At 34.1% G+C, this 60,948-nt stretch overlaps 2 protein-coding genes across 2 annotated transcripts; one reads left to right on the forward strand and one right to left on the reverse strand.

The window, feature by feature from the left end:
• The first annotated feature begins 7,933 nt into the window (after positions 1 to 7,933).
• On the forward strand, positions 7,934 to 40,355 carry LOC132549642 (PDF receptor-like). Its single transcript, XM_060213590.1, has 12 exons — positions 7,934 to 8,009; positions 22,077 to 22,187; positions 25,383 to 25,546; positions 26,832 to 26,935; positions 27,287 to 27,455; positions 33,138 to 33,294; positions 34,044 to 34,104; positions 34,972 to 35,041; positions 35,441 to 35,532; positions 37,051 to 37,231; positions 39,183 to 39,320; positions 40,266 to 40,355. The coding sequence occupies exons 1-12, from the start codon at positions 7,934 to 7,936 to the stop codon at positions 40,353 to 40,355; spliced, it is 1,413 nt and encodes a 470-aa protein (XP_060069573.1).
• Positions 40,356 to 43,147: 2,792 nt separating this feature from the next.
• LOC132549656 (uncharacterized) lies at positions 43,148 to 59,298 on the reverse strand. Its single transcript, XM_060213610.1, has 4 exons — positions 59,236 to 59,298; positions 57,796 to 57,873; positions 44,148 to 44,406; positions 43,148 to 43,784 (listed from the first exon to the last, which is right to left on the reverse strand). Coding segments are annotated over exons 2-4 (324 nt in total). The 5' UTR covers positions 57,860 to 57,873; positions 59,236 to 59,298; the 3' UTR covers positions 43,148 to 43,783.
• Between the last annotated feature and the right edge of the window lie 1,650 nt (positions 59,299 to 60,948).

Genomic DNA, 60,948 nt, shown 5'->3' on the forward strand with positions numbered 1-60,948 from the left:
GCATTCTGCGTTAATGATTGTATCTATCATCAAGAGTTAGTCCAAACATATCATACTTTCTGTTAATACAGAATTAGTGTAAAACGAGGTATTAATTTCTGGCCGCCTGGGTATAAGTTCTGTCTCGTTAGTAAACATACGACAAGCAACATTTAGCTAGCAGTACGTCACCCTCGGGTAGTCATTTCACACTCTGTACTAACTTGTTCACGTGTTTACTTTATGGTCGATTAGACAGGTAAAGAATTTGTTTTGCTCTCTTTCATTTCATCTTGTCATTGTTTTGAACGGTCCGGATTCGTGATTATTGTCCGGACAGGATACTGGCCCCTGAACTGGAGATGTGTATTCACGTGAGACCATCCTGTAGGAGAAGCTTTCCTTTTAATTAACTCTAGTTTTTACTGGAGGTCAAATCAAATTGTTAGTCGTTGTCAGTTGACAATTTTTGGGCAAGGGTGCGGTTGTCATTATATCGATGTTACCCCATATTTCATTGACACTGATATGTGACTGCGCTGCATAAAAGCAACAAGAAAATACCAACACGTGAACATAATCGCAATCCAATGAAACAATATACGTAGAGATTCCTGAAAAAGAAAACTAAGACGAGATGTTCTGGGAGAGTAAGCGTCTTCTGCTTCATCGACGATATTCACCATGTAGTGAGCAATGTCACGTTCTGAAATGAGAACAAGGTTATAACAATGGAACCAACATGCAAGCGAATGAACACGATTGCTTGATCTTTCTCTATGTCTCTACGTGATGGCGGTATTTTACGTTGGAAATGATAACTTTACTAATCTTGCAAACACTGCAATGCAATTAGATAGTATAGGTGAAAATATATGGTGGGCAGTATCGTTTATAACAGTTGCAGTGTTTCACACTAATGTGAACACACATTTTGCATCATGAGAGAACAGCGTCGAAACATATGTCTTCAGTTCTTCATCTTCCCTCATTGAATGACCGTATGATGTAGTTTGATTTAGGTTCCTAATGGGTTCCATTCATCTTATCAATGAAGTCGATTCTCCGTTGTTTGTTTGTACTTGGTTTACGTCCCTTTTAAGAATCAGGGTCGTTAAAGGACATGCCAGTCACGTTTGGGTGGTGGAGGAAAACCGGAGTTCCTGGAGAAAACCAACTTTCTGCCAGTACCCGGCGACTGCCTTGGAAATCCTCATTCAGAGGTGAATGATTAGCGATAAAGTCGGTCAACGCCCTAACAACGGATACCGTTGCCTCTCGTGAATGCATCCCTTTACATGTCCATATACTATAAAAGCGTCCTTGAGTGACGAAGATACATGTAACGCGATAACTACATGGCAGCTATTTGTCTGGTTTATAATCTTCTGACTAAATCTAACAAGAGACCATGTATCGGGAGCTTCGGCTTCAGATGTACGCATACTCAATACATTATATTTCGCTTAATGGACATGCTTCAACCTTTAGCATACACAGTGCTGTTTTTAAGTAGTCGGTGTTACTGACTGACAATTATTATTCACGTGATTGTTACTGCCACATATCCAGTATAGTGGGATTCATACAGCACCTGTACTTAGTATTTAGACGTTTCAAAAACTATTCGAGACACCGATTTTAAAAATTGAAGGTAAAGCAAGAAAGGTAAATGTTGGTTCGGGAAGCACAGAAAGACAAACACACATTGCATAAGTCGTATTTCAGTTTCCACAGATTTTGCAAAATGACACACGAGAAAATGGCATCTTTCAAGAAAAAATCAGAATAAGATACAAAGAAACAAAGTAAAGCATTGACTGGACTGCCTCATACGCTTTTTATATGTGTATTTTTAACATTTAAGAGACTAAGAGTCAAGCGAGGAAGACCCAATTGATCAAAGGAAATGAATTATTGCAGAAGTTTTTACGAATGTGAAATAAGGTAAAACTGGTCCAAAGCGATAGAGAACGACGCAATTCTTGAAAGTTGGTTTCTATAACAATAGAGCGAATGACGACATGATGATCAGAAACGGTAGCTATTACAACATCACGTAAACATGTTCATGATTTTAAGTTTTGTCATATTTCTCAGTATCAGCGATATATGATGTCAAAAAATCAATAAAACTGTGACTTACATGTGATGATATTTACATATCGGAGACATATAAAGCGAAATGCATTTAATTTGAGATGGTGTTATTTAGTGGCCATGAGATGGGGGATTGGACACTGGTAAGAAAGTTTGGTAAATAGTCTACATGATGAAAATCAATACGATATAGCGGATATATTGTTTATGGACCGAAAGGAAAATCATTGGCCGAAATCATTTCAAACTAGACCACTTGAGGGTCTTTATGAGTTAATTGTATCGCAGTTGTGTAATTTTTCTGTAACTGCAGTATGCGTCTAGCTTTTAGTCTAACCCTCCAAATTCCAAGTCCGTCTCTGATTTTCAGCTAATTGTATGGACATTCATTTCAAAACCATTTCAATTATATTCTATCCTTTAATTTCCTCGTTTCAATACTTTTGGAAAATGTCAAAACTGATACCAACATAATCTATTATTTGCTAGGAAATCGATATTTCTACAAATCAGCGTGACGTTATGTTTCCCTTTCGAGAAAATTAAGAGTCATATCGATTCTTCTACCTTTCGCTCAGCGTTTCGGAAACTTCATTTGAATTGTGATCATTTTTTACTTTCATACTGACATCTCCAACGACGACACAAGGACGCTGTAGCCATGGTAACAAATGGTGCCTCTTTTCATGTAAGCCACCAAATAAAGCATCAATATGCTTTGACGAAGCATATACTACATATCTCTCCTGTAAAAACAACTTGTGTGTCAAAAGCAGTTAACTACCCTGTTTAGACATCCTTTCCTCGGAGAGTAAGTAACAGCAGGTGGCGCTTCTATTAGCCAATTACAATATTTACTACATATCCTTACATACAGATGTGCTGTATCTTGCTCAGTTTTTGACATGTGGGATTTCTGATGGTACCAAATTGCGAGACGAACAAAAGACGGCCTTGAAGCCACCACTTAGTAATTTTAAACTTCGTTATACAAATTTTTAATTTATAATACCTAATGTCTCGGTTTTCTATACACATTCAATGTCACATGAGTACGTATGGATTAAGGGGCACTAGGCACTGAAAATTAAGGCACAAGAAAGAGATAGACGACAGAAAAAGCAAAGATCGTTATCTCATGAGTTACAACGCGGAACAATATCTATGTTGTTGTCTTCAATGTTCCCTGGTAGAACACACGGTTGAAAACCCTCAATTCAGCAGGAAGCCTACTTTTATTGGCTTCTTAGTAATATGTAGCTTACTTCATGTCCCCGAACAAAATTCCACGCCCTGAACTGCAAGAGATGTCCCTCATTAAGTCGCCGATTTCAAGTGCACATTCATTGCAAGCAAACATCTTTTAAAAGACCTATAGAGTATATATCTGGCTACTGAAAGTGATGATGATGATGATGATGATGATGATGATGATGATGATGATGATGATGATGACAAGACCACGGAGTCGAATGACATGTTCCAGCATGAAGCCGGCATAAAATGTATTGTTATCGAGATATTTTCCATGACACGCGTGGTATCGTTCAACACTGTAGGCGTTAAGCCTATGGAAATGGAATGTGTGTTAGACGTAAAGGTTGCCTTAACTTCTGTCTGGGAAAAGCTGGCGTGGAGTGTGGTATAATTCACTGATTATCACTAACTCCTTCTGTCCTGTCTTTTCGAAGGCAAACAATTGATCTCAACTCAATCCTAAATGACGGAATTCTAGAGCACTGACTTATTACAGCGTAGCTAAAGAATAGAGAGGGATAGTGCCAGACTCGTATAATACCACAATAATAGAGGTTTCCTAAATGTCTTTTGTATTCAGTTGCTTCAGATGCTTTCTACAATCAACATCATGATGTAATGAATGTATTCATTTTCTGTTAAAAAGTTTGTATTTCTGTGTATAGTATTTCAGGTACACAGAAGCTTCCTGAACATTTATTATGTTTTATTTTCGCTGTCACTTTATGTGTTGCAACATCCCACTTCAACAGAAACATACCACTACTACTACTACAACTACCACTAATACTACTACTACTACTACTACTACTACTACAACTACCACTAATACTACTACTACTACTACTACTACTACTACTACTACTACTACAACTACCACTAATACTACAACCACTACAACAACAACAACAACTACTACAACTACAACTACCACCACTACTACTACTACTACCACTACTACTACTACTACTACTACTACTACTACTACAACTACAACTACCACCACTCCTACTACTACTACTACTACCATTACTACTACTACTATCCTACTACTATATATTTACTAATACAACTACTACTACAGCAAAATAAAAAAAAACAATAAAAAGCAAAAAATTGCAGGGATGGCGCTTCAAAACGAAATCCCAGACAGGAGGATATTCGACGGCAGATTTAATAGTTAGGAAAGGATTCCATTGTTAAATCTCGAAAGAGGTTATTGTATAAATCATTTGTATTAAATGAATAAATCTACATACCCGTGGCACCTGTAAAACTGTTGTGTCAGTAAGACTCGCTCACGCATCATTGTAGACAGATACACCAGTGACACTGTTGTGTCAGTAAGACTCGCTCACGCATCATTGTAGAGATACACCATTAAAATTGTTATGTCAGTAAGACTCGCTCACGCATCATTTTAGACAGATACACCAGTGAAACTGTTGTGTCAGTAAGACTCGCTCACGCATCATTGTAGAGATACACCATTAAAATTGTTATGTCAGTAAGACTCGCTCACGCATCATTGTAGACAGATACACTAGTAAAACTGATGTGTCATAAGACTCGCTCACGCATCATTGTAGACAGATACACCAGTGAAACTGTTGTGTCAGTAAGACTCGCTCACGCATCATTGTAGAGAGATACACCAGTAGAACTGTTGTGTCAGTAAGATTCGCTCACGCATCATTGTAGAGAGATACACCAGTGAAACTGTTGTGTCAGTAAGACTCGCTCACGCATCATTGTAGACAGATACACCAGTGAAACTGTTGTGTCAGTAAGACTCGCTCACGCATCATTGTAGACAGATACACCAGTGAAACTGATGTGTCAGAAGACTCGCTCACGCATCATTGTAGACAGATACACCAGTGAAACTGTTGTGAAAGGATTCACTCGAAAGAGGTTATTGTATAAATCATTTGTAGAAAGATACACCAGTGAAACTGTTGTGTCAGTAAGACTCGCTCACGCATCATTGTAGAGATACACCAGTGAAACTGTTGTGTCATAAGACCCGCTCACGCATCATTGTAGACAGATACACCAGTAAAACTGTTGTGTCAGTAAGACTCGCTCACGCATCATTTTAGACAGATACACCAGTGAAACTGATGTGTCATAAGACTCGCTCACGCATCATTTTAGACAGATACACCAGTGAAACTGTTGTGTCAGTAAGACTCGCTCACGCATCATTGTAGAGAGATACACCAGTGAAACTGTTGTGTCAGTAAGACTCGCTCACGCATCATGGTAGACAGATACACCAGTGAAACTGTTGTGTCAGTAAGACTCGCTCACGCATCATTTTAGACAGATACACCAGTGAAACTGATGTGTCATAAGACTCGCTCACGCATCATTTTAGACAGATACACCAGTGAAACTGTTGTGTCAGTAAGACTCGCTCACGCATCATTGTAGAGAGATACACCAGTGAAAGTGTTGTGTCAGTAAGACTCGCTCACGCATCATTGTAGAGAGATACACCAGGGAAACGGTTGTGTCAGTAAGACTCGCTCACGCATCATTTTAGACAGATACACCAGTGAAACTGTTGTGTCAGTAAGACTCGCTCACGTATCATTGTAGAGAGATACACCAGTGAAACGGTTGTGTCAGTAAGACTCGCTCACGCATCATTGTAGAGATACACCAGTAAAACTGTTGTGTCAGTAAGACTCGCTCACGCATCATTGTAGAGATACACCAGTAAAACTGTTGTGTCAGTAAGACTCGCTCACGCATCATTGTAGAGAGATACACCAGTGAAACTGTTGTGTCAGTAAGACTCGCTCACGCATCATTGTAGAGAGATACACCAGTGAAACTGTTGTGTCAGTAAGACTCGCTCACGCATCATTGTAGAGAGATACACCAGTGAAACGGTTGTGTCAGTAAGACTCGCTCACGCATCATTTTAGACAGATACACCAGTGAAACTGTTGTGTCAGTAAGACTCGCTCACGCATCATTTTAGACAGATACACCAGTGAAACTGTTGTGTCAGTAAGACTCGCTCACGCTTCATTGTAGAGAGATACACCAGTGAAACTGTTGTGTCAGTAAGACTCGCTCACGCATCACTGTAGAGAGATACACCAGTAAAACTGTTGTGTCAGTAAGACTCGCTCACGTATCATTGGAGAGAGATACACCAGTGAAACTGTTGTGTCAGTAAGACTCGCTCACGCTTCATTAGAGAGAGATAGCTTAATACAATGACTTATTTGATACTAAGACGATAACAGTTTTGTTAACAAAGTATGCCACGTGAAGTGAGGGTAGGGATGGGGCTGGGCGGTGATGATGGGAGACGCTTTACAATAATATATGCTTTCGTTGTTATTATCAAAGTGAAGGTTTGTAGTCAGCGTAATTCAATGATTTACCAAGTTTCACTGTGCCAGTGTCTTTTCTCTCATTTACACTGAAGAGCGGTAACGTGTCAAGAGGCTGTTCCGAACAAACAAAATCACAAGGCAAGATAATCGATCAATTTGTCTGTGAATCACCATGTATTGACGATTATTGAACTTTTGAATCGATATCAATCTGTATCTGATGTATGGAGATCCGAAATCAGATACTCAAAGAGAAAAAAAAACATCTACTTGATGTTAATCTTTTGAAACCGATACCGAAAATGTTTTAACGACTATCAGGAAATGAGAACGTTATTCCAATTGCGAAAATGTATGGACAAACATGTTGTCAATTAAGAGATGATGCGTAGTTCTGAAATCGTACTGTCTGTTAACGCTAGTTATTGCTTTTTATTTTCTCGTGCCTCCGCTTGTGATCAAACCTGACGTATCTTGCTTACTGGTCTTTATCAGACATGATCGGAGTATGACATCTAGTACAATGACGTACAATGATTATAAAGTTTATACCCAAATCATTTGATATGGATCGCATATGATTCTCCATCAAAACGAGATTTAGGAAACGATCATTTTTAACATTCTTATGTTTTTCAATTCATTTACCAAGCTTCCGGTTCCATTAAACGCGTTTGAAACGGAAACGAATTTAAGATTCTGTTTATCACATGACCTTAATACAAGCATTCGTCAATATGAAATTTAAATGAAGTGATAAAAAAATACAAATTGGAGATATTTTCATTCTCTATTCCTTTCGTCAGTGACGTCGCAATACATAAACATATATGACGCCATGAAGCTATGACATCACGAAAAAAAACCCTGTAGAAACGTTCAAGCAGTCAAATCTCCGCTCGGTCGTATCACATGTATACAAAAACAAAATAATATGTCACATCATGTGTGATAAATACGTTTAAATGTATTTAATTCACTTTATACCATTCTACCCTTGTTACGCTAGTGTTTAATTACGAAATATATATGTAAGGTTTATGTTAACGTGTTCAAGGGTTTCCCTACTGTGTGCAAATATCCGCAAACAGGGTTTATGTACTAACAAATGATCCAGTGATAATATCTACTTTTCAGGAACCTAATAATTCTAAAATATAATTTCGTGTATTTGTATAGAGTATAATATTTGTGATTGTTTGTATTGACAGGCGTACAATGGATCCTTCACCGACCCTAGCATGGTAAGAACCTGGAAAGTGGGTAGTGACGAAGATTGTATTAGGAGTCAGGCAGATCAGACCATTCAGATCGAAGGTAGGCTAAATGTTGGATCTTTTTAACATTAGGCAGATCTACAATGTTGTGTACCTAGAATTTTATGTACCTACAATGTTGTGTACCTAGAATTTTATGTACCTACAATGTTGTGTACCTAGAGTTTTATGTACCTACAATGTTGTGTACCTAGAGTTTTATGTACCTACAATGTTGTGTACCTAGAGATTTATGTACCTTCAATGTTGTGTACCTAGAGTTTTATGTACCTACAATGTTGTGTACCTAGAATTTTATGTACCTACAATGTTGTGTACCTAGAATTTTATGTACCTACAATGTTGTGTACCTAGATTTTTATGTACCTACAATGTTGTGTACCTAGAGTTTTATGTACCTACAATGTTGTGTACCTAGAATTTTATGTACCTACAATGTTGTGTACCTAGAATTTTATGTACCTACAATGTTGTGTACCTAGAATTTTATGTACCTACAATGTTGTGTACCTAGAGTTTTATGTACCTACAATGTTGTGTACCTAGAGTTTTATGTACCTACAATGTTGTGTACCTAGAATTTTATGTACCTACAATGTTGTGTACCTAGAGTTTTATGTACCTACAATGTTGTGTACCTAGAGTTTTATGTACCTACAATGTTGTGTACCTAGAATTTTATGTACCTACAATGTTGTGTACCTAGAGTTTTATGGACCTACAATGTTGTGTACCTAGAGATTTATGTACCTTCAATGTTGTGTACCTAGAGTTTTATGTACCTACAATGTTGTGTACCTAGAATTTTATGTACCTACAATGTTGTGTACCTAGAATTTTATGTACCTACAATGTTGTGTACCTAGATATTTATGTACCTTCAATGTTGTGTACCTAGAGTTTTATGTACCTACAATGTTGTGTACCTAGAATTTTATGTACCTACAATGTTGTGTACCTAGAATTTTATGTACCTACAATGTTGTGTACCTAGAGTTTTATGTACCTACAATGTTGTGTACCTAGAGATTTATGTACCTTCAATGTTGTGTACCTAGAGTTTTATGTACCTACAATGTTGTGTACCTAGAATTTTATGTACCTACAATCTTGTGTACCTAAAATTTTATGTACCTACAATCTTGTGTACCTAGAATTTTATGTACCTACAATGTTGTGTACCTAGAATTTTATGTACCTACAATCTTGTGTACCTAGAATTTTATGTACCTACAATGTTGTGTACCTAGAATTTTATGTACCTACAATGTTGTGTACCTAGAGTTTTATGTACCTACAATGTTGTGTACCTAGAGATTTATGTACCTACAATGTTGTGTACCTAGAGTTTTATGTACCTACAATGTTGTGTACCTAGAATTTTATGTACCTACAATGTTGTGTACCTAGAATTTTATGTACCTACAATGTTGTGTACCTAGATATTTATGTACCTTCAATGTTGTGTACCTAGAGTTTTATGTACCTACAATGTTGTGTACCTAGAATTTTATGTACCTACAATGTTGTGTACCTAGAGTTTTATGTACCTACAATGTTGTGTACCTAGAGTTTTATGTACCTACAATGTTGTGTACCTAGAATTTTATGTACCTACAATGTTGTGTACCTAGAATTTTATGTACCTACAATGTTGTGTACCTAGAGTTTTATGTACCTACAATCTTGTGTACCTAGAATTTTATGTACCTACAATGTTGTGTACCTAGAATTTTATGTACCTACAATGTTGTGTACCTAGAGTTTTATGTACCTACAATGTTGTGTACCTAGAATTTTATGTACCTACAATGTTGTGTACCTAGAGTTTTATGTACCTACAATGTTGTGTACCTAGAGTTTTATGTACCTACAATGTTGTGTACCTAGAATTTTATGTACCTACAATGTTGTGTACCTAGAATTTTATGTACCTACAATGTTGTGTACCTAGAGTTTTATGTACCTACAATGTTGTGTACCTAGAATTTTATGTACCTACAATGTTGTGTACCTAGAATTTTATGTACCTACAATGTTGTGTACCTAGAGTTTTATGTACCTACAATGTTGTGTACCTAGAATTTTATGTACCTACAATGTTGTGTACCTAGAATTTTATGTACCTACAATGTTGTGTACCTAGAATTTTATGTACCTACAATGTTGTGTACCTAGAGTTTTATGTACCTACAATGTTGTGTACCTAGAATTTTATGTACCTACAATGTTGTGTACCTAGAATTTTATGTACCTACAATGTTGTGTACCTAGAATTTTATGTACCTACAATGTTGTGTACCTAGAATTTTATGTACCTACAATGTTGTGTACCTAGAATTTTATGTACCTACAATGTTGTGTACCTAGAATTTTATGTACCTACAATGTTGTGTACCTAGAATTTTATGTACCTACAATGTTGTGTACCTAGAATTTTATGTACCTACAATGTTGTGTACCTAGAATTTTATGTACCTACAATGTTGTGTACATCTTCTGAAACGCTAAGTTACAGTTATTAATATTTGTATTCATACGCACTGGCAATGTTAATCTGGTCAAATTCATCGGTAAATGAAACAAATCACATTTAGTAGTTTCATTGAGTCGGATTTGGGTAGAAATTGAAATATATCAAAAAGAAACATTTTGAAATTAATTTCTGAGTGATAAAACAGGTATCCTGATCAATAACAAAGTTAAAAAGTTTACATAAATATTTGAAACTATCATTTTCGTTAACCAGTTTCTTATGTTATCAACTCGCTATATAAGGAAAAGAAGGCATTTTTGACGTCACGTTTGAATGACCAACGAGTTAGAGTAAAAGTTGTCCATTACGAATTTCGAAAATAGAAAAAAAGTGAATCAGAGAGATAGACAGAGTTCAAAACTAAAACCATTTCTTAGGAAAAAATATATAGCAAAATGTTTCCCCTTTTGTTGAATACACAACATATACTGGAATTCCGTAATATGATAACCAGGTCAATATTTTGACAAATTATAGCAAAACAAGAAAAAAACATCGCTAATATGAATTTATAGAACATTATCGATTCTAACATCCGCGGAACAAGCAAGTTTATATACAGAGGGTGTCAATAGATGATGAGGTTACTGATAGTCACACTCAGCAAACACAAGAAGTGAAACTCCAGAGAATAGGGATTTATGTACCACAAGTATAACAAACCCGCCGAGAGGTTGCTGTCCTCTCGCGTTGACGCATTGGCTATTTGTGTACCTCACATGAAAAGGATATATTCATAGTTGAGCAAAAGTTCTTTTAACACAGCTAGTAAAAGATTGACCAACTGTTAAACAAAGTCGAATCGACTACAGAGATATTGCTACCGCTTATTTCTATGTTGTCACTATTTTCGACCTTAGTGCGCATAGGATTATAGTGCAGCCGAAAAAGTTGGTCGATGCCGTACCATCTCGTATAATATGTACGTCAGTGCTAGTCCGCTCCACACCGGTCATTTGTCTGATGAGCTGACAGTGTAGTCATCGAAACGTCACACTCTTGTCTTCTACTGGTTGTGTTATAAGATGAAGGTGACGTCACACTCTTATCTTCTACTAGTTGTGTTATAAGATGAAGGTGACCGTGTAGTCATCGAAACGTCAAACTTTTATCTTCTACTAGTTGTGTTATAAGATGAAGGTGACGTCACACTCTTATCTTCTACTAGTTGTGTTATAAGAACATTTGTTCGCTGAGTTTACCAGAGCAGAAGAAAATTTCCGAGATGTGTCTTCTTTGTGATGAACATTTTACTGTCAGACATATTTGCTATTTTTAAACGTGCCAGTTATATCATAATATTGACAGAGTTTCGGTGTAGTTCATACTTTGAAGATTTACATGCAATAGGCTATATACCTGGTTCGTTTGGTATGATTTTTATTATTGTTATTAATTGATTTTTTTTTGAGAAAGTTTCCTTTTAAATTTCGAGTTCGGTTTTGATGTTTGCTTTTGTCGGCGTCTTTCATGGCATTAAGCTCTAAACGCCTCGCGATTATCGCAAAGATAATACCAACACAACAGAGCACATGTACTCCTTTTAAAACACTCGTTCTACCTGTCAAATACAACAAAATAAAAATCATATGTTCCCGGAAGTCAGAGATGATAAAACCATATAATGCTATTACGATATAAAACTAAAACTTTGATAAAAGTCTTTTTCCCGACATAAACACATTAATTTTACTTTCGGATTCTGATCTTTTAACCACGAAATCAGACAGAAAAATAATAGTTAATGTTTTTTTGAAATATATATTTGTGCAAAGGATTCTGGGAAAAGATTCAATACTTACAAAAAGGTTGCGCTCCTCCGTTTCATCTAAACGTCAAATTGTGTTTTGGGATTCAGTGTAACAGTTTGGGTATGACTACATACCAATAAACAAGTTTTATACCAACACGTCAATTTCAAAGAGTAGATTCGGAATACATCGTTGTATAGTGTTAATCGGATATAAAAATCGATATTAATGATGTTGTGTATAAGTATTATTCGTAGAGAAGGTATTCTTTGTCACATTAAACATGTACGCCGCTGCATTATTTGGAACACTAGTTTAAAATATCTATATTTAGCCTTGATTTGTGGAGAATATGTAATCGAACGTACGCCATGATATAGGCAATGTAACAGATGTGATATCATTTGTGAAGATCAAAATAATCACAGTAAATCGTACAAAGATCATATCTTAAGAGTTTTGACAGCGCACACAAACAAGTACTGTCTTTGTTTGTGACGTCATACATAAAGTCGTCTGGAATATCAGGTGTAATGTATCTATCGGTTAAAGTTGGTGGTTACCTAGAAGGACGAAACAGCTGTCCGATGTAGCATCATTGATGGGTCCTAGAAGGACGAAACAACTGTATGATGTTGTATCACTGACGGGTCCTAGAAGGATAAAACATCTGCATGATGTAGCATCACTGATGTGTCCTAAAAGGACGAAACAGCTGTATGATGTAGCATCACTGACGAGTCATAGAAGGACGAAACAGCTGTTTGAAGTAGCATCACTGACGGGTCCTAGAAGGACGAAACAGCTGTATGATGTAGCATCACTGACGGGTCCTAGAAGAACGAAACAGATGTATGATGTAGCATCACTGACGGGTCCTAGAAGGACGAAACAGCTGTATGATGTAGCATCACTGACGGGTCCTAGAAGAACGAAACAGCTGTATGATGCAATTGTTTTTTTTTTTTTCATTCGACTATGTCTAATTCTAAATTTGATTTGAAAGGTACGATCCTATTTATTTTTTGGGTTTCTTTCTTTTGTTTGTGTGGGCTTTTTTTTTTTTCTTTTTGTTTCTTTGTTTTTTGTTTTGTTTTGATTTTGCAATCATTTGTTGTCGATTGGCATCATTGGCTTTGCATTCGTGCATTTTCTTATGTACGTGTATTTAAAATATTAAAGATACATGGTTCCCGGTCTTCATAATCAATTCAAAAAGTACGCAAATCTCTCGACCCACAATTCAATCAGTCAGAAAGTACATGTGCTGCTCGACCTAATTATGCGAATGTTATCCTACGAGCCATACAAGGCGAAGGAAGTAAACGTGATAGAGAACTGCTGTATTGATTAATCGTCTTCTAACTTAAGCACTACCTTTAAAGTACACCTGTTATTACCGATGTAATGCTGAGTTTGAGCTAATCTGTAATGAACAACTTTTGTGTTTTCTCCGACACGTTGTACCTGTTGGTACATATCAATGCATACACATCGAATCACATGTCTTGAATCGCAGGTGAAACATCCATACAAAATAATTTTGTCTCGCATCCCTTGTTAAACCGCCATACAGAATATTTTGTCTTGTATCGCTTGTGATATAGTCATATGAGATATATTTGTCTTGCATCACGCGTCTCCTTTCTCTAACCCATTACGAACGCTATCTAACTGTGATAAATGTACACATTTGTTATATTTCTTTCAATCTTCTATATTTTCATTTTTGAAAATAAAAAAAAAAAAAAAAAAATGAAAATGGATTTTTATGCACATGAAGTGTACATGTTGTTGGTTAATACTGTTAATAGGCGCGAGTGCTTGGCTTTAAAACCAATACTAAATATTAGAATGAACTCGTAAAATTAAGTACAGTTTCGAGAAAAGAACAAGGCCCATGTACTTGTTACACACGAAGCGAATGGTGCATTTCATTTAATACAGCGTAATAAGAATGAATTAAACTGTATAGCAACTGTTTTCATTTTCTAGGCTTCTTCAGTGATGCTAGTGGCCTAAATGTTTCTAGGTTGGTATAAAAATCACAACAAACTGCAACCAAACACAAACAAGTTACAATGATCCAAACATTGACCTAATCTCGTGATGTTCTACAGATTTTCCACAGTTGAATATTTCAAATAGCGCCAAGCACGTATGTGACTTCTAAAACAATACTACAAGAAATAAAGTATGGCTTGTCGATGTTCTGGACGATGTACGTCACCACCACCGAATCAGTTAGATTTCCTCAATATAATAAGTCGTGCAGTTGATACGAAAGAGAGACAAGGTTAAGACTTGTTGTATCCCACTGCAGGCAATAACATACAAGGCGATTACTGCCAAGGGCTCTACAGAATCGGAGTGGAGTTTAATGTTTTCTTAGGTGATATTTCAGAGGCAAACAATAGGTGTTATAGTCCCTATCAAAACACTAAAAATCTTTTAAAACCCTGCATGTGTTAACTGGAAATATTTTCAATCGATTTCTCAAGCAATATATCTCTTTAAGAGTAATTCTGTCTCCTAATGTTACACATGTTTTCTTAACTTTACAATTTTTAATCTTTTTACTCTGAAGTAAAACTCTACACAGTAATAAGACTAATCTTGTACTTTAAGAATCAGCAGTTTGCAATATCTAGTGGTGATATTATTATATAAACTGCCAAAGTCATGATAGATAATCTCTGACTCTCCTGGATTTGTGAAATTTATATCTTCGCAACAGCCTATACTAAATGACAAATATCCATATATAATTGGGATACTTGGATGTCACATGACACTTGACCTACTTATTGTATGACGTAGATGTCCAGAGATGATTGGACTACTTGGAGGTCACATGACACCTACCCTACTTACTGTATGACGTAGATGTCCATAGAAGATTGGACTACTTAGAGGTCACATGACACATACCCTACTTACAACGTGTTAGACATTCTGTTGTGCCACGTAATATCAATTTTGTCACTGTTAGAGGAGAAAAAAGTCCAAAGCGAAGTTGATTCAAGTGAGATATTGTAAAGAAAAAAATACGGCAGTGAAAATATTCCAAATAAAGTAATTTCTACAATTTCTGCAAAGAATAAAACAGACACCATTTACATGTCTTGTAACTCATGTAATTTGATTGACAGAAATGTAATAAGGAAAATGCATAATTATTATTTTTGCATGAAATGGTAAATATCTCATTGTGTTACTACAATGAGTGTTTAGACATTTGACGTTAAAGAAAAACAGTTTTTGTCCCAATGTTTCAGTACATTTTTTATATTAACAACTCCAAACTATCGATTTGACAACTTTCTACTTTTCATTGTTTGTAGACTCTGTTCTGCGCAACAACGCGAACCAAATGTCATCCGATATTCACGGATAAGGATTATGTAAATGGTCTCTATGTCGCCTTACTATGGCCCATGTGTTAACAACGAACAAATTAATCACTAAGAGTGTAGTGATCTCTGGGCATAGCTCACAATATGCCACTGAAGCAAGAAATCGAACGGAAATTGCGTCAGGAAACCAAAAAGATATCACCGGGATAAAAGTTCAAGTTCACGTGTTAAATGATTTAATATAATTAGGTTACGTATAGCGGTTTATTTTCGCGGGGATGGTATTTTGCTATTTCGCGGATGATTGATGTGATCGCGAAAATTTGATCCGTGATATTACGCGCTTCAATGAACAGACATATTGTACGGTTATATCTATGTACAAACGGTTTGCCCTCATTTGCCCATCTATCTAACCTTTGAAACAGACATTATGATATGAACATGGACTATTCGCGAAAATTTGAAAATTAGATCCTCTCGATTTATATGGATCGCACAAAAATTTCTCGCTAAAATAATCGGTTATACGGTAATTTTTAAACGAGTAGAGATTACTTAACAATTCCACAATGAATTATCTTTTTTTGTGGGTGTTGACCCCTGACCTGCACTGTTGAACCAATAATCTCTGGTCAGGTATCACCATTTATTACTTTCCAAAGTTATCGAGATCTGTTACTAAGTTAAGTGAATTCTATGCCTGCACTTTACACTCTTCCATGGAAAATTAAAAGTATTCGTGACAATATTAGTTCATGCGAATCTAGCACCTTCTCTAAACATCATCACACTACCAAGTCAATTTTCTCTGACTATATTGTTTTAGTAATTAGTCCGAAGGGCTAAAATTCAAACAGAATGGGAAACAAATTCTATACAGTCGTAACAGAACGACCTCTTCTTATCGTGTTGGCTTTTAATCAAATTGGCGCTTGCTCGTAAAGGTTAACTTTGAGTGAGTGAAGTGCAACGAGGCGGCTGTGTGTCACGCCATTGCGTCAATGTAAGGTTGTGACATTTTGGAGTTGTTATAAAATGGTACCTGAGTGGTCACTCAAAGTGTGGACAATATCATCATATGTGTTAAAAGAACATTTAACAGCAGATGATAAAGGCATTGACTGTAATGTAGTATTTTATACTTCATTTGTTGTAATTTTTTCTGTCTAGGGTGGGGTGGGTTTTTTTTGAGGGGGGAGTCGGGGGGGGGGGGAGCTTTTTTATTTGTATTATTTTAAACTAGGCTTCGACAATCAAAGCCGAACAGGGACGAGCAAAGAAGACATGTTAAATTTCAGTAAATCTGAATCCCTCGTTAACAATTATGAGCTATAACGACACGAAATTAAACTTGTTTTGGTGTTTTTGCCTGCTTAATTGTTCAACCCTGTGGGTTTCTTCAAGGCAGGTCGTTTTAAGATTTGACACATTTACAAAACAGTGAAAATTTTGGGCTTAAAACTCAGTTGGCCCAGTTTTTGGTAATTTTGTGCCTATTAGAGGTAATTAGACTCAGCCATGAAAATAGTTCTATTATTATTATTATTATTTTACTCTAATGCTGTCCCTACTTTTTCTATCACAGAGTTGATCGTCCGCTCAAATGAGATAGACCATGGTGTCTTAGCCATGAATTACCGAAATCATGAAGAGAATACTTCGTGTTCTCTGTTTGTAGCTCAGCATCGCATATGAACTCAACCAGGCATACCCCGTCATCGTTCTGTGCCTACTTCAGGTGATGACATTTCACCATGGTAGCACTATAAATGTATCCATTAAACTCCAAGCAAACAAAAATATGCGAAAGTCATTGTAAGATGAGTGGGCCGTTTTAGCAAAGCTGCACCACCACATGTTCGGATCACGGGCTAAAGAGTGGAGACAAACGACGTCTTTAGATGCATATGGTACAATTTTAATACATTTGACACGTGAATTATTAGTGTTTTGAAATTATCAGTTGATGAAGCAAAACAAATACTTAACTTTTAAAATGCATCAAAGCAATCCATTCCGACGTCAGTTTCTTTCATATTACTAGTGTTTGTACTTCAAATTGATCGATAACGTAAAAATGTTAAACATTTTATATCACACAAGTCATAGCAGTTCATTTGCTATATCACCCAGCTGCTTTTGATAAGTGTTATGCTCCCCGAAGGGAGAGCATATAGGCGCCGCTTTGTCAGTCTCTCCGTCCGTTAGTCTGTCCGCCATAATTTTGCACAAAAAAATAACACAAAAACTATAAGAGGTACTAACATAAAACTTAATAGGTAGATAGTTCTTGATGAGGAGAAATGCGGTGAACAAGAGTCAGAAGGCTCTTTTGGATCATATAGAAGTTATTGTCGTTCATTAATTTTCATACTTAAATTTTGTCCGAAGCATAACGTTAAAACTATTAAAGGTATCAGCAGGACACATGACACTTCATGGATAGATTAATTAGAAGAATTGCAGTGCACTAGAAACATCACTCTTTTTTTTAATAATTTAGGAGTTGTTGTCCTTTGTCCTTTGTTATTTTATCATGCTTAAATTTTGTCCAATTCGTGAAGCATAACCTAGTCTCTGACGACCCTAGGATTACGAATATGACAGTTTTAATCACTTTTTTGTTTGTACGTTTCATGCAATGCCAGATTTTTTTTCTATTTTGAAACCTCGACCTGCGAATTTTTGAATCCAACAACAGATTTACTTTTTACTTGCGGAAATAATGTCTATTTCTTTTTATCTATAGTTTAAGCTGTTAGAGCTTCAAAGAAAAGTCCTTACCGCGTACGGCTGATACTTATTGACGTTTGCCTTTTACAATCTGAATCAGTCAGTCGAAATCAACTCTGTGTCATGAACCCTTTGTCGACGAGTGTAAGCGGATGATGGGAGATTTTCCATTTTAGAATAAAGACGGCTTGGTTTATATGATTTGCCGACAATTATAAAAACAACAGTGCAAATAAGTATATTGGTTTCCGTGAATGGACAGCAATTTTGGCTTCGTTTTATATAGCGACTCTTAGCAGTTTCAGCAAAGAAGACTTGCGTTATGGAAGGATGTAGCAATAGGACTGACAAGTGTTACATATCCACAAACGTATAACAAGGTTGGTTCATTACTATTGGATGTGTGATTAGCCTTCAATATAGTTTTTGTCTGGTCCAGCACTCTAGCACTGTTCTAGACGACACAATGACAATGTAACCACGATGGTGCAATGATGCTAGATATTTGAATTCAATGTGAAAAAAACTCTCATATGCTTTAGATGGTATAATCGAAAATTTCAATATCACGAAACAAAATAAAAAGATTGAGTCGACTTAAGTCATGATTCAATCAATTTAAATAAATTTCTGCCGTATACTTTCTTGAAAACGATTGAAAACGAAAACTGTTCATGGAACAGGACTATATCGACATATCAACAAAATTTCAGTCCAGAGTAAACGTAGAAGGAACAGAAAAAAACAAACAAAAAAACAAGAAAACAAAAAAACCAACCAAACAAACAAACAAAAAAGTAAAGAAAAATCTCTGTATGATATCCTTGAGGAGTAGATATTGAAGACAAGAGTCTAAAGTGCGTTTTCTGTTTCATCGACGCTACCCGCATTTAGCAAGGCCAAGAACGGCATGCCATGTTCTCAAATGAGAGAACAGGATTCTCAAAGGATTTTTATGAAGAAGTTCTTTATGTGCGTCCTGGAGCTTTCAATTAATACCGTAGTTTGCAGGTTTGAAGTTATATAACCACTAAAGATGACAATGACTGATTTATCGATGAAAGCAGAATTTTTAGTGTAGAATTTAATTTATCGTAACAGCCAATGTTCTATGATGAAACGGTGATATGTTATAGTGCCATCACATTGAAATTTTATAGCCTAGACATGGTAATACAACGCTCTGCACAGTCACATAGTTTCATTTTGCACCCATTCATTGCTGATAGATAAGCAGGGAGAAAGATAAGCAGAAGATTCAGAAGAAGCAAGTGGCTTTTTTTATATTTATCTTTCTGATCTCTTAAACATCAACAACTTCAAAAATATCAACATGTGAACAGAATCATAAATCGATCCTAACTTTGATTGAAGATATTAATGAATACAAGGAAAATACGACTAGGTGTTCCGGTAAAGTTAGCATATTGACATAAAAAAACATCTTTTGCACATCTAGCAAGATTAGCTATATCAATTTTGGCAGTTTTTTTGTTCATTATTAAGGCCTGCTTTTGCCATATTTCACTTTATGTTTAAATGTTTTACGACCGTCTCATTATCCGCAAAACACCGCCTTTTATACGACTAAATCTGTCACAAGTGAAAAAATTCTCAAATAACGGCCTCGAACTACCATTTTTATTTGTATACATTGACATCACAACAGAGCCGCTATTTGATTCTGTTTTGAACTCAAATTGCGCTTCACTGAATATGGCTGATATGACGGAATTGAAAGTTAATATCACAGGCTAGCATCCGTCAACATCCTCTGATTGTTTATGTTTCTGACGCTGTGTTAATAGAATATTTACGCCATGACCAGTACACGAAAACGTATTTATCAAGTCTGTTTATGGCTTGGTAGCATTCATTGGATATAAACCAAGAACGACATTGTCTACTGTGGTACCAGATATTAGAGTAAGCGGATAAGTTTACGAGGAATACCATTGCTCGAGTTGTCCTTATTGAATAGCCCTCGCATTCCATAAACATCGTCTCTGTCAGCAAATTAATAAAGAATTTTGTCTTGTTACGACGTTGGTCAATGGGCATTGCTCCTATATCAATTTTCAATTTCAGTTCAGATAAATAATCCTCCATCCTATTGATGCCGGAAAAAATAATCAAATCGATAATGTATGTCTTATAGTGTCTTGTTATATGAATTATCTTATTATGTTGAGAAACTGATAGAAACATGGTTAAGTCCACTCACAAAAAGAAAACGATGAAAACAAAGTCGTGTTTGAAATGCATTGAAATGCAACTGTCCTGTAAAACACACAATTGAACATGTAGCTAGATGTTTTTTTGTTTGTGTCCCCAAGACAATACGATTTTTTCGGTTACGCTTAACCACATGCTATAAGGTAGTAAAGAAGTTTTAAAATGTACCATATCCGTTTATTTCATTGAAATAACAATGATGCTATATTCATATTTACACCAGCTCCATCATTGTAATGAGATGCATTCAAAGATAATTGTTTGCAGATTCAACGTCCTGACAAATGCGTAAGTCATATGAGGATGAAAAAAGTCGAAAGTTGAAAACACATTAGAATAATTCCATACTTTCCGCGCTATCACACGACAATTTACACGAACATATCATAGGCCCCAACAACACGTGAGCAACGCCCACACTTACCTCGTATAAATCGAGAGACCGCCCTTTGATGACCTTGGTCATTCATAGGACGTAAAAATATAAACCAAACTGCACTTTGAAAGCCGAAGTTTTCATGTCGATATTTCATTAACCGTTTCCTACGTTCTTTCCATCGTCTATAGAAGCTGATATTCCTCTTCTTCAGTGTTTGTAACAGCTGATCAGTAGGTGTGTCTACCTGTGTTACTTCGGTAGCATATTTCAGTGTGATAGCACTGTTACAATGAGGCTTACAAGCATATAGCAGTCTACCACAAATACTTGCACACAGGGAGATCCTTGTTTAATGACCACAGCTATCATTATGGCGTTAAACATTATAAAACAAAACAAACCACAGTTACACAGCTATAGCCTTGCTTAGACGGCTTTCAATGCACAAGAAGAAAGAACAGATGTTGAGTCTGGTTAATAAGACTTATAGGAATTAAAAATAAAGATGTTTCGATGGCAAACCAGACTGTACATATGATGTACTTTTTGTCGGTTAGTAAAATTATCAAAATATTTATTTCATGACAATTTTCAAGTCATGACATGATCAAATCTCTGAAATGTACTTTGAATATCATGTCATGATTTAAATACAGGAAACTACGATAATGTCACAAAATCGTGATTCACATTCGAAATGGATCAAATGTGGGCTCACCGTGGACGATATAAAATACAAGTAGATTCATGTAAATGTACAAAATTGTTTCTTTGGGTTAAGCATCAATGGCGACACCCACCTTGGCCCTTCCAAATAAATAAAGTCACTTTCTCAATTAAGAACGAAGTTGAAAACAACAAGAACAATATCTAAACTTATATAGCAGAGGAAATTAAATATATTTCCAATTAAGGCCATGGGGGTGACCATATGATTTCCCCATAACCTTCACTAATTTTTACATATCGAAGCTTTGTGTTGATCTATCAGCTGTCTATATCTGCATTTTGAGCCGCCACAATAATTGAAATTAAATTGCAGGAATGGATTGCTTTTGAAACCACTTATACAACCAATTGAGAGTGAGTTACTCTTTCTTGTTTCTTATTACAGGTGGCGTCTACTGCAATGCAACATGGGACACTATTCTGTGCTGGCCGGCCGCTCGGGTGGGAACTGTCACCTTCCTGCCCTGCCCACAACTGCCAGGTCTCGACGTCACAAGTATGTGCTCGTGATTACTTTTATTGATTCTTTAAAAGAACGTGCACACGATGGAAAGCCGTTTTATCTTTTTTTATTTGTTGCTTTCCATCTTACAGACATTCTGTTTCCGTTGAACAAATTTTTTCAACATTTAAAAACTGTAGATAAAATACGTAAACTAACAATAACTGTCCGGATGCTTACATTAAAACATATTTGTTCTGTAGTTTTCAAATTATGTTCATATACACTTGTCACTTGTCTGTCTTTTCGTAAGTGTTAATCTGTTGAATTTGACTTTTGGTTCGCGAAGTGTAAAATATCACTGCAAATTTTGGTAAAACTACCTCTAACACGTTTTCAACAATGATATCAAGAGAAAAAAAGATAAAACTTTTTTGTTTTGCTAAATCAGTTCAAAATTAATTACTTTTGTTTTGGTACATCACTTCATTCAACAAGCGAAATAAAAGAAGAGCGTCTGTAGTGTGTCTGGAAATTATTTTCATGTCAGCCAATACATGTTAGAGTCGCCAGGAAGTTTATAATGATATATACATTTTATACCCATATGTACAATCGCTGAAACAATTACAGAAACATATAGATAATAAGAATCTTCAACGTGAGTAATTCTTAAACATTTATGGTCAATATGATATTTGGAAACATTTATTAGATGATTTTATTGTCAAAGTTATTGCGCATTGCAAAACAAAACATTTTTTCTCTAAGCGCTCTGTCTCTTGGTAGTTGATATTGCATGCCTTATTCAATTGTGACCATCCTGGCATTGTCTAGAAGTTGATATGACGCAATTTATCATAACGATAGGGCAAATGTCAGCTGTTTGAGTGCTATTGTCTACAATACGTTTTACGGACACAAGGCATTATTGATTTCATTGGCAAAGATACCTCTACAAACCTGATCATAAAGGAAATGTATAGCGTTAATTGTATAGCAAGACTGTTGGATGTATCCGGTTTATAAAAAACACTTTTTGAAAATGAAATGTAAATTATTTAGGAATTAGAGTTTACATCAGAATATGATCGTAAAAGAAGACCGTTAATGATTTCAAAAATAACAGAGAGAGCACACAAATAAACAATGCATTTAGTATGATTTTATGGTATGGAGAGTATGGCGGATGTATAGCGATGTTCCAATACGAGTTGCTTAAATATGCATAATATTATTGGGAAATGATTAGCTTCAAAATTATTTGGATTGGAAATATTACATAATACATCAGATATACCATATACAATACCATTATACAACATATGAACATAACAACATATTTGATTTCTCCTATTTAAATATTAGCCATACGTTTTACTGGTAAAGCAAATGCTGATGTATTCAATATTTATAGTGCTGGTGTATTGCATAGAGCATTTAATGTACGTTTCTGTTATACTTCGAAAAACTTAAACAAGATATACTGTTTTAACTCAACAAGTGAGATTAACAAACCACATTATATATATTATATTTATATATATTTATATACATATATATATAATGTAAATACATATTAGTTTTCAGTTTGAGTTTGTATCGCTTACAAGTCACCTGCTGATAGAGCTTTCATTGATGTGTCAGTATCAGGAACTGGAATTGCGTTGTACTGACTAAATGTACACTATGATACATTAATAGATCGAAAATGATTTCAAAAGCAACATTTTAACGCAATTTAATCAGTCTTTCTCAGCAATTGAAGTTCAAATGTTGTCGGTATGCGCGATGATAAGTACTAGACAGGTTTAGATATGGTTGTATTCTCTGTGTTGTCTACTCAGTTTATCGCTCCTCTGTCTGGTCTGTCCCAGTTAACGAATGTGTTGTCACAAGTGATCAACTTACCGTTCATCTTTTGAATCATAATTGTGCAGTAAAAATATCGAACGATACGTAACTAAAGTCTTATCTAACAGACAGTATGTAAAAAGACCAAATCAATTCCCTTTTTTCCTGTATTGAGTGAATTTGGTTCAGGCATTGTGTCTTTTGGTAAGATATTTTTAATCAGGACAAATGTTCCTCGCTGTTATTAAATCTTCCTGCAGCCCACTCCTTGCGTAGGGATGGATAATGTGTATTTTACTCGGAGGTATAAGTTATCCTTTATCTGGCACATTTTATCTCAATTACTCATTTTCTATGACATGAACAATTTTATAACTATTTAGGTGTGTATGTTTGGTTGATTTTATTCGGTATCAAATTCATAGATGTTTCTGAAAATTACCAACACAACGTATCTATATATTCGTTTTAATGCCCCCAATTAAGCAACAGGCGAAACTACATGAAATAAAGATGCATTTTATCTTTTCTGTTTCAGTATGAGTTTTTTAAACCAATCAAATACTGGGAACGGGATATAAAAACAAAGTCATTAAGTAAAATATGTTTGTTTAATTATCGAGTCGTGCATCTTGTTTCCAAACTGAATCGTTCTCTCCAAAAACAGGGAAATGTTTGTTTATTGTATGGAACCATAATATTGCTTTGTTCATTTCACTGTAACTGAAGTCCAGCAGTTTTGCATGTAATGTATTTCAGTCTATTAATAGTGTACCAGTTTTCATTGAAGCAATAGTACGTTGTTATAAAGATACTTTTATTTCATGTATGTATGCAGCAAACGTCCTGGTATTCTCTTCGTCAGGAAAGTCGTGTCAGCAAGAATTCTTACATTTAGTGATCATATCATCCACTGATTTTTTTGTTTCATTATCATAATGCCATAGGTATTTTTCGAAGCGTCAGAATTTATTTTGAAAAATGTTAACGAACTTTGATATCACGAAGTCTTAACGTAATCAGTTTTTTTTTTTGTCATCATGAATTTGAATACTGATTATCAACCACCGAAAAACGTTAAATTGATTACAGTTACAAGTGTATGTAATTTAGATTATAGTGGAAGACACGCATTCCCTGCTTGACACTAAACACTTGATCAGATACACAATGAAACCAGGCTCCTTCTGGTGTCGGTTTAATGATCCATGAGTAATGTCAAGCCAATGTGACGGCTACATGTAATATTCCGTGAAATCGCACCATAGAATTACACTCAAGGTGAGCCCAACGAGGTTTACTGACCTAATTATCTGAATTAAGCCCATGGACAGAGTAATGCATGAAATTGATATAATTTAATTCTAAGAATCACCTTTTATTTATTTGCTCTAGAACATGGTTTTCGGAGATGTGGGTCAGATGGTCGTTGGGAAGGAAAGTTTCCCGGAGATTACTCTAATCCAAAAGGATACACAAATTACACAAACTGTTACACCCCGGAGGCTTATGATATCTGGAAAAAGTTCTACGCGAACAAGTCATCAGCTCAGAGACAGGTGGGTCAGGAGCAACGTAAACGCAATACTAGTCCGAATGTTTGACCAAAGGACTTAAAAATGTCAAACCTTCGTATTTTTAGAAACTAATTTTTATACATAAACTGAAGTTGAAGAAAACGATGTAGTAACTCACCACTACTTGAGATAGAAAGTGATAATGTTCGAACAAAGACTCACATAAAATGTCTCACAATATCTTGTCCGATCACATTATAGCACTAAAAAGCGCCAACGAGCGATTTATTGCTTGGTGGGTGCTGTTTATATGACCTGAATGTTTGGAGGATGTAAAAAACACAAAGCAAGATAAAAGAGTAAGGAAATGCATTCATGGCAAATTGTATTGTGCAGGGTCTGAACGATAACATGAACGGAAAGGTTATATGTTGTTAACACACTCGTGTGTTTTAGCATTTCGATATGTCTTTAGACGCTTTCTCGTCCTATTGTTTGTTTCTTTCTTACCAGAACTAACTGTTTTGAAAGAACAGTTATTGGGAAATACACTTTTGGATATTCTTTTCAAACTGAGTATCTTTTGTACCACATCTCATTGTAACAAAGGTGACCCTAATAAAAAGCATAAAGAAAATACTAACATGTCAGCATAATGCTAATCCAACTCAAAATCCGTAAAACTAGGGCAAAATATCAACAACAAAAATTTACACGCAGATTTCTGAAAAAGTACTAGGGAAATAAGACCAGACGTTGGGGAAGAGAAAGCGTCTTCTGCTTCATCGATGGCATCTGCCATGTAATAACTCTCGAAATTATTTTCTTCAAAAGTAAGCAAATTTTAAGTTATTTCTATATGAAATTTCGGGCTTATTATCAGGAAATGTTTATTTTGAGGTCGACTTATTTTCGAGTTTTTATGATATCTTTATTGCATTTTTTTAAAAGCACAGATTTGACCTTGTGGATTTTGTTTCCACCGATAATTGGAAACTCCAATTTTTATAAAGTGTTATCACACTGTAATGTCTCCACAATCATGAGAAGTATTTCCGTTACTGTTGATGTTGTGTTATGTTTATATACTTCAACTCCATTCAATCTAGTGTCATTAATACTCAATTATTTACATGTAATTTACTATGTTTTATTCTTACTTCTTTGAATTTTAAATTTTCATTTCAGGGAGAATTCAATTTAATTATCTTGTGAGTAGTTTTGTTATCAGTATTTTTGCCAGGACTATTTTTTCAGAAACAATATATTTATAAATCATAACAGAGTGAGTATTTGGACTAGCATTACCTTTATCTTTATTTTTCAGATGATCAAGGACATTGTAGTGGGCACAAGAACCATGGAAATCGTTGGGTTATGGGTGTCCCTGGTATCTTCATTAATATCGCTGTTCATCTTTAGTTATTTTAGGTACGTTGTGGGACATGTTGCTTATACGCCAATGTAATAAAATAAAGGCAATAATTAATACCTAACCGTTTAATTTACTCTCCTTATTATCAAAGGCTAAATATACTTATATATTTATGAAAAGTTATGACTGAAGTTATGATTCCGACATAACTGTCAATGCATCGGTTTCTTTTAATTCCTCGTGTAAAATATCACAAAACTATTTAAATTAGAAGGATGCCTGCTGTGTTATTCTTGAAAATAAACGACATATACAGATTGTCCATCCATCTCGCATAAATCGCTCCTAAACCAAATCAACTAACACAAATTATATTATGCATCTCCGTTTATGACGATTCCTTGCAGAAGTCTTAGATGTCATCGAACAAGAATTCATCGGAACCTGTTCGTTTCCATCAGCGTACAGACGATCGTGCGATTGATCTTATATGTGGATCAGTTCGTGGCTCAAGCTGGAGGACAGCCCACTGTCGGTACAACTGACATGAGTGAGGGCGCAACCATATTTGAAACTGTGAGCAACTAAATACCCGTGACTTTCCGTTTTGATATAATAAAGGGTAGATTAAGACAATGAAAAAATATCTAAAAACAAATATTGTTTTTTAACACAGTATGAAATTCATGCGGGAAAGCAATTCAAGTCTCATTATTAACTCTAAAACATTTTTATCGATTTATCAGGAATGTTTCCACTAGACTCGTTACACTCAAAGCTTGTCTCATATCCTTGGACTTTTTGTCTGGCAGTTTCTTTCAATTAATTTATTTAAAATGTAAAACCAGTGTTTTAGAAAGAGTGAACGTGTTCTGTTCCCTTTAGCAACATTGTGCTTGTGAAGGAAGTACGAGTGACCGATAGGTAAGATAAGATATAACAATAGAATTAAGGCACCGGAAATAATTACATATTGATATGTACAAGTATCCGGATAATAAACTTACTCTGTATTCTTAATCTGAGAACGGTATTCAAGGACAAGGACTACTGTTACACAACAATTTATTTGTTTTATAAGTGATTCATTATATGTTCATTAACATTTTATGTCTGGTTTTTAAACATAGCCATTTAAGCTTTACACGAACACTGAAGCACTTGTATATTCCTTTATGTCTTATCACATAAGTAAAATTGATAGAGAAAAGCGAAGGCAAAGAGTCAACACTATTCCATAAAATGATTAGGGTTGAAAGCGCAGTATACATACCAGGTTGTCTAGTTGAAATGGTAATTTATCAAGGAATATTCAAGAATTTTTCTCTATCCGAGATGACACTTAGTGTTTACTAGATTCGATTTATAAATAAAGTATGTTTATTGTAAGAACATATCAGTTATAGTTTCTTTCGGTACTGTAAAATACCCAATCAAACTTGCCCTATACTGTGTCATTGAGAGACTCTTAGATCATTGATATCCTTCGAGACACACGGACCGTCTAGAGCATTAGTAACGACATGGGTTGTACGCACTATTGCTCCATTTCCTGGTACTTGGGAAATATCATTTCCTTATATGACATTTCTGTCACCGTGCAGACGATTTTTTTCTGGTTCCAAAGCAGCTCTCGTGAATCATTCACCTTTGAGAACACGAAAAGATTGATTGCCTAGTAAATCGGGCAACTGTTCCTCTCTGTTTCCATTACTCTACCTGTGGTGACAGATTAGTAGTCAAAGACCTAAGGAGTTGCTCTTATCTATTAATGCAATTTGCAGAGTGAAATAGTGGTGGACTTAAATGTTTCATCATTTGCCTGATATACTACACACGCAGTCAATCCGGCTAATATTATAAAGAAAATACATACAACGAACATTGAATCCTTTTAGTTTCGGTACATAAAACTTATTTGATAAAATATTGATAAAATATTGAATAAGAAATCGAAATTAAGCAAAAAAAGATCTTGCATAGAGTGGCTTGTAGAATATTAAGATAATAAAATAACGTATTTCGGAAGGATAAGCGTCTTTTGCTTCATCTTGTAGGTAATGCTATATTCTCAAATGAGCACGGTTTTACACCGTTACGTTACAGGTTACCGAGTTGTAGGACACATACCGATATCATTGCCATTCTAAATTATGCTGTTAATTTTATAACCTTGTTGAATATCGTTATTACTTCACATCTTAAAAACAGTTCATTCGAACGGAAATATATAAGTGCAAGTAACTGTTTTATGCAGCTATTATTTTGTTTCACATCTGCATGCTTGTGAAAAAAATATAAACAAAAACAACAAAATACTAACATGTCAACAACCATAAGCCAAACTCAAATTCAATAACACTTAGTACAAGCTATGAACAAAAGGATGATTTACACGGAGACTCCTGAAAAAGTACCTGGAGAATAAGACCATGAATCACGGAACATTTTAAAAAAAATTCTAGAGAAAGTTCACTGGTCCTATACATTAATAAGCCCAGTTCTATAATGAAACCATAAATATTTAAAGGGATTCAAGAATAGCAAATTGTAAATTATTGCATCACATGTCATGAAAATCATAAAAGTAATTATCTGAATTCAACTTCATCAAGTTCACATTATCATTTTCTAATGTCACACTTCCTCTTCATCAACATCTGATTTATACAAGCAATGGAAATGACGTTTTATGGAATTGCGTTGTCAGGCCATTGAAAACGTATCATTAATTATCGTGTTTCTCTCAGCCTTTTTTTAATTTACTTAATCACTATGATATGAAATTGCTTTCTTGCATATCATTTTTCAATATGAAAATCACTAATGCTCATAAGTAATTTTAATATAGCTCAGAGTTTCGTGTAAACATGGTTTTTGTAAGACATTTTCATCTCATTTTATCATATTGTCGTGGTCACTTTATCAGTTGACCATGTTTGGAAGAGTTAATGTATTTTGTCAGTATTTATTTCTTGTTTAAACACAACAGAAACAATCTTTCCATATACACTTTGTATGAATGAATTTGGAATATAATTGTGGATTTGATTTTGCATGGGACGGATGTTGGTGTAAACAAAGGTGCGCGGAACTCATGCTAAAATGTGATTTGAAAAAAGAAAAGAAATCAAAACATTTAAAAAATAGCTTCATAAGGGACACAAAATTTGCAAGAGCTATACCCGGCTTCAACAGTTCCATAATATTCATTCATTGAAAATAATGTTGTTGTCAATTGATTATTATTGCAAATTGTAATTAGTAGGTCACGTGAGAACTGAAAGAACAGTAAGTTAATGAGGTTTATTGTTGATGTTAAAAAACTGTCAAACAATTTCCACACTTTAATGTAAAAACTTTCACTCAACCAACGTTTTAGAAATGGTCTTTTAAATGTCAAATACGCCTTTAAATGAAATAGGTTTGTGCGAAGTTCTTTAGAAAGTGTGTGACATGTCACTTTCTTTAAGGTAAGTCAATATTTTAGGCGTTTTCAAATTGCAGCTGCAAGGGATATGTGTTAAAAGTAAAAATATGTTAAGGTGGTGATTGATAAATTGAAATGAGGAAATTCATGACAAGTTATCTGTAGATACCTTCTTTTCGAAACTTAATTAGGTTTGGCCTATTTAATTATGTTTTAATAAGAAAAGGAAGGATATAGAAATATTTGTCTTGGATTTCTCAGGAATGTTAGCTTCATCACACTTTTTTGTTTTTTGTTTTTTACAAACATCTGTTAATATTGAATATTGATGAGCATTTGCTGTGTAATTGAATTGAAACAGAAAGTTTGTCATCACATCACATGTCTCGTTTGACGTCACGACTGTATGAAGTCTCGATGTTTAGAAGTTTTTTGGTAGTCCCTTGAACTTCGAACCATCGAAGTTTGACTGTATATATATATATATATATATAGTGAAAGTCTATGTTTACTTAAGTCCTTGATCAATAGGTACACTAATAAATGTATCAGTTATAAACAGATTCGGCGTAGTTATGAAGAATCACTGTCAACAGATATTTCTGTAAGTCAAGCCCGTTCCGTTAGAATTAAATAACATATCAGATTTTATTAAGACTCACTAGTCGTTCGAAATAAATGTGCATGAGTTAAAGGTTGAAAGTGTTGGCTTGTTTTCTAAGCTTCATGTTTATGCGAAAGAAAAGCCAATGCTTCATAAATACAGCTTCTTAATCCGTTTACTGTTTGATACTTCGTAATATCAAGTATCGATCACCTGACAGCATGGCTATTAATTGAGTCGACTGAGAGTGCATGTTTTTGTGGCCTGCCAAAATATTCAAACTATAGATTTTATTACGTGTATGGCATAAAACCATTACGTTACCATTACTAATAGAAAATACCAACATGTCAACATATTCATAATCCAAACTCAACTTCCATAAAACTAGGACAAACTATGAACAAAAAACAGATTCTTTAAACTGAAAGGTAGACCAGTCCTTCCTGTATCGATTGAAATGGATGTGCGACTGATGTATACTAGAAACATTTGTCCTAATATATTTAATGTGATGTTTTGTAAGTGTATGTACATTTATTTTTTCACGTAAATTTGTGAAACTTACGGCGACGTAACAATACATATTGGTCAGTATATACCGGAAAATTGACCCAAACTGAAACTTGTAACTTCACTTTTTGACTAAATTGTGTTAAATATCTGTAACTCTGATGTGTAAATTATTTCATCCGACTTTTTTCAAGTAAAATGTTGTGCTTTGTAAATGCCTGCCTCATATCCACGTTTTTTACAATTATTTCCATTATTCAAATGTAGGTATGTAAGATATCCAAACAGAACATGTCATAAGTATAAGCTCAGATTTATTTCCGAAATCTCTGACTTCGCTTCAGAACTTTGATAAAGTGTAATACTGGGCACATGTCACAGGATGTCTTTTAAATTCTCTAATCTACCGTATTATATTTATTCAATACCATACATTTGTTTTGCGTCAAAACAACGGTAGTCTTAAAATGTTGGTTTTGCAACATAATTGTTAGGTATGTCAATGGATAGCCATTAGTTAGTGTTATTGCTATTAATCATCACACAGCAACGAAAATACCACTAAGATGATTCCATATATAGCTTTGACCTTGAAATAATGAACTCATATTTGGATTGATTTTCCGTCATGGGTTTTTGCTCCTAAGTTGTAATGCGTATTACGAGACATGAGCAAAAACTAGTCAGCTGGTATTAGTATTGGACAGTTAATGTAACATTGCTATCATGTGTATGTTGATATATTATCTTCTAGGTTAAGACTATTACACCTGAAATAGATTGCTAAGCCTAAGGAGATAGTTTTTACTGTTTCCAAGTCTACATCGATTGGAGGAAGGCGATATTTCCACTTCATTGATCGCCAAACTCAGACATCTAGACATGATTGTTTTTGTTGCGTTGTCAACACTGTCTATCGAGGGTTACATGATGAGAGTTTGTACGTACTAAAGCCTAGGAATTTATTTTGAAAATTCATTTTTTCATCTTTTCCCAAATGTATATCTCATTGTCTTTGTTTTTAAAAGTCTTTGGAAAATGTGGGTAAACATATGTTTAGAGAGTACGTTTGTCCCTTGATCATAAGTCTTAAGTCGTTAAAACATGTTTTTAAAACATTTAGCATTGTGAAATGTAGAAAATAATAAAGATGCATTGTCCCTCGCCGCTAAGAATGTGTAACGATTAACTTAAAAAGGCTTAATTCTTTAAAAGCAATGTATATATATATTGTGTTTACTACGAAGAGAGACTGTTAAATTTATTTTGGAAATATTTTGCTTTGGTCGCCTCATATAGTTATTCTCTGGCATACAAAGTGTTGTAAATTATGGGCTCTATATAATTACACATTTCCGATTAAGTAATTCCAAGACATGTAAGCATTCGGATTTTTTTGATAGTCGTGTCGTTATCAATTAAATGAGTAACTTTGACCAATCTATATAACGACATCTTACTTAAGGAATCCAACAGATAATCCGGTGCAATGAGAATATATCCAGGTCATTATGACACGTTTCCTTTCAAATAACGGTGGTTGTTTGGCCGTAAACAAGATATTGTCTCTTATTTTCCTTGCTGCGCTATGTCATCTAATTGTTTTCGTTTTCATTTCCATCCAATGAATCGTTTTGTTCTTACTTAAATCTCTTTTCTAAAATCCGTTGAATAATTCATTATCTACAGTATTGCTAATTTTGTATTACAGCCCGTGCTTTGTGAATTCCTGTATGCAATGATTGAATACACGAAGACGGTTCAGTTTATGTGGATGCTGATTGAGGGCCTGTATCTACATAATATGATTGCCGTGTCAGTCTTCTCGGGGCGTCCAAACTACATTGTCTTTTATTTGATGGGCTGGTGTAAGTAACAATGAAACAACATTAGTTGATTGTTCCAGAATGTGTAGACAAGAAAGAAATAGTCTTTACCATAACACCATTTGGTAGTTGAGATATCATAAAATGAACTATCGACAAAGCAACTGTTTTTAGCTTTCCGGGATCTATACCATTTACAACGGTATTGTGAAAACGAAGCTAACGTTGATGCTAATGATAATAGTACAATAACAGAAGCTTAGATCTTTGATTGTCAATATAATATAAACTGATAAATAAGGTGAATGAAGGGTATTAACTTTATAGTCAGCTAACCATATAACCTTATAGGGAGGTAAGACACATAACTCTCTGCCTTCTCAGTTATGGTTGCTTGTACTCGATAGCCTGTACCGTCAATGACGATAGTTCACCTTTTGAGTATAGATATTCTTAATAAATAGAAATTCTACATTTTCGATATTGAATCTCATTGCCTGGTATATATCCCTCTATGGAATATCAATTCAAATTTTAAAAAAATGATATTTAACTTTTTATACTTGTCGAAATTCAACCATACTCTCGGAGGAGCGGGGCAGTTTTGCATTCTTATTTCTTTATAATGTTCCCATCCAAATATGGTACACTGGCGTTTCAAATTCATGAACATAGTAAGCTAACACTTTTCTTAATAAACAGTCTGTCCTGTAGAAAGCCGACATTCTACCTACGTACATATACGTGTTGGTATATATTACGGAATGTGTTCTATGTTTCTGTTTTAACAGGTGTCCCACTTCCGTTTACTATCAGTTGGGTTGTTACGATGGCATTTAGTCACACAGCTAGGTAAGATCACACAGACTCCCGTACATTGTAAAAGAACTTCACAAATAATTCAATCTAATGACTTTATTCCTTGTTTAATTTCCCTTGAACAACACCATCCGCTGGCCCTTTTTTCATTGAGTCGTGATATTGTCTTACCTCAAATTGATATTTTGTCAGTCTCAAAATATATTTTTGTCAAATACCTTTGCAAAATTTAGTTCGTAATTTGATCGGATTGCAAACTATATTAATATATTTATAACAATAAATAGATTAGAATTAATTGTAACTTGTTTTCATTTTTATTTGCTTTAAAACTGATGACGGATGCTTTTTCTGCCTTAAAATTAAGAATCCAATACTTAAGTTGAGGTTCTTTTGGTATGTGAAAATCGTGATTTTTTCTTTAATTATGGAACTAGTGCATCTCCCCATTCCGAGACATTTTATTCGAGATTTTCCTCAGTCTCCAACTAGGTTTTAGAATTTACACCCATAGCAGCACTAACGGCTCCTAGAAGGAGGGAATATGTGTATGATGCTGCTTAATTTATTGTTTGGCTATATTGTAAATGAAATGCAATTAACTTTTATGTCTTATGTACAGTATTACACTGATTTACATTAAAGTTCTTTAAGACTTTTTGTGATTACCGATGGTGTTTCTTTGAGAACATGGCATTACTGTAATAATGCCTTGATTTACATGACGGATCAAAGCATGCTCACGCTCGATATCATTTTTCTGTCGTAAAAATTGATTTAATATTGATGTTCTCTTATTATTCGTGTTGTTTTCTAAAAAGGCGATTCTGTACTATTTACTTAATGTTAAATCATTGACGATTTTCATTTCTGGTTTGATTCGATTTCTTTTTGTTTCAGGTGTTGGTTTCCATATTATTTTTTGCCTTATTACTGGATAATAGAGACTCCAAGGGTAGCAGTAATAGCGGTAAGTTTAGAGATAAGCTATTAGTAGCCAGCAACACATGGCACTGCATAGCTCCTATTTTGCTTTACAACTTAAAATCAGTCTTGGGCATATATCGTTTTGTATTGTGTCACCTGATCGAGGCAAACGAATGTCTGTTCAACTGGTATATTTATGAATGCATTCTTTATTTTAAGTTAGCGTTCAAGTTTTGAAAGATTGGTTCGAGAAGGTTAGCCCACTATCGTATTAATACTACTTGGTAGGATGCGTTAACAGCGTTTCCGGGTAGTGATATGACTGATAAAATGACTTTTAGAAGTAAACAGAATAATCATTTGATATTCTTCGTTCTATCAATGCAATATATCGTTAAACTAAGCAAAAAGACTGATTCGGATTTTCATTTATATATTTCAGATAAATTTAATGTTTTTACTTAACATTATCCGTGTGCTGGTGATAAAATTAAGACGAAGTCAAACTAACGAACCACAAGTAACTAAAGTGAGGTAAGAAACTGGAATTAGATTCGGTAAAGAAAAGGTACTAAAGTCAGGCAAGATAGAGAAACTGGGATCAGAAAAGGAGAGATTATAAAATCTGATGAGATATAGGTATCAGATTGATTGAAGAGCCAGGTTCAGGTAAAGGCAGGTATTAAAGTCGTGAAAGATACCGGGGCAAGATCAGGAGCCAGGTTATGTAAAGGCAGGTACTAAAGTCGGGAAAGATACAGGGAAAATCAGGAGCCAGGTTTAAGTAAATGCATGTACTAAAGTCGGGAACGATACAGGGACAAGATCATGAGCCAGGTTCAGGTAAAGGCATGTACTAAAGTTGGGAAAGATACAGGGACCAGATCAGGAGCCAGGTTCAGGTAAAGGCAGGTACTAAAGTCGGGAAAGATACAGGGAAAATCAGGAGCCAGGTTTAAGTAAATGCATGTACTAAAGTCGGGAAAGATACCGGGGCAAGATTAGGAGCCAGGTTCAGATAAAGGCATGTACTAAAGTCGGGAAAGATACAGGGACCAGATCAGGAGCCAGGTTCAGGTAAAGGCAGGTACTAAAGTCGGGAAAGATACAGGGAAAATCAGGAGCCAGGTTCAAGTAAATGCATGTACTAAAGTCGGGAAAGATACCGGGGCAAGATTAGGAGCCAGGTTCAGGTAAAGGCAGGTACTAAAGTCGGGAAAGATACAGGGAAAATCAGGAGCCAGGTTCAAGTAAATGCATGTACTAAAGTCGGGAAAGATACCGGGGCAAGATTAGGAGCCAGGTTCAGATAAAGGCATGTACTAAAGTCGGGAAAGATACAGGGACCAGATCAGGAGCCAGGTTCAGGTAAAGGCAGGTACTAAAGTCGGGAAAGATACAGGGAAAATCAGGAGCCAGGTTCAAGTAAATGCATGTACTAAAGTCGGGAAAGATACCGGGGCAAGATCAGGAGCCAGGTTCAGGTGAAGGCAGGTACTAATAAGCTTATAATCAAAAATAGATATCACATACTTCACAGTTCAGAGTAATGTTGGGTCAGTACGGCAATATTCATTACTGTTTTTTTATATTTTTTATACAAATTATTCGTCTTTAGAATCTAGTATATTTTACCTTTAATAAAATTGCCATACTTTTGAATTCATCGATGACTTTTTTTCGTAAACGACATCTCGAATTAAGTAATATAGAGATGTTTATTGTAACAAAATTATAACACATCTACAGTTGGTATTCGAAACTGTTAGAATATACAAAATTCAGAATGTTCCATTATGATTTTTGATTGAGAGCCGTCGTAAAAGATACTGGTAACTGATAAAAACATGTATAAGTGATTTCAAAACTATAATTGTCGAAGCTCTTGAACGATTCAGGCCTTGATGTTTCAATGTTGTGGCATTTGAACTGAATATTACAGATGTAGACCTACTCCATATAATCTGGATCTTTTAAAATGATTCAATTTAATTACACAAATATTATTATTTGTGTTTCAAATAATAAAACCACTTTACATTTCTATTGCAGAAAAGCTGTGAAGGCGGCGTTGGTACTTTTACCTTTGCTAGGCATCACAAACTTCGTCGTCATGACGGATCCACCTGCTGATAACGTCATTAAATTTGGGATCTGGTCATACACAACTTATTTCCTTGTGTCCTTCCAGGGATTCCTCATATCATTACTCTACTGCTTCCTGAACGGGGAGGTAACTGTGTTATATACCTGCTTGGCGTTATTAATATTACAGAATTAATTTCCTTTACGTACATTACACATTTTTATATAAAGACAAATCTGTTATTGATGATTGCGATTTATTTAAATCCATTACCGCTTGGAGTATTAATGGGTTTATTGTATATCAGTACAAGTTTTAAAAGGCTCGTATAAGTAATTTTAGGAATAGTGCTACATAAATAAACATAAAAAATTCAAATGCGCCCTCGTATTAGTTAATATGGACTTCAAATTACTCAAAATGCGAGGTTTTTCGAGGACTAACATGCTAAACGTGAGAAAGCTCATACACTGTTTTCATTAAATTGTTTGTTTGTTTGGTGCTTTTTTGTTCACAACTGGTTTGCTGTTAAATGATAACGGTTTGTAATATCTATAATATCAGACATCCAAGCATTGAGTATTGACTTGAAGGAAATCTCAGATCTGTACAGGATTTATTGGATAAACAACACGAATGTTTCGATGGCAACCAAGAAGTGAGAAAGATATCAACATTAAAAATCCGTTATTGCAAAAAGTCGGCTGCCTAGCATTAAGCATTATTCACAATTATGAACAGACGCACTTCCTCTTAATTTCTTTATACCACAAGTCCACGTCTAAACCTGCTGTGTATTCTATTTGCCTTCGAGTTATGAATCTGCAGATTTTACATAAGGTAGTTATTATGCCATTTAAAAGATGGAGCTACTTAACATAGGTAATTGTTTTGCTTAGGTACAAGACACGTTAAGGAAACATTTATGCCAGAAATCGGCCGTGCGGTGGGACACCTCCCTCACGTCTATAAGGGTTCACCCACCGCCACGTCTGGACAAGGTAGTCGAAAAGTAGTCTTGCGCATGCTTGTAGCTATCTTGTCGCGAACCAAACTGCATTGCACAGCGAACTGCAATTCTCAATGTTGTGTGCCCAATTTCCTTTCAGTTTATCACAGTTTTTACATAGTTACTAATATATGTTAGATAGTTCATGTAAGTAGTAAATTTCCCAGAAATAATTCCTTCTTTGTTAATTTCAGACCTCTAAAAATAGTCCTTTAAAACCCTTTCTATTAACGTTCAATCGAAACATTCACTTTCCGGTGCAAATTTATAATCTGATACAGCAGAGACACTGGGGTCTTCGAGTTGTACGAGTTCGAGATAACCACGTTCGACTGCAATTGCAGTTGATACTTACATCAAAGTAATTTGATTATATCTAGATATTCATCGGGCCACAATAAGTAATATATACGTATCTTAAACAAAACCTCACTGCACTATGTTTACTTTGATGAAACACTCAGAATGGTAAATTTAGACTAACACGGCGACAATTACAATACAAAATTATCTCTATGATACTTCCAAAAAATGTAGTACTATGATACTTAAAAAAAACTCTTTTTTTTTTTTTACAAATCTTAGATAGAACACTAAATGATAAGGCAAATTATAATGTAAAATTAAACATATAGAGTTTATTTGAATATTTTAATTTCAATACTATACGTACCTTATGTTCATTTCATTCAGGAGAATATAAAATGTGTTTCTGTTTTCCATTATTTGAATTATAAAGCTGTATTTAAATCAGCAACGAAAATCATTTTTTACACAGGAGTTATAATATCTATTCAAGACCTTGTGATTTTCACCAGATAAGATATATAAATACCTACATCGGAATTCTATATTTATCAAAACATGTTAAATATCTTGCCAAGAGAAAGCATATTTGAAAAGAGAAAAATAAGTTTTTTGGAAAAAAGGATTTTTGTGTAGGTATTTATCCTTCTGTTTTTCATACACCTTCCAGAATGACCTTTTTAGCTTCAAGTGTCATGCAAAACTACTTTTCCATCCCTTGTGTCACTTCGTAGAAATTTAATTTCGCTTGATTTAGCTATATGTTGCATGTTCATTACTTAGGTACAGTTAACACTACGAAAACGCTGGGAGAGGTATCGCCATAGTAGAGTCGTACAATCCGCAAGTTTTCGACGTCTCAGCCGATCATTTTCTGTCTTCACATCTATAACAGAGGTTCCAAATACTTCAGTTAATCAGGTATAATTCTCCACCATTCAGCTTTCACACCAACGCGTAGATTTCTATTTCAGGACCGGAAGTACGTAATCACTAAGCAATTTTGAATGAACAAAGCGTCCTCTATGCGTTTATTTCACATAGACGGTAACCAAAGTTACGCAAAGCACACTTATGACAATGTATAACGGATTTTTTATTATGACGTTAGGCCCAATATAAACATTTAAAAATAAAATTGCAGTTATTTAACAATTGAAAGAAATATATTTTTAGTTTCATGCTTGTATGAAAGAAAAACCATTTTGCAAACTGACTGAATGCGCGAAAAATAAAAATAAAATTTCGACGAATCGGAAAGATGCATTTTGCGTTTAAACAACGAAAAGTTTTTTTTTTTTTTTTTTTTTACAAAACTTTGAATTCAATTGCATCATCAATGCTCTTTATGGAAACTCTTTTCCTTTTACTTGAATGCATTGTTGTGTCTAATTTAGCTTGATTGAAAGTGAAATGACATTTTATAACTTGAATTGCATATGTCGTAATTTGTTCTTTTAATATTTCAACTATCAGAACTTATTATGTCATGACCAGTGAAAAATATCGGCTCTCTTCCTCTTTTCAATGTCAACACAAAAGAAATAGGAGAATTTGTTTTGTATGGTTAAAACATGACACATTCAAGCCTATTTCAGATTTTCAAAATATTGCATTTTCAGTAACGTATATAATTGCTTCAGGTTTTTTATTTAAAGATTCATGATATGTTAATTATAAATTTCAGCTTGTTTTACATGTTTCAAGAAGAATGTATTTTTAACGGATTTTCAATCATCTTAAGTAGAGTATCTCAATTATTTCAAAATAAGCTTGCCATTTTGTGATACGTAGTGTACTGATTGAATTAATTATTTTTTAATCTTTATTATGAATAACTAATGTTTTGAAAATTAATATTTCCAGAATCGTCGCTCATCGGCCATTCCTATGTCAAATGGCAATGTAGTTCCGCTTCTGCGCGGTATGATCGTACACCGCGAGTCGAAGATGTGACGACTAGCGTGCAGAACGACATAGTACAATATTGTACTGTGCGTTCTCGACGCAGGTAAACCACAGAGGTCTATCCATAAGCATCTTCTGAGCCGAGTGTTCAGAATAAACTGTCTATTCTGAAGCCCAGAGAGTTCTAGCCTATTTTGATCTTCACCAAATGAAAAACAACGCCACGGAACAAAGAACAAAGATGTAGCATGTTTAAACTGTTGAATCAGTCACTGATCCATAAAGAGGCTGTGAGATCTAACCCAATGAATTATTGATCCATATGGTGGAACATCTTGACCAATGATTTATTGATCCATATAAGGAAGTGGAGATATAAACCAAAGGATGCTTCTTTTAGCCGTAATTGGTTGTAAGGTGATCGATATTAAATATAGGAAATAGATATTTGTTTGAAATTACAGCATTGAAAGATGTTCACATTTGAAATCTCCGGAGATCTTACAATTATCGCTCAAAATTGCAATGAAATAAACATTGTTTGTTATTAAAAGACAGGAAACGGTAAAGCAATGTATATCATATAAAGTATTTCAATTTCTCCATGTGAGTTGTATAAATATGTTTACATGACAATTACAATTGCTTAAGTGTCACGTCATCGCAAGCAGATTGCCACCAGGCCGTTAGATTGTTAGTGTTATTGCTTAATATGTAGCTGTTTGTTTGTTTGTTTGTTCAAATTCTACAAAATCCGAGTAATAATCAATATTATAGACCTATGTGTATTTGTTAGATTTTTAAATCATACATCGCTGTTATATTACTACATAAAACATTAGGAATTCTTTACCAATTGCTTTTTAATTATCAGTCATTTTTCTTTGATTCAAAATATACGCTTCCTGTGCATTTTAGCAACGGAAATAAGACAAATTTCAGAATTTACCGAACATACGATATATAAAGACATATTTACCATGTAGCTATCTTTCCTTATGAACTTCAGTAATACCATATGAATGTTCTTGCGTTATACTGATGCTAAGGTTTTGCTTCGTCGATACCAAAATGTGTTCTTTTTTTTTGTAATTTGTTGAATCTATCAGTGATAATGTGATAGAAAACGTCTTGTGTTTTGTCTCGGGTACAACTTCCATCCTGATTTCAATGGTTAAAAGGTATATGTATTTGTGTATAGTTGAAACATATTTGTTTATATTGTTGATGTAAGTTGCTGAAATAAATATAATTCATTAAGTTTACACTATTCCATAATATATAAGAAATGATTATTATCTCGAAAAAGCTGTGATTGTGATTGAAAGTAATATCAATGTAAAGATCTAGACGTTTCTAACTAACTAACAAATTGTCTGAAAATGAGTTGCTTCTGCGAAATCAACTTTGGTTACAATAGTTTATGGCGAAAAATAGATATCAGAATTTTACTACACAATTTGTCAAATATTTGTTGAAAGCACAACCGAGGTGTTTTTTTTTAAAGTCTACATTATGTTCAGTTTAGACAGATTCATACAAATGTTTCGCTGTTTTAAAAGTATTTTTTATCCCGCATAGCAATAAATTAATAAAAATGTTTAATTTTATTATTTTAATTGTAATAAAATCTTCCTATATTTCTTTGTTAACTATCGGAGTTGTGTCTATATCACTCTAGCCTTTTCAGACAATGTCTTCGGGTTGACAAGCTTATACATTTGTATATCAATAGATTTTTTATATGTATAATCAACAAGTGTGAAAATTTCAGCTTCCTGTGACGCTTCAATGAACACTTAAATGAATTTAGTATATCATAAAGCTGTTTCGCACTTAATGACTTACAAAGTGACAATGGATATTTCAACTTATCGCAATTTAGTTTAAATTATGGACAATGCACCTCCCCATCTAGTTCATAACTTTTATTTCAACCGATTTCGAATTTCCGCATCCGACGTGGATGCTCCAGGAATTTATGCCTTAAGCATCAAAGAAAGTTCTTTACGGACAAAACAGTTTATAGTATTTCGGAACATTTTCTTCTGGTTGGTATTGTCAATAGAATAGAAAGTCTTATAACACTACCAGTGGATTTAAGTGTGGCGTTTCGGTGACCACACTGTCACCTTCATCAGACAAATGACCAGTGTGAAGCATACTAGCACTGACGTACGTAGTGTACGAGATGGTCAGGAATCAATCCACGGCTGTGCTATAATCCTACCTATGTACACTATAATCGGAAATAGTGTGACGAGATGGTAAACAGTCTACAGACCGAAAGATGCACAAGATGGTAACAATGTACTGTAGTTAATTCGTCTACGCTTTGTTTAACACCTGATCTCATAGATTTGCATATATATATATATAATGTAGCTGTATGGTGCAGTTCAGTTAATAGTTTGGCTATAATTCTTTTTTTTTTCTACCAAAGGTTACAGATGACGATCTGTAGATTTATTTTCTAGATTTTAACTGATATTTACATAAATAATAAGGAATAAGGTACAATGAAAAACAATGTCTTGACTTTTTTTAACTCGAGTTACCTCCCTTAGACTACTATCCGGGGGAGGGGGTTTGATAACTTAGAAAAGCATCCAAACATATACAGACTAATCTTATCGATGTGAATATTTTTTTTAACTATCTAATGTATTGACAATTCGATAATAACATTATAAAACACGATTATAATATAAATTCTGCAAATCTCCACAGATTTGAAAGTCCCTTCAGTATGTCTTCTACACACCAGGTGTCGTAAACTCTGCCATCGACGGAAATTAATAAACGACAACAACATCAATGTTACGTAGAGGTTTTATTAGAGAGTAAATTACATATGTACAAAATATGTAACCTGCATCATAGACTGTGAATTTAATGTCACACTAGAAAATCATAGAAGAAACTACAATGATATTACCATACACAAGTTAGAATTTTAATATTCCATCTATGGTCATTTTCTCGGTGCCATTTGCTACATTAATGCATGTGTAAAATCCATTTTGCTTATTCGAAACTAACCCTTTTATCTACACCCAGAGATAAAATATAGGGAGCGCAATAGTATTTTTTTTCAAAAATAGTCTTGCGCCGTAATCGACGGAAATGAAGACCATCACATGAATGAGGTATATCACAGAACATGTGTTATAAGTGTGAATATCATCAGAGCAATGTCTGAGTCATGCGCTTATTCACAATGCAAATTATATTTGAAAGAAACACAACCTGTGATGTGGATCAACTTAAGAAACAACACAACTGTATGTATAACGTCTCAAAAGTTAAATGGTAAGAAAAACGAAGAAATGAAATTGGAATTTTCCAAGTGTTGTTCCCTCTCCCGGTATGAACGATACTAAAAGAGTTATTCGAACAGCTGAGAGTAATAATGTAACCGAAACACCGTCGTAGGTGAAGACCAATTCACGCTTTTGTGCCGGATGTTACTGGAATCTAGAAAATAGAAGAAAACAATTTGTGATAGATGTATTATCCAGTGCCTTTGTTGTCATCGACGAAATAAAGACAACAAATCACGTTTAAATAAAGTTTTCATTACATTATATGTTCAAAGGATAAGATAATTTACTTAAAATAAAGATATATTGCAGAAGCTGTAACATCAAGATAGATTACGTTTAATGATTTAGCTGACAAAGGAAAGCCACTTCAAGGAAATGTTTGATGTCCGGTATTGCTTGAAGTTGAAAAGTATCAATTTGATTTTGTTTATAAGTCGCTTGTTGGTCTCTGTTCCTAAAGCTAGCAATCTCCCTGCTTTTAATTTCAAATGACTTCCGTACATTTCGAACTTACCAAAACATTCCGAATCCCATATCGTTTCCGGTAAGAGCGTTGATGTACATCCATCTCTGCAGGGCGTTGTTGCCTCCCATCATTGGCAGTCCTCTCATCATCATATTCCATCTCATCATGTCGCGCATCATGTCGTTACCGCTCATCATCAGCCAAGGAGCCATACCGCCCATCATTGGATTAGAACGAGCAACGCTACCGGAAGAGCTAGGCACTGCTGGTGGGCTGGCCGCAGGTTTCATTAAACCACTCTGGGCACCTGATCAAAAAGAAATCCTTTAATTAAGTAATGAATATATATTTGAGGCTGACAAATATTCTCATAAACGAGCTACTGCCAAAGCTCGTGTCATCGAATAACATCGAACTTATTGTTATTTGAGCGAATTAAAATTTCTGAGAATATATGTTCTGTTCGTATATATAATAATTCATTTACACTTAAAACTATAGCTGCCTGGGCGTATCTATGTAAATGAGAGACAATGCCTAAACAGTTCACCTATGACAGCACACACAAAGACCTCAGGTGAAAATATTTTCTTACATAGTAACATATTAGATATACTACGAGCTTTTTCAGCTTCTTTTTCCACAAGATTATACGCACGAAAACATTATCACTACTGCACAATGGACACGTCTCAACACTGATCAACTCTTATTTTTTTAATTCAGATTTTCATTAAGGCAGTTTTACTGTTCTCCGAGTCGAACTAGAATTAAAAATAGCATTTACGCTAACGCTCATATTGTCCCTGACGCTTTTTGTCGCATATGTTTTTCAAATGTTGCATTTCTGTGTCTTTCTAGTACTTGCTCTCTGAAAATTACATTAACAGAATGTAGTTTGAATGTCTTCAAATTAATAAATTAATCCTACAATGGAATTTTGTTTTTCAAGAAAACAATGAGAGAGAACTTTGGCTTGAGATAAGTAAATAATGTATACTGCGACGCACTTATGATCCTCCAAACTATGTACATATTCGGATTTTTTTTATTCCTTTACTCTTGAGAAATACATTAAATCAATACACTATACACTAACGATTTTTGAATAAATATTAGTTACTAAAAGTTCAATTACGTTTTTTCTTGTGAAATATTGTTCAAATACAAGAGGTAATGAACAATTAACGACTTATCTGTCACGATGATATATTGAAATGTAAACAAAGAAATTCTAACAAAGAGAAACATGATGTACTTTTACCTCATTTCGTACAATTCGAACCGGATCTTCTTCCAACGTGTAAACAGATAGCACGTCTGATGCGCCGTGCTGTCAGTTGTTTGTTATGTTGGCATGCATTGTGATATTATATGTATACAAACATACGTATGTTTTTTTTCGGACGTTCATGCAGTAAATATTGGGATTTGGATTTTTGAACTCAGTGAATATTTCATAATTAACATCAATCAGGTTAAGATAACAGGAAGGAAAGTTTTGGAAGAAAAAAAATGCAGTTTTTTGTAAAACAGGGTTTACTGCTTCCAGTCATATAGCGAACAAAGAAAAACATTTATTATCAGCAAACAAACACGTGAATGGTATTCCCAATGAACACATTTATTGATACACAAATGTTTTAAATACAGGAAATAAACCCTCTAACGCTAAATGTTCACAACAAAACGCTAAACATATTTATCATAATGATTTTCTTTCCCATGCCCGTTATTAATTCATATGTGTTAAGTTTTCCTGTCTTAATGCATATGAAAATTATGAGACAAACAGCTCAATTCCTTTCTGACGAGGACAAATTTCCAAAACGATAATTTACAACGTACTTGTAAAAAGTTCTTGAGCCAATTAATTAAGCAGAAGAGGCGAATGCTGTGATACAATGTATTCATTCAAACAATGTAAAATGTTTGGAAAACAAACGCCTAAAATATATTTTTGTATCGATTTACTTATATATCTAATAAGGTATCGAATCATAACCACAGTAAATTAGAACGCTACATTTCACCGCTAGGAGACAAAAATAACAGATCATCATGCCGTCTTCTGTTAATGGTAACAGAATATATTATATAGACAAGAGGCCCGCGTTTACTACACGCTGACGTTTATTTCTTCAAAGTGGCATCTTTATATCCTCGTCCTGAAAACAATACAAAATATAACATTGTTTAGCATGTTTTTTCATGTTTTCAAATCAGAGCAATGAATGGTTTTACCGTTGTGTTTCTTGTTACGTAACTGTACTGAACATTACAACTATTTCATGGAAATGTATATATTGATAAAAAGAATATCATAACACTTGCATCCGTTTTTCAAAAGTTTATTTATATAAAAGTGTGTTTATTAATTGAACTTTTTTTGTTTTCATGTAAATACCAACATGACAACATAATTATAATACAAACTCAAATTACACAAAATTTCGGCAAAATATGAATCGACCACACCCGCCATGTAAACCTTGGTCAACCCAAGCAAGGTATAAAACAACGGAACTAGCAGGGAAAATAAAGAGTTTCAAATACGTCCAGCTTCATATCGCCCAAAGAAATAGAATATTTACTAGATCACTATGGCGACCATAACTATTTCCAGTAATTTTCTTCAACCTGTATCTTTTGAACCCTTGATTACGAGTTTTTCAGTCAACTGAAACATAATTTGTTTACCTTATCTAGCCATCCCCTCCAAGAAGTACAAAGCGGCCAGTTGGTCATCGAGGCCTTGACCCATTCTTTGTCTAAATAGGTTTCCAGCCACATTCATTTGTATAATGTCCTGGAGAGTGTCAGGCATATTCCCTGATAAAAACATAGATACTGCCATAGGGTTATTAAGCAAAGACCCAATCCCATAGGCTGAATTTACTGATGGTGGTGTTTGCTGGATATTTGAATTCCCCCATACAGGTTTCTTAGTGATGTTGCTGGAAGTCCGTTGGTCTCGCTGTATGTTACCTGGGAAAGGTGAGATATGGATAAATGCCATTGATAGGAAATTTGTAAATGCATAAGACTATTTTTTTCATCGTTCCTGTGGTAACATGATATTATCAATTGATAACATTCACGGCTTATCATAAGGAGCTAAAATATTGGCTAGTATGTAAAAAAAAACATAGGATGCAAGAATGACAAAGACGAATTATAGCAAAACATTGTCTTAATTTGTATGAAATGGGAGCCTTACAAAACGTACTGATATACTATTCTTAAAAGAACACTTAAGTGATTGGCAAAGAGATAAAAAATATCCTATATATATGCACTATAATAGGGGAAAACATATTCGAATTTGGAAATCTATTCATCACTATAATACATTCTATTGTTACGTTCTCACACTATTCTGTTTACCTTATTTGTTCTCTCAGTATAATGACGTTTAACTACAAAGGTACTTTAAGTGTGACAAACAAAATTGCATGAATACGTTTGAATGAAATATTCATACAACGTTTAAACCATAAAAAACAGCTAGAAAGGTCATTTCGTTGTAAAAGAATACAATAGGGAGGCAGGAAAAAGTAGGCAATGTATTCAATATTCTTTAAAATTAATAAATATTATGAAAATAATATTTTCATTTTTAAATATTTTTGCTTTCCCTAGAAACACTACGAATGGGATTATTCCATAACATGCTCTTCTCTATATGCGGTATTCTGCTATTCTACGAATAAGATAGGTTGAATTAAAGCCTCTATCTACATTTGGTCTATCTATCTATGAAAGCAGGTAACAAGCAAGCATGAGCAGGTTTATTCAGTCATAGAACAAGTATGGGTTCACATACATCATGTGTTTTGAAAATTAAAGGAATCAACACAACAAGTAAAGATGTATGAAATCAAATTAAAAAAAGCAAAATATCTTCAAATCAACTCAAAGTGATTTTCCAAAAGAATAATGTAAATTTCCTTATTCAATTAACATAATGCACATAATATCAAAATACGTTACCTTGACAGTATAAACAATAGCTTCACAGTTGGCAACCATCTTGATGTTTTCCGCAATGTCCAGTCGCAAAATGAACGCAATTTTAAAAGATTCAGATTGAAAAATCACTCTATAGTATGAAGTGTAATTGTTTCAATCAGCTTCCAATGAAAAAAACTTCCGCTGAGTAAGTTGTAGTATTTAAGGTAGAAAGCGTTGAATATGCAAATGATATAATAGCAATAATATTATGAATAATCAGATCACAACAAGTTACACGATTGATAATCATTCGGTAAAACACAAAACAATTAGATTTCTTAACTTTATTCAGCATTATTCACAAAGCAAAATTTGTCCGTCTTACTCATCGGAACTGTATAATATTCAGGAAAAAACAATAATTGTACAGAAAATGTATAATAGCACCTGCAGTTTAGCATTCCTTTTTATAGATCAGCATACGTTGTAGGCAGTAAGAACACTGTATAGTCAATCAGTAGACATCTATTTGTTGTTTTTGCCATAGCTACATCTTGTGTCTCTTTCGTTTTCCTGCTCAGAAAGTACATATTATATTTATTACCCTTTTGTTTTTGAGTCTTTTTATAGGATGTTTGTAAAGAAGTTTAATGTTGGTGAAGATTGCGCGAAAGTGCTTTTTCAGTTATATCAAGAAACATTTTAAGTGTGGTTATGTTCACACTAAGTCCATTTGTGCTAACATTCTCATCTGTAGCATCCTGTTCATAAAGTTGTTTCCGGGTCCTCTTCTGGTTCCTCCAACCATTGGCATTCCTCTAGACACACCACTCATCATTCCTCCCATCGGCATGGAACCCATTCCACTTGGCATGCCCCCCATGCTCCCGCCCATTCCTCCCATTCCTCCCATGCTATTCATCATGTTCATCATCAAAAGAGGATTTTCTATTCCCATGGCGTCAAGCATCCTCATCTTCATGATAAACGGGAGAGTTCCTGATTTTGGACGAGGTGTGAACAACATGTTTGGACTGGGCATGCGCATGGGCATGCTCATTGGCATCCCTTTGTTGCCACGACTCTTTACCATATTCATCAATTCCATCATCCCAGCTGCTGACGGGGGCGTCTTACCAACTGCAGCTGTAACGGAAAAATGGTGTTGATTGAAACAGATACTCTGACGAGACTTGGATACTCATTTTATAGTAAGTATAACAATATCAGTAGCACATATTAATCTGGAAAATTTAAAGATGTTTAAATTTATAAGCCATTTTAATTGAAATATATTTACCAGAGAGCAATAATATTTGTTTACACACGTTCTTTGCCCATATTATCACGAGGACAAACTAACGTTGTAAAAGCGTTTTAAAGTGTATACATTTCAAGATGATCGAGTTATTTATCAAATAAGTTTAAAATCAGTTTTACATCAGATTATTCAGACTATTTTATTTTGATATACGAACATAAATAAGTAATCGGTTTCCAATTGAATCCTGCCTGAGAATTATCACTACTTCACTAATTATTTTTTTCATAAATATTTGTTCTTAATAGTTTTGTCAACATCTACCTCATTTATGCTGTATATGAAAAGAGGAATTCAAATAATTATTCCTTAACACTTACTTTAAATGTAAGTTAACGAGTATTTTATTGAAATGCGAAGTATATTTGCAAACTCATGATAATATACAATTTTGCATATTTAACATGATAGAATTTACGCGCAGTGTGTCTAAATATATATATAACTTTTTTAGAATAATGTTTCAACTTATTTTTCATTCTAGTTTATTCAATCAGACTTTAAAGATCCCGACCAACGAGGAAAATATTCGCTCCTAGAGAAAGTAGCAAGTATACCGGGAAACACGCCCGAAATGGTCGCGAAATTTCGAATTCAAAACAATTATTAATGGTAGCAATATATCCCGGCATACACACTACTTTTCATTATCATTTTTATAGTTATTTATTTGATTTTGTTTCATATTAGGTTTTCTTCATTTCAGCACAAATAAGTTTTTTACAAGAGTTAAGTTAGACTGTTTCCATCAAGTATAAGCCGGAAATAATTGTTCAAGTAGTGATAATTATCAAATGGTAATGTATATAATCAGGAAACATTGCTACTTACCGCAGATTGAAAACAAACGCTTCTTTACTTCATTGTGTCACGTCAACACACGTGGACATCTAGCGGGATTTTCGCGAAACGTTACCACGATTTTATATTTGTTTTTTCGTTTTCGCTATGTCTATATCATGGCAATTGCCTTCTCGGAGTCAGCGGGACTGTACGTTTGATAGGTATGGATGTCATATTTAATAGAAATATATATGCGTGTTGGTTGTCAGATGAACAAAACCATTTTCACCACTTTCAGAACCAAGGACGCAAAAGTCGTCCATGAAACTAGTGTTTATTCTCAAGCAGTAGAATTGTTTTAAGAAAACCTGAACATGTGTGAAATGTTACAGTTATTTCCACTTCATAGGAGATTAACGAAATCGGTGTAAGATATTTTCAGGCAACAAAGCCTCTCTGTAGGAGGCTGTTTATCATAAAATCGTTTCATAAATCTTATGATATGAAAACGAAAGATTCTGTTTTGACGTAACTTTCTTGTTTTTGTGGCAAAAGTTCAAGAAAACAGTTAGGAATCTGATATCAAATCTTAAATGAGTGGTATTCTCATTTCATGTTTTTATGTCGTGACGTCGATAACAAAATAGGTTTATGATAAAAATAAAGATAGACGTTATTTAGGCATACAAATTGTAATTTAAAAGATATAATATTTTTGCTCAAAATAAAAGGAATTCAAATGTTTCATACATATTCTTTCAGAAAAAAGAGGAATAAGTTATGTCCTAAATTGAGATTACATACTAGTGACAAAAAAAAATGTCGATTATAACGTCGTAAGATCTCGATTTATCTCTGTTATTGGATCTTTGTTTATGATTAAGTACTGAAGATTGTGATACCAATTAATTATTTATCATATAGATATGTAATATCAAACATAAGAAACACATTATTTTTATCAGATGTATTTAAATGTTTGATTTGATTAAATGTCTTTTAAACTATTGTCTGGTGTACCGAAAAGGTTATTTCATTGTATTTTAATGAACAATAGCGTAACTATAATGGATAAACATGTATTATTTTAAGAATTTTTTAATATACATGAAATGTTGTAAGCTTCATTGATTACTGGTGAAGTTCCCATGACAATGGAAGAAAATTTATTAACCTGAGTCATAGTATTTCTGCATGGATTTTGAAAAAAAATCTAAACATGTCTTTTTGAAATGGTTTGTCGCTATTGTCGGAAAATGTATGCACAGCCCGCTTTTAATATTTGTATAAGTGCCAAAATACCTAATCTAGCTTTTATCTACAATATTTAAAATCTGTTTTTAGTATGTTATACGTACATCTAAAACTAAAAATGATTGGTGTATGAGTGTCAAATACCTGCCGCTAATAATGCTCTTAGTCGTTTTTTTCATTTTTTTTTTTTTTTCAATTTTATATTGTTTCATCTTTTACGATATATAAAATTGTTCTTGAATATATAGTGTCAAACTCAATATAATACAACTGAATTACAGTCAGTTCAGAATAAATTTGTTATACTTTTTGTAGATTCATTTAGTCATTACTGTGGAACCAAATCATCAAAGACATATAACGCTTAGCTGGGAATGAAATGTAGCCCTGGTTACTCATAACTGTGGAACCAATTCATCCTAGACGTATCACATTTTTTACGAGAATTTTTAACTGGAAAATGTGCTTCACGACAGTTTGGAATTTGTTGTCCTTTTAAAAATTATGACATGAAATATTTTAGGACACATTTTCTTTTATTTCGACAGAATAGATGATGATAATGGGCGAAAAAAAATGCATTAATGAAATGTTAATTAAGTATATGCAATGCATAATTATTCTTTTGAAACGTGACCAGGAAATACATGTTCTGATATTGCAGTTATTAATTGGAGTGCATGAAAGTAGTACTAAAATAAAGCATGTGTTATCATATCATCTGACATTTGGTAATAAACCTAAAACGATGTTTGTTGCTTTTTTAATTTTACCGAGCATTAGGAGAAATACAATCCAGTTTTTCATAAAAATGTACTTAATATTAATGACGATTATTTTTATCATATAATGGGTTTTTTTTTATTAAGGATAAATAGGTCGAGCTGTCTTGGTATTCTATAACGTCATTAACCCTAGCTGTTACACGGAACTACTATATAATGTGTGATGTGTAGTATAGCATGTAAAACTGAAACAATTGTTTTCTTTATGATTTTTTGGAATATGACATTATGTCGATTATTCCAAAATGTAATGTACAATTCAACACGCCATTGAAAAATCTGTTAACGAAATGCATACGGATTAATTCAAGACTTTTCCGAATATATGTCATTCATTTTGAAGCAAAATTAAAAAAGCTTGATTAACATACAATATAGGTTTCCTAAAACATGCTTTTAATTACGGTGCGATGGAATATGGGGATGTGTCGGAGAAATATCTTGTCTGGTAAGTTACCTTGTAAAAATAATTTGGGCAACCCTCCTGTGGAATGATGGAACGAGAAATCCACAATCAGCAGTCAAAAGTTCATTTCTCTCCATTGATAAGGGATACCAGGTAATATGTCTTCACTTCCGTAACATTATAGTTATAAAACGCCGGTTATTGTCTGGTTTGAAAACGTTTCACTCCATCTACCTTCCGTAAAATCTAAGTTCTGTATGTTTGACAATGTCACATTCACGTGTCAAATTTGATCTGCATTGAGATTACGATCTTCCATTTGTATTTCCAAAAAGATGAAATTCTTAAGATATTTAAAATTACGATACAAGCTGACAAGAAAAGGCGGTTAATATATGTGCAAAAACAAAGCAAAACAAAAAAGAAACATTGAACACGGATCACATGAATTTGAGTATACATTATTAACAGAATAAATAATATGCTGTTTGACCAGATACATTTGGGAGCAGAAGGTTTCTGTTGAATGTTCTAAGTATATACAAAAACACACAAGTGTATACCACCATTCAGTACATATTAGACGCTGTAGGGTCAAATTATTACTTGAATTGCATAATGTAGCTTTTTTCATCCTTCTACGACTCATTATTTATTGAAATGGCCTAATTTTGAAACCGAGAAGTTGACCAAGGATAATCATGGAAAGAGGGGTCTAGATGGGGAGATTAACTAGCCCATTTAATGGATGTCGATAACTTCAACAGTACAGATGTGTTCGTAATTCCATATTGTCCGTTCAAATTTGTAATGTTTATACTCAAGTAATGTGTATTCTTTTAGTTGTCATAGGAGTACAAACTGAAGGTACTAGAAAAGCAAAGCAAATGAAACGTTTGAAGCAAGCAAGCATACAATAAAAGCAAAGAAAAAGCATAACATAGGACGGGATTACACTTTAAACATTTTATTATGACAGCACAATCACATACATGTACAGGAAATATATACATACGATATACATACGAGCTGAAAAAGGAAATGTTTGTATATGCTGTTAATGAGTAAAGCACGTGGTGTCGACTCTATTAACTGAAATTTAATCGTTTACATAAATCCTTCCCCCATGGCGCTAAACATCATCAAATTTCCAAGAGAACCCATGCTGCCGCGACCACTTCCTCCTCTCAATAGAAGGTTGTATAAAAGCATGTTCCTCATGTTGTCATTTCCATTCATCATAGCCATCAGTGGGAGTGTTTGGCTTAAACCTCCACCCCTACTGCCCATGCTGGACAGTGCAGCCATGAGTGCGGCATTTTGGCCTGCTCTGCCAGGTGATGCTGTGCCGGATCGTGAGGCTGCAGGATACAGAGTTATATGTATAGATATATGCATAAGCAGAGCAAAACATTGACTTTCAAACACATACATCAATTACGTAGGCATGGCAAAGCAGATGGACGATGTTTTAAATGACTCATATTGTGATTTGTTCCATGTTCGGTATCAACTGGTGTAGACTTTTTCTTTTTCATTTCATAAATTAATTTTGTTTTCTTTTGGTTTATATATGTTAAATCTAGTACAAAAATATCAATAACATTTGTTCTTTTGTGAGGTAGTGTAGCCGTGATTATCGTTTATAAAAACATTTAAATCATTATTCTCTTTCTATTACATTTCCAACACAAACTTCTGTTACTCAAAATGTTGATTGTTCAAACTTTTTGTCATTAATTCAACTTCAAATTCCTCTTTTCTTGATACGACGTTATTGCATATTAAAGATTAGTTCAAGGAAAATTTAATATATATAAATTCTCAGTATGTTTTTTGAGTAAATCAATACTTATTAATAGTGAAAACAGTTGTTTTCGTTTACTACAAGTTAGATATTAGTATATTTGTCTACAACAACTATTTTTTTTCTTTGTACATGCAGTTTTTTTCATTTCATGGATACTTCCAGGTGTGTACTTTTTTCCCAAAATCTAGGGAGCCTCGTTTGACTTTTAATGATTAAGTATTTTTAAATGAATTTTTGATAAGTCATGTTATGTTGTTATACGCATTTTAAGGATTTTTTGCAATTTAGAAACATGAAATAAAGATTGTTAAGAAAACCATGACGATTCGATATGGAAGATTGTGTCAGATTGTGTTTGTATATAAATCTAAAGCACATATATTACTACTCTAATGATTTTGATAAATGTTAGTATATGATTTGCTCAGCTAAAACATAGATATATGTTTAAGAGTACAAGCAGGCAACAGGATGCACAGTTACAAAGCAAGCAAACATCAAATGTTAGATACAAAAGGCATTTATTTAACATTAACAATGAATCTCAATGACGGACATATTTCACATGAAAATAAATACTATGTGATCAGGAATGCTATGGACAGACAAGTGAACGAGATACATAAAACGGATCACTTTTCCTTGTTTTTCATGATGCACGATTGGATGATTGTCATTTACGCGAGAAGATGTACATAGATCTGTCACCAGTTGCAGGATTGTCTATAAATCGGGCGAAATTCATTGTAACGTCTACATTCCGAAGAGTTCCAATCCAAGAAGGTTGCTCATGAGAAGTGGCTCCAAACCACCCATGGCACCACCTGCACGGCGACCCTGGGACAGCATGCGGAAAAGGAATAAGTTCTGCATCATGTCATTTCCGGAGCCAGCTGCCATAAGTGGTAACATACCACGTCCCAGAAAACCTGCGGAGGCGGCTGACGATCTAGCTGTGGATGCGCCTCCAGTCGTAGGCTGTGCACCTGGAATCATTCATTCATTGGACACATAATTTTCCGAATACGGAAAATATAATTGACCTAAAAGGAGACTGTCGTGTACCTAGTTCAATGTCCCTTGTATGTTCAAGTTGTAGATTTTCTTAGCAAGCCAAGAATGTAAAAAGCTAAGTAGTGCCATAGAAGGGGTTAATACTGATGCATATAAATATAATAGACAGTTATTGTAAAGCTATACTATATGCGTTTTATATTCATGACAAATAAGTTATTATTCATGGTATACATGTTTATCACATAACTCAAACTTCATTCTATAGCACAAATGCGCTATGAAGCCACATACTGTAACTAAATAAATATGTGTTGCAACTGTGACGTCGTTGCATCATACGCACTGTGACGTCACAGCAATTCAACAAAATCATTTCAATTTTTGATACCTTGTTGGTTTGAAAAAGGTTTTGAAGAAGATAATGACTATGTGATAAACAGAATCTTACAAGAGTTTCCCTTCGATATGTTATTCAACAAACACGAACTTTCCATCTTATCTCGCAACCAGCTCGGTCAGAGGAACAGTTCTCGTTTTATAAATTTCATATCGGCTGAAAGATCATGCAAGATCGTATATACAATGGGTAGTGTAATTATCATGCACTAACAAAAATTTTACTGAGTATGCGTAAAAGATTTTTTTCTGTATCATTACAACTGTTAAGAGTTTTATACATCTGAAATATTTCCATCCATGGATAAAGAATTTCAATTTATAAATGAAAAAACATTAACTGCAAACTGGAACAAATTTTGTATAAATAGATACAGCGAGCATGACAGGTTAACAGGCGATAATATTGCGCACGGTTTCATAGTTCCCCTATTGTGTCAAAGAGAAGCAGGTCTGCAATGTTGATGCCACCATAGGCTATTTGTTGTGACCCTCTAAGCAGTTGAAGGTACATCATCATCTCCAACCAATTATCATTGCCCAATATCACAATTGGAAACCTGGAAGATGACCCTTGAACCCGACTACGCGCGGCCGACAAAGTTGCAGATGCATATCTTCGAGGCACAGCCACGCTTCCTGAAAATCACCCAGGACAAACTATGTATTACATTTTATCATTTCGTTATTTAGCTAAGCTCACTGGTTTATCAATTAGAATTTGAATTTATTTTTACACCTTCGTTTTAGTTAACATTTGCTTACTACGTTTAGTTAAAATAAATCAAATAATCGTTTAAAATATAAAAATATCTTAACTGTGATTAAAGTTATTTGATAATATTATTTTCACGTTTCGAAACATTGATCAATTAACATGAACTATTGAATTAAGCTTATTGTATTGTAGAAAACGTTTTCCAAATTATGACTTTTGACAATATGAAATTCCTCTATTGAATGAAATCTATCTAAAAACTAATCTATTCATTTTAACTCTATTTTTTCTGACTAAAAATGTTTTGGATAAAATTGTATCTAAAGACTAATCTATTGTTTCTATTCTATTTTCCTTACTAAAATACGTTTTGATTAAATCTATTGATTAAATGTGTAACAATTTTTCTAGACTAATGTATCGATTTTAAATTTTTAAAAGTGGTTAAGATATTTTGGTTGGCATTATACATCTATTTCCTACCAAATTAAACTAAACTTCTAAGGTTAGAATTTTTTCTATCTAGAAAACTTATTTTAACATAGCTGATAACTGGAACAACTATTTTCTGTAGATTTCTCATCGAAAAGTGATATCTGAGGAACACTGCTCACGAATCTTCCCTCCGGCCAAATCTACCAGAATAGAATGACCTAAATAGACCCTGGGATACTGATGTCCGTCAGTCAAGTTGACAGATTAAGAGGCACCGTGCTCATTAATGAAGAGAGGAATTGTAACCGTTGTCAGCGCTGTCCGAGTAGCTTTATCGCCTGTCAACTACCACTGTCAATCTGCTTGCCGTCCCAGAATGCAACACTTTTACAGGTAAGAGAAATATCCATGTATATGCAGCAGACCTCTGCACCAAATGTGGGCTCGCTCTGTCTGCCTTTATCACTCAAACGATATGAGCAGACAAAAACAGGTGCAATTAATGCAGTTCCTGATACTTTTCTCTGAAGAATTGGGTATAAAACAGATGTATATTCTCTTGTTTACTCAGATGTAATAAACATTTATCGTAATTCTTCCTAAATTTGTACTATGTTGTAGATGAAAACTTATAAAATAGCTTCATTGCATGCATTGATTACATATAGATTGATAGAATATTGTTTCTGCTAAAGTATTAGCGAATATATCAATGAGCTATGCTAGCTATATTTTAGGCTAGAAATACGCATGCTTTACAATTGTTAGACCACGCCCATTTATAAAGTGAGCAATACGCATGCTCAGCGACACCTACCTTGTGACTGTACTTGAGCAACAGCTATGCAAAGCACGAGAGCGAGGGCGATGTATGAATTCATGTTGTTTATTGGTTCTGGAAGAGAAGAAAGATAAACATCAGAATCGATATCAATATATGCATTGATGAAATCAAGAACGTCAAACAATTGTCGAATTGGTAACACAATTTCCCAATATCTACCCTATCGCAATCATTAACAACTTAAACACGAAAACTTCTAATTGTTAAAGAAGTAAATCTCCTTTGCGTTAGATAAATAATAAATAAGTGTAAATATCAGTATCATATGTTGCAAAAAACCGAAAATATGCACCTTTAACTGTGTTATATATTAGCCGTTGAGGAACAGTTTCAAGAAATTAAACAGAATTTGCCTGTTCGATATTCTCTAAGCAGAGAAAAAAGCCAATAAGGTATTTATATATATATTGAACAGAACACTCTATTATATGCTAGTTCATTTTTAATGAAATGAACATATTATGATTATAATATTGTGATATTATGTAAAAGATATATAATATTAAATATGAAATACTCTAGAACCTCTGACGTTAGTATTACATAGTTTTATCTTATTAACTCAGTTGTTTATCAGCTATCGTATTCATATTGCATTTTGTTTGTAAAACACAAAAGTAATATATATATTGCGCTATATAGCACTATAAAATGAAAAAAAAACCAATATTTTCTGTACACGAACAAGCGTTCAGAAAAAAGACCTCGTAATTCCTTGTTTCATCGGATAGTATTAAATTTCCTGAACGTAATGATACAGATAATCTATTAGTTCATATTCAAATTTATGTTCTGTACTTGATACGACATGAAGAAAAAAAGTATTCTTGGTATGCAAATGAATAATCCTATTCATATACTAAAATTCTTCTGGTTGCCTATATTTTACTTATAAGTGTAATTATACATAAAAAATAAACGATTTCCTTTCTAATCTAGCCCACAAAACAATTGAGATGTTCAACATCTCTTTTCTATTCGATTTGGATACAAATATAGTTATGGAAACAACTAGAATTATTTTACTTTTAGATAAAGATAGATATAGATTTTATATACGGTACGATTTCGTATATATATCAAAATATACTAATGAAAAAAAGACATTGCGCACAATAATATCTCTTTGAAACCATATTCTTAATTTCTAGATATTTATATATATCAAACTAGTATCTATGTCTAAGCATGTTTTCTAAATGCTGAGCAATAAGAGTTCCGCTTCTCTCAAAAGGAAGAAACACTACAACGTAACGTAGATAAGCGTATAGAATATTCCCTATTCTGTGTAAAAACAAGGTTTTGACACTTAACTAAGCAAAATATACAATAATTGCACAAAAATAGAAATCCTTGAGATGAGAACACAGTAAAATGTTCCTGAATGTTCTGTGAAATAGAAAATGTACCAACCTTTGATGAGAACTAGCAGCCTAATCCAAGAGGTTAATTTACCAATGTGATTCGGAAGACTAGTGGATAGTTAGCTGTTGCTTGGCAGTCTGTCCTTTCTGCACATCGAGTCGCCCTATAAATGCAAAGGCACTCCAATATGCAAATGAGCTCGAGACAATGAAGAACTTATGTTATTAATGGTGCCTCTCACGTGACTATATTTCGCTTTGTGTCTTTAGATGGGCATGTTCTGTGCTATGCCCGCGGCTACAACAAACTTCGTGACCCTGCCAACATCACAGTCATTCCGTAAAACTATATGACATGTCATAGCAATTAGCCCACGTTGGCATCTGCGACAAATATTTCCCAAACGTATGGTGCAACTCTGTAACAGTATCTACATATCTCTGATTTATCTATAACGTGATATTTAATGAAAAAATGTGGAAAAAAATCGTGATAATGAAACATTCCAGTATTGTTACAACAACAAACAAACATGACAAGACCATGAACTCTGAACCTTATGACGAAAATATTGTATACAAATTAACTGTTCACTTAACCAGACCTATTTACCAGAGCAAAACGTTCTATTATGTAATTTTTTCTATTTATCAAGGATTTTATTCTTTAGTTCTAACAATGCATTGTAGTATATCAGTATATTTAGTATATACATTAAACATAAAGTAAACTATTAACGATACATCATTTACAATTTTTTTAAGAAATCGATAAATACATCTTAACTTTCTTTCTCTGTCATTTGAATAAATATACATTTATCTTTCTAGATTTTACTTTTTATACGCAGGATGAAATGTCTCAGGTGAAAATTGTATGTAATATAGGAACACATTGCATGCGGTTAGCAAGTTTAAAAGGTTTTTCCTAGAAAGTGTACTGAAGAGGAAATTACATCACCGCATTTTTTAAATCGTATCTTTAGCCAGCGGACATTGATATAAATACGGAATTTTAGCTATTATAAAGAACAACACACTGGTAATAAACGTCACCAATGCTGTAGTTAAACGGTAATATCAGAGCTTTATCATAAGCGTTTGACACAAACATTTGTTGTTGTTATGTGCCAAAATTACTTCGGTTCGTAGGCAGTTCAAAGAAATATATAACATTATATGGTTTGTTTATTATTTATTCTTGTAATGATACAAGTATAAATAAAATATAAATAGTAACAAGACGACTCGATATAGATTTCAATAGAAGAACGGACTTTGATGTGTGCAAAGGTTGTATTGTTACTATTTGCGACATATGATTGTGATCATTGGCTTATAAAGCAACAAAATAGATATTGTAATTAATTTGTATTTCTTTGCATTTTAGGAACCAATTGTTCAGTCACAGAAGCAATTTTACAGTTTTGTTCAGAAAAAAAGAATAAAGCGATAAACAGACTAAGTTTTTTTTATGTATATATGCCTTTTTTCTTTACTACGTATGTGCCCTATCGTCGGTTATTTTCAATACCGCCATTCATAATCGAAAATGCAATTTGATCACTAAACATAATCAAAGGACAAATTAGTCCAATGCTAAACATCCGCCAGCAGGACTTATACAGTTAATGATCTGTTAAAGTTGATCGACAACGAAGGTAAGTCCTACACATGATAGGTACATTCTATGTTCCATCATTAATGGTAGAAAAAATGAAAAAAATTAAGAGAAAAGGAAAGGAAAGATTACAAAAAGTTA

The sequence above is a fragment of the Ylistrum balloti genome, unplaced genomic scaffold (assembly GCF_031769215.1).
Source record: "Ylistrum balloti isolate Yb309-2 unplaced genomic scaffold, AGI_CSIRO_Ybal_v1 Utg370072, whole genome shotgun sequence".
NCBI lineage: Eukaryota > Metazoa > Mollusca > Bivalvia > Pectinida > Pectinidae > Ylistrum > Ylistrum balloti.

Coding starts and splice junctions, on each gene's coding strand:
- LOC132549642 (XM_060213590.1), top strand. CDS start 7,934: ATGGTAAGAACCTGGAAAGTGGGTAGTGACGAAGATTGTATTAGGAGT. Junction 26,936..27,286: donor TTCATCTTTAGTTATTTTAG/GTACGTTGTGGG, acceptor GATTCCTTGCAG/AAGTCTTAGATGTCATCGAA. Junction 33,295..34,043: donor CTTTTATTTGATGGGCTGGT/GTAAGTAACAAT, acceptor CTGTTTTAACAG/GTGTCCCACTTCCGTTTACT.
- LOC132549656 (XM_060213610.1), bottom strand. CDS start 57,859: ATGAATTCATACATCGCCCTCGCTCTCGTGCTTTGCATAGCTGTTGCT. Junction 44,407..57,795: donor TGCTCAAGTACAGTCACAAG/GTAGGTGTCGCT, acceptor CTTTTTGATCAG/GTGCCCAGAGTGGTTTAATG.